Source organism: Lolium perenne, chromosome 1 (genome assembly GCF_019359855.2).
Source record: "Lolium perenne isolate Kyuss_39 chromosome 1, Kyuss_2.0, whole genome shotgun sequence".
Classification (NCBI taxonomy): domain Eukaryota; kingdom Viridiplantae; phylum Streptophyta; class Magnoliopsida; order Poales; family Poaceae; genus Lolium; species Lolium perenne.
Window position 1 is genome coordinate 261487484 of NC_067244.2, and position 72089 is coordinate 261559572.

The 72089-nt window shown below is 48.7% G+C and overlaps 3 long non-coding RNA genes across 3 annotated transcripts; 1 reads left to right on the forward strand and 2 right to left on the reverse strand.

Annotated features, from left to right (window-relative positions):
• The first annotated feature begins 25994 nt into the window (after nucleotides 1–25994).
• Nucleotides 25995–29710, forward strand: LOC127327773 (uncharacterized). The gene is made up of 5 exons (XR_007868734.2): nucleotides 25995–26385; nucleotides 27297–28184; nucleotides 28515–28583; nucleotides 28677–28796; nucleotides 29440–29710. It is a non-coding gene; the product is annotated as an uncharacterized lncRNA (long non-coding RNA).
• A 286-nt stretch (nucleotides 29711–29996) lies between these two features.
• Nucleotides 29997–31098, reverse strand: LOC127327772 (uncharacterized). Its single transcript, XR_007868733.2, has 2 exons — nucleotides 30422–31098; nucleotides 29997–30337 (listed from the first exon to the last, which is right to left on the reverse strand). It is a non-coding gene; the product is annotated as an uncharacterized lncRNA (long non-coding RNA).
• A 14110-nt stretch (nucleotides 31099–45208) lies between these two features.
• On the reverse strand, nucleotides 45209–46181 carry LOC127327670 (uncharacterized). Its single transcript, XR_007868674.1, has 2 exons — nucleotides 45808–46181; nucleotides 45209–45607 (listed from the first exon to the last, which is right to left on the reverse strand). It is a non-coding gene; the product is annotated as an uncharacterized lncRNA (long non-coding RNA).
• Nucleotides 46182–72089: the final 25908 nt, after the last annotated feature.

The window sequence follows — 72089 nt, forward strand, 5'->3', positions numbered from 1 at the left end:
GCATTTTGTTATTCCATCTCGAAATCGAATTGTTGCCCCCGACTGGTCTTTCCCAAACCCTCTTAACCATCTCATGAAATCCATCTTTTTGTAACCAGCCTAGCTCAAATTTGAACGGCCGTTTACAAACAGTTCGCGGATTCCCAGTGGTTAGAAGGATAGGAGCATGGTCAGACAGTTTTTCAATACGCTCTAGAGCGCGGACGGACACCATAGGATATTGATTCTCCCATTCGGTATCCATCAACACACGATCTAGTTTCTCGTATGTGGGTTCAGGCAAGCTGTTGGCCCAAGTAAACTGTCGACCGGACATAAATACCTCTCTTAAGTCTAAGCTATCAATGACAGCATTAAACAAGAAAGGCCAATGTCCAACAAAAGGGCCTTTGCTCTTCTCATGAGGAAATCTCAGCAAATTGAAATCCCCTCCGATTAAAATCGGGTACGGATTATCCTTTGCGAGATTTACCAACTCACGTAAAAAGTCGGCCTTAAAAGCGTCTTGGGCAGCACCATACACAGCAACCAGACTCCAAATGAAACCGTCTGCTTTGTTCTGGATATCGAGTTTGATGTGATACTCTCCATCTGAACTAGCAAGAACAGTCATTGTGTCTATGCGGACGCCAAGTAAAATGCCCCCAGACCTACCGCGAGGCGGACGAGAAAACCACTGAAAGTTAATCCCGCATGATAATCGGTCGAGGAAACTTTGTGAGAATGTTCGTCTACCCGTCTCCGATATTGCAATAAAATCTAAATCATAATCTCTACAACCATCAGCAATATGAGAATGCTTAGCCAAGTCTCCAAGACCTCTGCTATTCCGAAACATGCCAATCATCGAGAAACTTTTGTGGATTTAGTATTTTTGCCATATCTACGAGACTTCTTACCAGCGGACGATCTAGAACCACGTGCAGAAGCTTTTAGATCATAGATTGAACTGAGCTCCGCATGTTCCAAATCGACCTCTGTAAGAGTACCAATAATAGACGAGAGGAGCTGACCATCTAAGATGTCATCAGCTCCATCATCGTCGTCAACTGGAGTCTCATGCCGAGTGGAGTCATTCGGAGCAACCGTTAAACGGTCAAGCTCCGTCTGTCTCAACACATTGGCAGAAACCGAAACCTCGTCAGGTCTAGTACCCAACGAAACTCCTAAACTAATCAAATTAGAAGAAATACGAGAATTTGAAAAAGAAGTGAAAGACTGGGATGCTTGTCTCGTACCTGCCGTGTCCAGATTCTTCTCCGCCTTGCGTCGCATAGCTCTCTGCATGGCGTCCTCATCGGTAGGACCCGCCCCATCCTCCGTAAGCGCGTACCTCCCACTCCTCCTCAACATCGGCTGAACGACCGGAGGAGGGACGGTAGGTGGAGGAAGCTGCGAAACGGGGGCCGGTGTAGGAGAGCTCGAGCGCGGTGAAGGCGTGGGTGAAGCAGGGGCGAGCGACGAAGTGGGTGAAGAGGTAGGTGATGCAGGGGTAATCGGCGATGAAGCCCCCCGCACCGACCCCGGCCTCGACACCCCACCAGCTGCCGGCGAAGAAGGTGAGGACGCCGGGGTATCAGCCGACCCCAAAGGGTCCAGGCCACACCCCAGCCCCGCCATCCCCACCGCCTGTGGAGACGGAGCCGCAGCCCGCGAAGTGTTCGAGACCCGCTGCCCGGCGACGGAAGCCAAAGTACGGCGCTGCTGCGCGTCGACCGAGGACGAGGCCAGGGCAACAGCCGACCCCAGAGGGTCAAGGCCGCGCCTCAGCCCCACCGACCCGTCCGCCCGTGGAGGCGGCGCTGCCTCCGAACGTGAACCCGAGGGCCGCTGCATGCCGACGACAGACGACGGCGGCGTTGCACGCCCCGTCTCCGCCATCTCCTCTGGCCGAAGAGGCGAGACTGCCTCCCGTGGCGCGTCGGAGGCACGCGGCACAACCGCAGCCGGTGGCACAAGCGTGGCCACCACGTCATGGGCGCTCCTCGCCCCAAGTGCGGGTAACACGGCGGCAGCGGACACGCGTGGCTCGGAGACGAGCGTGTCCGCGCCCCCTCGCGTCCCGCCACCTCCACGCGGCGTCGAAAGGGACAGCTTCTCCTCCACCGCCCTCAAGTCCGAAGAATGGAGAGGAGATGGAGCTGCCCTCGAGGCCGGCGGCGCGAGACTCGACGAAGGTGACGAAAAACTACATGAACTCCATGTGATCCATCTGGGCTGGGTTGGGGAACGCCATAAGCTAAGGAGGAGGCGGACGTATTTCATCGATGAGATAGAGATACATTAGGTTGCAAAAAAAAATACAAAATCTAATAGTACAACGAAGTCTACTAGTGTCTAGTCGTCGCCGGTGAGGGCCGATGACCTCCGGCATCTCCCATGGTCGAATGTTGGATCTTCACGCAAATCCGCTGGTGGTATGAACCGCCAGCGCGGGACGCGCCGCTCTCATCCCACACGAGGCATGGGAGGCACCGGCACGCGGCGGGAGTTGAGGTACCAACCTCCGCTCGGTTGACTGGCATCCGACCATGGCACCAGCCGGTTCGCCCCCAGAGCTGGCGTGCAAGCTCAGCAAGGATGTACCGGCATTGCCGCGACTTGTTGCCACCACGCGAGGAGTCGGCCTCGCCGTTGTGATTCTTCTTGCGGAACGGCCAGCTTTTGCCCTAGTGTAGGCAGGAAAAAGGGGACGGCGACTACTAGGAGGATAGCAATGGTGTGGGTGAGGAAATGGCTGCCACCAGTGAGCCTACCGGCGTTGCTCGCGCGTCTCGCCTTCAATGCTCTGGCACAGAAGCCACAGTATCGCCGCTAGCGTAGGGGTGCGGAAGGCGATGCGCACCATTAAAGCGCGACACCGCCCGCCCCAATACTCACCCACAGAAAGAGGATGCATACTTAGGTCGTGTTTGCGTCCCGGCGGACACAGCAGTCATTTTCCGTCGGGCCGCTTGATTGCAGTCCTAATTTTCAACCGCGCGGCAGAATCCGTTTATGTCGAGCCATTGGAGATGGTGGAAGTCGAGTAAAGGAGGGTTGAGAGCCCGAGGCCATGGATTTATAAGAGCATCTCCAGCCCTTGGGGCTCCCCAGGCCGAAATCCGGCGCTATTTAGCGCCGTATGGATGTATTTTTTTTTGCACGGAGAGGCCCATTTTCCCAGCGGTGAGCCCATGGTCGCCTGCTGACGCTCACCCACCGCGTACATAGAGACGGTGCAGTCGCCGGAAAGCGGAACCGTCAAAGTGGCCTCGACGCATTGAACCGCCGTAATGCTCCGCGAACTAGTCTGGGAGCCCAAACGCCTCGTCGGAACCTGATACGCGTACAGCACGCGTCCGTTGGGAACCCCAAGAGGAAGGTGTGATGCGTACAGCGGCAAGTTTTCCCTCAGTATGAAACCAAGGTTTATCGAACCAGTAGGAGCCAAGAAGCACGTTGAAGGTTGATGGCGGCGGGATGTAGTGCGGCGCAACACCAGGGATTCCGGCGCCAACGTGGAACCTGCACAACACAACCAAAGTACTTTGCCCCAACGAAACAGTGAGGTTGTCAATCTCACCGGCTTGCTGTAACAAAGGATTAGATGTATAGTGTGGATGATGATTGTTTGCAGAAAAACAGTAGAACAGTATTGCAGTAGATTGTATTTCAGTATAGAAAATTGGACCGGGGTCCACAGTTCACTAGAGGTGTCTCTCCCATAAGATAAACAGCATGTTGGGTGAACAAATTACAGTTGGGAAATTGACAAATAAAGAGGGCATGACCATGCACATACATATTATGATGAGTATTGTGAGATTTAATTGGGCATTACGACAAAGTACATAGACCGCTATCCAGCATGCATCTATGCCTAAAAAGTCCACCTTCAGGTTATCATCCGAACCCCCTCCAGTATTAAGTTGCTAACAACAGACAATTGCATTAAGTATTGCGCGTAATGTAATCAGTAACCCACTATCGAGCATAAATACTCCCTCTTGGAGTTACAAGCATCTACTTGGCCAGAGCATCTACTAGTAACGGAGAGCATGCAAGATCATAAACAACACATAGACATAACTTTGATAATCAACATAACAAGTATTCTCTATTCATCGGATCCCAACAAACGCAACATATAGAATTACAGATAGATGATCTTGATCATGTTAGGCAGCTCACAAGATCCGACAATTAAGCACAATGGGGAGAAGACAACCATCTAGCAACTGCTATGGACCCATAGTCCAGGGGTAGACTACTCACACATCACTCCGGAGACGACCATGGCGGCGTAGAGTCCTCCGGGAGATGATTCCCCTCTCCGGCAGGGTGCCGGAGGCGATCTCCTGAATCCCCCGAGATGGGATTGGCGGCGGCGGCGTCTCTGGAAGGTTTTCCGTATCGTGGCTCTCGGTACTGGGGGTTTCGCGACGGAGGCTTTAAGTAGGCGGAAGGGCAGGTCAGGAGGCGGCACGAGGGGCCCACACCATAGGGCCGCGCGGCCAGGGGCCAGGCCGCGCCGCCCTAGGGTGTCGCCACCTCGTGGCCCCACTTCGTCTCCTCTTCGGTCTTCTGGAAGCTTCGTGGCAAAATAGGACCCTGGGCGTTGATTTCGTCCAATTCCGAGAATATTTCGTTACTAGGATTTCTGAAACCAAAAACAGCAGAAAACAACAACTGGCACTTCGGCATCTTGTTAATAGGTTAGTTCCAGAAAATGCACGAATATGACATAAAGTGTGCATAAAACATGTAGATATCATCAATAATGTGGCATGGAACATAAGAAATTATCGATACGTCGGAGACGTATCAGAACCGTCGTAGTAGCCTCGATGCGCGAACCACCGTAATGGAGCACGAACTCCTTGGAAGAGCAACCGTCGCTCTCTTTGTCGATAGACCCCTACATATACGGTTTCCGACGGCCGACGCCATTCATCTCTTCTCTCCTCACCATCCTCTGTCAGCATGAGCAATCTCTCTTTGCCATCGGGCACCAACAACGAGGGGAAATTGCCTGGATGGCGCCATTGGTGGGACCGAGCTGCAACACCTAGCAGCGATGATTCCCCGCCGTCGGGCAGCGAGGAGGAATGGGATGCCGACGAGGAGGAGGACGAAGAGGTCGAGGAGCAGGCCGAGGAAGAGGCTGAGGAGGAGGAGGACGAGGCTGAGGACGCGGCGGCCCGGGCGAAGGCGCAGCCGGCGAGCACCTTTGACGACGAGGAGGACACAACTTCCTCCGACACGTCGAAGGACACCGGCTCTTCGGAGGAGGTGACGAGCTGGAAGCGTCACCGTGAGGACGATGAGGCGGGGCCATCTAGGAAGTAGTTTAATTTTGTTTCAAAAAATTTATACGTATTTTTTTTTGAAATTTTGTATGTAATTTGTCTATGTTGCACCACTTAGTTTGTTCAAAACTTTGGTTCGACGAGGGTATTGCGGTAGAACTACAAATTTCTTCTAAAAATTTCCCCCAAACGCACGCGTGCCGTATCTCGGGAAGACGATGCGACGAGGATGACGATCGGCCTTTATCGCTGACAAGTCGAGGCCACCAGACGATTCCCGCGCTTTTCTCTGGTCCGGAGTCCCCGAGCGCTTCCCAGGGGCCGGGTTGACATGGGCTCGCCGGATGGATGAAACCAAATCCAGACGAAAACGAGGATCCGGGAGCGCAACTGAATCGTTTTCGTACATCCGAATGGAAAAAAAACCTCACGGCTAGGGTCCTACTCACGGCGATGTGAGTACATCAGTCCTTTGTCTTTCAAGAAGGAAAGTGCTGAGCGTCCCCAGGGGGATCAAATCCCCCGACCCCCCAGGTGGAGAGAGCGACACGTGTCCTTTCCTCTCCAAAAAGAATTCCCAGAAAAAGAAGGAAAATGATCCTATTCCCCCGGGGGATAACGCGTTTACAAACCCCGGGTTGCTGGCCGCACGATAGAAGCTCTCCTACGCACCACGTGGGTGGGGTCCACCCAGGTTCACCTATCTCTATCCTTTCCTTTTCTCTATCGCTATCGTACCTCAAGGAATCCCCCGTATCGTTCTCAGGTGATGCGCGCTGCGTTGACCGCAGCGCCCGAACTGCTGCGCCGTCGCCTGGCTCGTCCACCAACGCTCCCGCCTCGGCGTTGCTCCTTCGCGGGCGCGCCACCCCGGAGCTTCTCCTCCCGCCCGTCCCCCGTGTGGCGGCCGCCTCCACCGTTGCCGGCACCGCCGGCTGCGACGTGCCGCGGCCATCGAGGCCCCTCCGCGCCGTGTGATTGCTAGCGTCTGCAGACGACTTCGTGCCACACGGGTGTCCTCCAGCGAGCCGTCCCACCGTAGGCCTGCACATATACGAGCGCGCTGCCCCTGTCTCTCCCTATCCCTGCCTCCTCGTCCTGTGGTGAGGACGCCATGTTCCGCCCTAGCCTCTCCATCTTCTTTTTCCTCCTCCATGCGGTGTTGCGAGCGGCAGCCAGCAGTGCTACTATAGGCGAGCCAGGTTGCTGCCGACGGCGGCCATCGTTGCTGCTGATGGCAGGCCATGTTGCTGCCCACGGCGACCCTCCTTGCTACCGACGGCTTGCGACATGCATTACGTGAATTTTGCTATCATATATAGATTTGTTTTGCTACAACTGTTCTATGATTTTGCTATGTTAGTATATATATTTTGCTACTAAGTATTTTTGGTGATGTATTGGACGAAGTGTGTTTTGATACAATAGCAATGACCTCGCAGAGACCTGTAAAAAATGATGTGATGCTTTTTTTTGCTATAATTGTTTTGTTGTTTTGCTACTTTAGTATAGGAATTTTGCTACGAGGTCTCCGGTGAGGGTCTCCAGCGAGGTCTTCGTCAATGTTTCCGATGATAATTGGGTTTTGCTACATTAGCATTTTTCTGCTACAATAGAATACTTTTTTTGCTACGAGCTCTCCGGCGAGGTTTCCGGCGAGGTCTCTGGCGATTTCAGCCTTTTTATTTGATTTCATGACTGAACTGTTTTTTTTGCTACAATGTAGCAAAAGCGGGTTTTTTTTTTGCTGCCGGGAGGTGTTTTTTTTTGCTACATTCAGCGAAACCAGATCTGGCCGTCCAAGATGGCCGATCCGACGGCTGGCGACCCGGGGGCTAGGAAATCGGATCCCCCGGGGGATGCCCAGCAGTTTCCGAAAAAGAACGAGAAACTGCTTTCGGCTCATGTCGCTGTCGTGCAGGTAGTATTTTCCCCCAACCCCGTGCTCCTCCTGGTTGCAGGCGTCGCTGGAGAAACCGAAAGGTGTCGCTGGAGAACTCGTCGCGGGCGCCACCGGAGAACAGATGCAACATCTTTTTCCCCGCATCGCGCATCACCGTGATGCACGCCGGCGTCGGTCCTCCGCCAGCCACGGTGGTCGTCGGAGAACACCGTCACGCCGCTGCCGGTGCAGCAGCATCGCCATCCTCCTTTGCAGCAACACGGTTGACCCTTGTAGCACCACCACACCTCCGGTAGCATCCATTCCCCTGCTTGCAGCAACACTGCCTCCCCATGTGTAGGAACGCCACAAGCAGGGATGCCGCTGTGCCAAAATTAGCAGGGCAACACCGCATCATGGTAGCAAGCCTGGTCGCTTGTTGTAGCAAGGCCAGTCACCCTTTGTCGCAAGGTCAACCGCCTTTTGTAGCAACGCCGCCATTGTAGCAAAGCAGCCCTTGTAGCAAAGCCGTTGCTCCATGGTAGCAAAGCCAGCTACCTTTGTAGCAAGGCATGAAGCCCCTGGGAGCAACCGCGCCCGCCGGTGGGAGCAACACCCACGTCCCACCGCCCACCTCTGCAGCATAATCCATGGCTGCGACTGCCTCGGCGATCTATTCGCGGATGATTCCTGGGTATGTAGCACGCGGGCGCGGAGATGCAGAGCAGCGGCGATTCCCCGACATCCGACCTCGGCAGTAGCGACCTGGTACCCATCGCCGACCCCGAACCGACCATGCCGTGCTTCACACGCGGCAAAGGGCCCAGGTGAACGGGGGCGAGCTGCGGGCGGCGAGGCGGAGGAGGTCCAGGATATGGACGAGGCGGAGGATCTCCGGCAGGTGGAGGTGGACGAGACGGAGGTGGAGTTGCGCGAGGCAGAGCAGAGAACACGAGGTGAAAAATGGAGACAGAGGATCTCGGATGGAAGAAAGGATAGGAGAAGGAGAGAAGATAAGGTGGGCCCAGAGACCCGCGTCATCGTGTGAAGGCGGACGATGAATGAGCTAGAGGCGTTCCCCCGGGGGATCAACAACGTTTTCCTTTCAAGAAACACGCGAGCATCAGTCCGACGGGCGGCAAAGACTCCGGCCACCTCCATCTCCCGGAACCCCTACTCGTGGTCGTGGAACCTCCGCTTCGGAAAAGTCGTCCCGGGTTCAGTGCCGTGCCATCCGCCGCGAGCCCCGACGCTGCTGATGTTGCTGCTGCTGCAAACTTTGTAATAGTAGTATTCATGATGTAATGAGTTTGGGTTTTGAGTTTACTCAAAGTCAAATTCTGTAATGTGTCCGAATTAATATCAGCTGCTTTTATCGCAAAAAAAAGAAAAAGTCAAACTCTGTAATATTTTATCAAATATTTAGGATACCATGTTAACATTTAGAATAATATAAAATCTGTGGTGTTATAATTATTATAAAATAGATTTGCATATTATCTGCATTCGGTATTATATAGATGTTGATTTTTTCCCCACATAGTGAAAGTTTATGGGCTTGCTTTTTGAACAAATTAACTCAGAATTAATGTAGGATAAATAAAAAACAGAAAGAGTCTATTAGAACTAACTCTTTTAGCACACTGATCAATGCAAATATAGCAGTGGGTATTATGCCCAGATCTGCAGGTTGTCATTTTTTTTGAACGGGTACGGGTCCGGAAGGACCCAGAGGCTGCTTCATTTATAAGCGGTGGCTGAACAAATTACTGAAGGAGATATGCCCTAGAGGCAATAATAAAGTGGTTATTATTTATATCTTTATGTTTATGATAAATGTTTATATATCATGCTATAATTGTATTAACCAAAACATTAGTACATGTGTGATATGTAGACAAACAAAGAAGTCCCTAGTATGCCTCTTAACTAGCTTGTTGATTAATGGATGATTAGTTTCATAATCATGAACATTGGATGTTATTAATAACAAGGTTATATCATTGTATGAATGATGTAATGGACACACCCAATTAAGCGTAGCATAAGATCTCGTCATTAAGTTATTTGCTATAAGCTTTCGATACATAGTTACCTAGTCCTTATGACCATGAGATCATGTAAATCACTTATACCGGAAAGGTACTTTGATTAGACCAAACGCCACTGCGTAAATGGGTGGTTATAAAGGTGGGATTAAGTATCCAGAAAGTATGAGTTGAGGCATATGGATCAACAGTGGGATTTGTCCATCCCGATGACGGATAGATATACTCTGGGCCCTCTCGGTGGAATGTCGTCTAATGTCTTGCAAGCATATGAATGAGTTCATAAGAGACCACATACCACGGTACGAGTAAAGAGTACTTGTCAGGAGACGAGGTTGAACAAGGTATAAAGTGATACCGAAGATCAAACCTCGGACAAGTAAAATATCGCGTGACAAAGGGAATTGGTATTGTATGTGAATGGTTCATTCGATCACTAAAGTCATCGTTGAATATGTGGGAGCCATTATGGATCTCCAGATCCCGCTATTGGTTATTGGTCGGAGTGAGTACTCAACCATGTCCGCATAGTTCACGAACCGTAGGGTGACACACTTAAAGTTGGATGTTGAAATGGTAGAACTTGAATATGGAATGGAGTTCGAATATTTGTTCGGAGTCCCGGATGAGATCCCGGACATCACGAGGAGTTCCGGAATGGTCCGGAGAATAAGATTCATATATAGGATGTCATTTTATGTGAATTAAAATAATGCGGAAGGTTCTATGGAAGGTTCTAGAAGGTTCTACAAAAGTCCAGAAGAAACCACCAAGGAAGGTGGAGTCCCGGTGGGACTCCACCTCCATGGCCGGCCAACCCTAGTGGGGGAGGAGTCCCAAGTGGACCCCCCTTAGGGGGCCGGCCAACCCCCCATATGGAAGGGGGGAATCCCACCCCAAGTGGGATTCCCACCCTAGGTAGGTTTCCTTTTCATATGGAAGGTTTTGGTTTCGGGTCTTATTCGAAGACTTGGAGTCCAACACTTGGGGTTCCACCTATATAATGAGGGGCCAAGTGAGGGGGCCGGCCACCCCAAGACCATAAGCTGGCCGCCCCATTGAAGTGGCCGGCCACCCCCTCCCAAACCCTAGCCACCCCCCTCTTCTCCATATCTCCCGCGTAGCTTTAGCGAAGCTCCGCCGGAGTTCTCCACCGCCACCGACACCACGCCGTCGTGCTGTCGGATTCAAGAGGAGCTACTACTTCCGCTGCCCGCTGGAACGGGAGGTGGACGTCGTCTTCATCAACAACCGAACGTGTGACCGAGTACGGAGGTTGAAAGTGCATGGAGCCCCCATGTGTGGTTTTGGTAATTAATGACAATCCCTATGGACTAATGTTTGCATTGAGTTATATTTGTAGGAGTTGTCCATAGGCAATTCTTGAACCATATGTTGGCTTCAAGGTTGCAATAAGAAGAAATTGATGAAGGATATCAAGTGTCAAGTATGTCTTGAAGATGAAGATGAAGTGAGCCCTCAAGCTACTTCAAGACATCAACATGATGAAGAATGAAGAAATGAAGTGCAAGTTCAAGATGAGCCATCTCGAAGAGATCCTTTGCTTGAGTCTTGCCATCCATATGGTGATCATGGATATGTGAAGATGCGCCGAAGAAGAAGCTCTCCCATGGTGGATTATGGGGGAGCAATCCACAAGACTTCGTCAAGCAAGCACAAGCAAGAAAGGCGTTCCATCTTGTTGAGGTCAAGATCGTCGTCATCGAGCTCAAGTGGAATGCGCAAGTATAAGGTTTGCTCTTGATAGGGTTTGTTTCTCACCGGTCTCATAGTGTAGTTGGAGACCGGTTTATAGTTTAGTTGCCGTACTATCAAGAGGGCTCTCGAGTGAGTAACTCGATCGTATCGTTCGGAGAGAGCTCAAACCTTTGCATCCTTGCATCATCTTTCTTGGTTGTTATTTGGACCTTATCCATGTGATGTTTTAGAGCTTGTGCTTATTCTCATGACAAGCTCTAGTTCATCGAAAACGGATTTCGCATAGATCACTTGTTGCGTTTTCGAGTTTGGTTCATCATCTTTCTTGGTTTTATTTGGATCTTATCCATGTGATGTTTTAGAGCTTGTGCTTATTCTCATGACAAGCTCTAGTTCATTGAGAATGGTTTTTCCATGGGCAACTTGTTGCATTTTCAAGATTGGAGGTTTTACCGGTATGTCTTTTTGAGATAGGTCAAACCTTTCATCATTTGTTTCTATCCTCCTTTGCTGGACTATGATGTTTCTATGCATATTGTTGTAGAGCTCGTTGTTGTGATTTCAACGAGCCCAAGATCATCGAAATCGGAGTCCGGATGCAAAAGTTATGCCCGTTTTAGTTTTGGTGTTTCTGCAGTTTTCTTAGGCCGGATATTTTGGAAATATCCGGGCCGGATTATCCGGGCCGGATATTTCGGAAATATCCGGCCCCCAAATCGTCTAAGGACCGGAAGAAAAGCAGCTCTGGATAGGGGCCGGATTTTTGGCCGGATTTTGTCCAGGTTTTGTCCCCGAGGCCGGATTATCCGGCCCTGATAATCCGGCCCCAACTTGGGCCGGAATATCCGGCCTGTTTTTGCCCAAACGGCTCGATTTTCTTGGGGGTATAAATACCCCCCTTCTTCCTCCTTGGGCTGTGCTTCTCTCACTCTCTCTCTCCTCCATTGTTGAACTAGAGAAGCTTGCACTATCTCTCAATCCCTCCATGATTCTTGCCCCCATTTGAGGGAAAAGAGAGAGGAGATCTAGATCTACTTTTCTACCAATCAAATCCATCTCTTTGTGAGTGGAATCCTCTAGATCTTGATCTTGGTGTTCTTTGTGAATTCCTTTGTTCTTCCTCTCTTATTCCCCCAATAGCTTTTGTAGCTTTGTTGGAATTTGAGAGAGAAGGACTTGAGCATCTTTGTGGTGTTCTTGCCATTGCATTTGGTGCATCGGTTTGAGTTCTCCACGGTGATTCGTGGTGGTGAAAGCAAGAAGGTTGTTACTCTTGGGTTCTTGGAACCCTAGACGGACTCTAGGCCTTTGTGGCGGTTTGTTGGGAGCCTCCAATTAAGTTGTGGATGTGTGCCCCAATCTTTGTGTAAGGCCCGGTTTCCGCCTCGAAGGAAATCCCTTAGTGGAACCGTGACCTAGGCCTTTGTGGCGAGGGTCACCGGAGATTTAGGTGAGGCGCCTTCGTGGCGTTCGGTGTGTGGTGTGAGTACCGCATCTTGGGGTGAGGCCTTTGTGGCGTTGGTGTGCATCGAGCAACCACACCTCAAGGTGAGCCTCTTGTGGCGTTCGGGAGCACTAAGCAACCGCACCTCTCCACCGGAGATTAGCACTCGCAAGAGTGTGAACTCCGGGATAAATCATCGTCTCCCGCGTGCCTCGGTTATCTCTATACCCGAGCTCTTTACTTATGCACTTTACCTTGTGATAGCCATCGTGCTTGAAGTTATATATATCTTGCTATCACATACTTGCTTGTATTGCTTAGCATAAGTTGTTGGTGCACATAGGTGAACTCTTGCTTAGAATAAGTTGTTGGTGCACATAGGTGAACCATAGTATATAGGCTTTGGGCTTGACAAAGTAAACGCTAGTTTTATTCCGCATTTGTTAAGCCCATCTCGTAAAAGTTTTAAATCGCCTATTCACCCCCCCTCTAGGCGACATCCGTGTCCTTTCAATTGGTATCGAGCAAGGTCTCTCATTCTTAGGCTTCACCGCCTTGAGAGTAAAGATGTCGGTTAGGGGCTTAGATCACAATCACTTGTTTATATGTGATGGCACAAATTCTGATCTATGGAAAATTTATGTGCTTAATATTTTGCGGGGTATTTCCCGAACATGGAGCGATTTCTTGACATGGGTTTTTCTTCTCCTAAGGATCCCCAAAATTTATCTTATGAGGAGAAGAAAAACTCTTGTCTCGATGCTCTTGCTTCTCATGTGTTTTCCATTGTTGTGAGCAATGTAGTTACTTCTTCAATCATGCCTTTTGGGAGCGCTCATGAATTATGGACAAAGCTTCGAGATAAATATGATGTGTCCAATATCATTGAGGATGATTGTATTGCTTCCACTTCCGGCCGTGATGAGTTCTCATCTTCATCCACTTCACCAAAGTGTTTCAAGACACAAGGTAATGATATGGTGAGTGGTGATGGAAATTGCAATGTTGGTATTGAGCTTACTATTGATGATCCTTCATCTATATCTCATTGCAATGGTTCATCTTTGGACTTAAACACATCTAGCACTAGAAATGATTTACATTCTTGTGTTGATAGTCCTTGCATATCATGTGTAAGTTGCTTGAAAAATCTAATGATGATATGCTTGCATTGTCTTGTGGCCATGATAAAAATGATTCTATTTCCTCTAGTTGTTGTGTGTCTAACAATGTAGAGGAAACCAAAGATTCTATTGGTCAAGACAAGATCTTGAAAGGAGCCTCAAGTAACTCCTCATCTTTATTTCACGGTCCTCATATATGCCTTATGGCCAAGGGTTCCACGGTACCTCCTACCATGGAACCTAATATGTCTCGTGGTGATAAGAATGAGGATGAATATGAAGAAGAGGATTGGGTTGTCTCTCTACGCGATAAAGGTGAGAGTGTATTCAAGGTTCTTTACAAAGATAAAATTGCTAGCTCTCACTTCTTTGAAATCTTGACTACCGCTATTGAGAGCCAAAAACTTATTTGGATGCATGAGAACACCATTGATAAAAAGGGTGCTCTTGAACGAGAGTATGCCGATGATGTAGCATCTTTAAAGAATGATCTTGAAGAAGAACAAGAGACCGTAGCCTCTCTTGAGGAGCAACTTCAAACCCTTGAGGTGTCTCAAAATGAAATATTTGCTAAACTCACTAAAGAAAGAGACCATGCTAAAGCTAAATTAAAATTGCTTAAAAATGAAAAGTTCAAAGTTGGTGTTGGCCATGATAAACTTGTTAAGGATCTAGATGATCTAGACAAGGCCCACAAGGCCTTGGAGAGCGAACACTCTATCCTCACCAAGTCATATGAGCAACTACAAGCTTCATATTTAAAAGAGCATGCTATGTTACCCTCTCTTCTTGATATGTCTTGTGATGATGTTTGTGCTACTAACTCTACTTCTTGTGAAGCATCTATCATGAAGGAGAATGTTGAGCTAAGGGCTCAACTTGATTTGCTAACTTGCAATTATGGGAAATTGGAAGAAAATCATGGAAAGCTTTCTAGCTCCCATGAGGATATTCTAGCCTCTCATGATAGGCTAAAGTTAGCTCATGAGGCTATCATATCTAAGGCAACACCTTGTGAGCCTCATGTGGATACTAGCACTACTACTCAAAATGCTATATTGCCATGTGCTAGTCCTTGTAATTCATCCACTCATAGTATTGCTAAATCTTGTGATGAATTATCTTCCTTGCCTTGTTGCTCTAACAATGAAGGTTCTACTTCCTCTAGTACTTGTGTTGTTACTAACCATGTAGAGGAAATCAAAGAGCTCAAGGCCCAAGTCACTTCTTTGAAGAATGACTTGGTAAAGGGTCATGAAGGGAAATGCAAACTTGACACGATGTTGAGTATGCAACAATCCCCCAATGACAAGAGTGGACTTGGATTCAAATCCAACAACAAGAACAAGTCCAAGAACAACAACAACAAGAAGGGCCAAGTACAAGTCAAAGACCCGGCCAAGATTGTTTGCTTCAAGTGCAAAATTGAAGGGCACCATGTTAGATCTTGCCCTTTGAAGAAGAAGCAAAAAGGGAAGCGGCCTCAAGCTCAAACTCATATTCAACCTCAAGTTGAAGAAATTCCACTTCCCAAGAAGAATCAAGCCAATGCTCCCATTGTGGAGAAATCTAGTGAGAAGAAGGAGAAGAAAAGAACTTGCTACATATGCCGTGAGAAGGGCCACATCTCCTCTTTTTGCACTATTGGTACCTCATCCAACTCTATCTCCATTGATGATGTTTATTCTCTTTGTAAGGATGAGGGTGGCAATGTGTTTGCAAAATATGTTGGTGCTCAAAGTGGTGTCAAGAAAAGAACCATTTGGGTTGCCAAGCCTATTGTGACTAACCTCTTAGGACCCAACTTAGTTGGGGACCAACAATCCAAAACTTGATCAATAGGTGCTTTTTGGAGGGCATTGGAGACTTGGCTACATCATGAAGAATTAAGGGATCTTCATCATTTATATTATCTCAAGCCAAGTCTTGGTTATCTTGCTTCTATCATATATTCAATGTTCCTCCTTGCGGTAACATGTGCTCAACTCATTTATATTGAAAGTTACTCGCCCCTTTGCATGTGTTAGTTTTGTTCCTAACATGTGTTTGTATATGTTGTGCATCCTACTTGTTTTTCTTAAGCAATCAAGTCTATGTATGTTAGGTTGCACACCATGTATTTGTGCTTGTGTTGGAGCCTCTTTGCATCTTGTTGTATCTTATATGGCTCTTATGAGAGATTAATGGACTATAACATTTTGGGGGAGTGATATGCCTTTAGGAATTTCACAATCCTAACAATGTGTGTACATGAGGAATATCACTTAGAATTGATATTGCAAGATTATCTAGTCTCTATGTGGTATGTCATCTTCATGAGAAATTCAAATTCTAATGTCCATTAATATCTCTAGTTGGATCTTATTTGCCTCTTGTGAAAATAAATTCCTTATCACATTATGAGGGAGTAATAAGCTTTGTGCATATTACAAGCCTAGGAAATGTGAACATTTGAGGTTGTGTCACATAGAATTGATATTGTAAATTGTCTCTCATATGTGACATGTTTTCTCAAACAAGTTCCAATTTGCTTAAATGGCTTCATTGCTAATATCTTTGTGGATCTTATTTGTGAAAGTTTTTCTTGGCATGGTTTTTCACAATGTGTCCCTCAATACATTTTTGGAAAACCATGTGCTTCAAGTCATACTATTAATTGCTTTGCATGTTGGTATGAATGCTATTAATTGCTTTGCATGTTGGTATGAATACTATTAATTGCTTTGCATGTTGGTATGAATACTATTAATTGCTTTGCATGTTGGTATGACTAATTGAAGCTATCAAGAAACTCTCTTTGCATGATGGTTAACTCTTATCTTTTACCATATGCTTTATTTGGTGTAAAAAAATGATCTTACATATACTTACAAACTACCACCGGAAAATATTTCCTAATAGCTCTTGTCCTAGGACAATTGGCAATCTATTATTGGGTAGAAATTTATTGATCATATTTACATTGGCTCTTGTGTTTAAATTGTCTTATTTATTGCCATGAATGTGTTGTGCTTTGACTCCCATGTGTCTTCCTTGCATCTTATGGATCTAATTTGTCTATTCAAACTTTCTTAGCATTTTAGTAGTTTTAGGTAGCGTGATGATCCTAGTTGTGTGCATTTAGTATTCATATGCAAAATCCTAGATAATGCACTAATCTTGGGGGAGCTCTCCTATATTTGTTAGAATGCTTAACATCTCTTGATCTTTATCAAAAATTTGGTTTTGGGAGTCATAAATTTTCTTTTTGGTACTTTGTGCCATCATAAAAAGTATCGAGGGTTTGGTTTATTTGTTGGAACCTTGCTCTCTTGGGAGTTGGTTATCTCATTCCTTTGTGCTTAGGTTTAATTAGCTTCTTATAATGAGATAAGTCTTTGGAGTCAATCTTGTGTTGATTTGATTCTTTGATATAATTTGGACAACCATTGTCTCTTGGTTTATTTGGTGTTTTGTCCAAATTGTATCTTCCTTTGGTTCTTGAAAGTATTGTGCATGCATATTTAATATATGTATATCTTATGGCATGTGTCACTTTCTTTGATCCAATATATAGGGTAAACTCCATCAAATCCTAATTTGACTAAGATGTGCATGAAATTCAATTTCATATCTATATGCACATAGAATTGTGGAGTTTGTCCTATATGTTGTAGTGTGTCTAACTACTTCGGACCCAATTAGTTTGGGGACCATTTTGTACTTACCTTTGTGTTAGGTACAATGGATATGCATTGAATGCTTGTCTCACTCTTGGAAAGAAGTGGTGACTCAATGGTAACGTGAGGCAAGCTAGGATGATCAACGAACACATATCTACTACATCCACACCAATGCTATCTTGGTAACAAGTATCTTCTCATGCATACTTTTCTTGTATCCAACCTTATGGTTGCATCTTGGCATGAATCTCTTGATTTGCAAATGTTGTGCTTCTTGCAAAAGTCTTAATGAAACCTCTTTATTGTGAATGTGAGTAATTTGAGATGAGTGCATTTGTTGGGAAGTATTTTAAATCATGCTCATGATTCATCCATCCCAACTATGCCTATCTAGCAATTTTGTTGCATATCAATTCCTCAAGGCTCTCACATGTGCAATATAGATGAAAGTGCAAATTTAGTTACTTCTTTTGGTATCCCCGTTTGTGATACTTGTTGCCTTTCTCAAATGCATCCCAACTATCTTCTATCCCTTGTTGATATTTGTGATGTATTTTAGTTGTTTGTGGTTGAAGTTCATGAATGTACAATAAGATAATATTGAGCCTTTGGCCATGCTATTAAGCAAAAATCTTATTGGTATATTGCATGACTTCGTCTTGGATATCATGCTATTTTTCTTGTGTATCTATTTGGTGTGTGCATGTTTCTTTGTGGATAAATATCTTTGTGATATTGTCCACTTAGAGAAACTTATACACATAAGAGATGATACATCTCCATTTGATATCTTATTTATTTGTTGCATGTTGATTGGTCATGCTAAGAAATATAATTCATTGAAGACTATGATGATGCTTTTTGCTCATCCATATAATAGTCTTATAATATGCTTTATCATGCCTTTCACATATCCTCTTGGTTGAGCCTTTTATTATGGTGCCTCTTACTTATTGCTCAACTATTTGTTTGTTGCAAGTGTTAAGCTTATTTCTCTATCTATGATCTATTCCAAATGTTTGTGTTTTAAATGGTAATGAGGGAGTGAGGATTCCATGTTATGCATATTGTATTCAAAGACAACATTTTAATTTATGCATGTACCTTGGGGAGCTTCCTCATTTGATTTAGAGCACTATCTTGTGGTGATCATTAGAGTTTGATTCACTTGGTATATTTTGTTTTTGAATGATATTATGGGAGTGATGATTCCATGTTTGTGCACTTTATACTCCAATACAAATTGTATAGTTTTGTGCACAAACCTTGGGGAGCTTCCTCATATTATTTAGAGCAATCTTCTTGATCTTATCATAATATCTATCTTTCTTTTTGATATCTTCTTTGTGGTTCATTTGGTTGCTTGCTTCATTTGTTGAAGCGTCTTGACTTTGTTATCTTTTTGCAATTGTTGATCCTATCTATGGTGTGATTCCTTCCGAATATTCGTAATTGGATATGTGCATTTGATTCCACTCAAATTATGAGAAATGCACACGCTATGGAGGAACTCTCACTATATTAGCCTTCTAAATTTTTCACCCATTTCGGCAATTGGTGCCAATGGGGGAGAAGTTTGGAGGGTTTAAGGGAATTTGGTTATGTCTTTGCTTTGTGCTTAAGCATGTGCCTTTATTGCATTGCATCTTGTTGCTTTGCATAGTTGAATATTTAGAGGAAACTCCACTAGGCTTTGAATGCCAATATATGCAATGAAAGTCAAGATCATTCACACATGCATATATTATGGGGGAGTTTGCTCTATATATTCAACTTATTTGTTACTTAAATTCCTTATATAAACCCTCTCAAAGAGATTGTCATCAATTACCAAAATGGGGGAGATTGAAAGTGCATGGAGCCCCCATGTGTGGTTTTGGTAATTAATGACAATCCCTATGGACTAATGTTTGCATTGAGTTATATTTGTAGGAGTTGTCCATAGGCAATTCTTGAACCATATGTTGGCTTCAAGGTTGCAATAAGAAGAAATTGATGAAGGATATCAAGTGTCAAGTATGTCTTGAAGATGAAGATGAAGTGAGCCCTCAAGCTACTTCAAGACATCAACATGATGAAGAATGAAGAAATGAAGTGCAAGTTCAAGATGAGCCATCTCGAAGAGATCCTTTGCTTGAGTCTTGCCATCCATATGGTGATCATGGATATGTGAAGATGCGCCGAAGAAGAAGCTCTCCCATGGTGGATTATGGGGGAGCAATCCACAAGACTTCGTCAAGCAAGCACAAGCAAGAAAGGCGTTCCATCTTGTTGAGGTCAAGATCGTCGTCATCGAGCTCAAGTGGAATGCGCAAGTATAAGGTTTGCTCTTGATAGGGTTTGTTTCTCACCGGTCTCATAGTGTAGTTGGAGACCGGTTTATAGTTTAGTTGCCGTACTATCAAGAGGGCTCTCGAGTGAGTAACTCGATCGTATCGTTCGGAGAGAGCTCAAACCTTTGCATCCTTGCATCATCTTTCTTGGTTGTTATTTGGACCTTATCCATGTGATGTTTTAGAGCTTGTGCTTATTCTCATGACAAGCTCTAGTTCATCGAAACGGATTTCGCATAGATCACTTGTTGCGTTTTCGAGTTTGGTTCATCATCTTTCTTGGTTTTATTTGGATCTTATCCATGTGATGTTTTAGAGCTTGTGCTTATTCTCATGACAAGCTCTAGTTCATTGAGAATGGTTTTTCCATGGGCAACTTGTTGCATTTTCAAGATTGGAGGTTTTACCGGTATGTCTTTTTGAGATAGGTCAAACCTTTCATCATTTGTTTCTATCCTCCTTTGCTGGACTATGATGTTTCTATGCATATTGTTGTAGAGCTCGTTGTTGTGATTTCAACGAGCCCAAGATCATCGAAATCGGAGTCCGGATGCAAAAGTTATGACCTGTTTAGTTTTGGTGTTTCTGCAGTTTTCTTAGGCCGGATATTTTGGAAATATCCGGGCCGGATTATCCGGGCCGGATATTTCGGAAATATCCGGCCCCCGAAATCGTCTAAGGACCGGAAGAAAAGCAGCTCTGGATAGGGGCCGGATTTTTGGCCGGATTTTGTCCAGGTTTTGTCCGAGGCCGGATTATCCGGCCCGGATAATCCGGCCCCAACTTGGGCCGGAATATCCGGCCCCGTTTTTGCCCAAACGGCTCGATTTTCTTGGGGGTATAAATACCCCCCTTCTTCCTCCTTGGGCTGTGCTTCTCTCACTCTCTCTCTCCTCCATTGTTGAACTAGAGAAGCTTGCACTATCTCTCAATCCCTCCATGATTCTTGCCCCCATTTGAGGGAAAAGAGAGAGGAGATCTAGATCTACTTTTCTACCAATCAAATCCATCTCTTTGTGAGTGGAATCCTCTAGATCTTGATCTTGGTGTTCTTTGTGAATTCCTTTGTTCTTCCTCTCTTATTCCCCCAATAGCTTTTGTAGCTTTGTTGGAATTTGAGAGAGAAGGACTTGAGCATCTTTGTGGTGTTCTTGCCATTGCATTTGGTGCATCGGTTTGAGTTCTCCACGGTGATTCGTGGTGGTGAAAGCAAGAAGGTTGTTACTCTTGGGTTCTTGGAACCCTAGACGGACTCTAGGCCTTTGTGGCGGTTTGTTGGGAGCCTCCAATTAAGTTGTGGATGTGTGCCCCAATCTTTGTGTAAGGCCCGGTTTCCGCCTCGAAGGAAATCCCTTAGTGGAACCGTGACCTAGGCCTTTGTGGCGAGGGTCACCGGAGATTTAGGTGAGGCGCCTTCGTGGCGTTCGGTGTGTGGTGTGAGTACCGCATCTTGGGGTGAGGCCTTTGTGGCGTTGGTGTGCATCGAGCAACCACACCTCAAGGTGAGCCTCTTGTGGCGTTCGGGAGCACTAAGCAACCGCACCTCTCCACCGGAGATTAGCACTCGCAAGAGTGTGAACTCCGGGATAAATCATCGTCTCCCGCGTGCCTCGGTTATCTCTATACCCGAGCTCTTTACTTATGCACTTTACCTTGTGATAGCCATCGTGCTTGAAGTTATATATATCTTGCTATCACATACTTGCTTGTATTGCTTAGCATAAGTTGTTGGTGCACATAGGTGAACTCTTGCTTAGAATAAGTTGTTGGTGCACATAGGTGAACCATAGTATATAGGCTTTGGGCTTGACAAAGTAAACGCTAGTTTTATTCCGCATTTGTTAAGCCCATCTCGTAAAAGTTTTAAATCGCCTATTCACCCCCCCCCCCCTCTAGGCGACATCCGTGTCCTTTCAGAGGTGCTGCCCGTTCGTGGCGCCGGAAGCGATCGTGATCAAGATCTTCTACGCGCTTTTGCAAGCGGCAAGTGAACGTCTACCGCAGCAACAAGAGCCTCATCTTGTAGGCTTTGGAATCTCTTCAAGGGTGAGACTCGATACCCCCTCGTTGCTACCGTCTTCTAGATTGCATCTTGGCTTGGATTGTGTGTTCGCGGTAGGAAATTTTTTGTTTTCTATGCAACGTTATCCTACAATTACAGGGGAGTCCGCAGAGAAAGTAGAAACTACAGAAAAGGCCCCAGGAATTACAACAAGGTCCTCAGGACAAAAAGTTAAAAAGCAATCGGGTCCTCGAGATTTTTCTCCACCGTCAAGAACCGAGCTCCGCCGCCGCGCCAGGAATACCGGCACCGGGGACGAACCACTTGGGCCAGCACCACTGTAAGGTGCGCAGCAGCAGGAGCTAAAGATCCTCCGCATCGACTTGAAGCATGGAGGAAGATAGACCATCGAAGCATGGCCTTGGAGGGTCGCCTTTCGACCATGATGTGCAGAGGCAGGGCGAAGTTGACCGCCGGCTTCAGTCCTCTGCTGATGAGCTCCAGAGACGAGAGCGCAGAAGCTCTCCGGCGCAGCAGAAGTTCCCCGCCGTCTCCAAGCCACAGCTCCCTGGACAGCCTCCACTCCCCATCCCCCCTCGCCTCCACGCCCCAGATCTACAGGTTGTCGTGTGCATGATTTTTTTCAGAACTTAGAGCATCCCCACTCGTCTCCCCGACGAGGCCCCCGAGCGACGTTTTTTTTTCATCCGGATGGCGAAATTCGGCCCAGTCGCGCCCTCGGTTCCTCGTTTTCGTCCGGATTTGGCCCTTCATCCATCCGGCGAGCCCACGCCATCCCCGGTCCCCCGGGGATCTATCGGGGACTCCGAACGAGTGAAAAGCGGGGAAGGGCCCGATCTGTCGGCGACTCGACGCACGAACCCCACCGCCACCTCACTCAAAATCTCCCCCACCCCTCGTATCTCTCTCGCCGCCGGCACCACCCCGCCGGCTCATTGCCCAGATTCCGCCGTCCCTCCTTCCCCACCTGCCTATATTCCGCCGTCTTTTGACGACGGCCTATCTGGCTGCTCCTCCGCCGGCCTGTTTTCCAACGACGGCCTACTCCTCGTCGTTCGCGGCTTGGGTTGCCTCGACCACGCCCGTCAGGTGTTCGTCCATTTGCCTCGCCGGACATGGACTCGGACGAAGAGGAGGAGCACATATGGACGCTCCGAGGCAACGCCAACGCCGACGCCAACTAGTATGTCTTAATTTGTTTCAAAACTTGTGAAATTGTGTGCTTCATTTGTTTCAGCACTTGTTAAACATTGTACTGATTTTCGCCGAATTTGTTTCAACAATTTTCTGACTCTTGTTCGCCGAACTTGTTAAATTTTATGTCGAATTTGTTTGAAATATGTCAAATGGTCGAGGTTGGGGGTTTCCTGCCAGGGGGACGGCTGGAACTTCGGCGCTCCACAGGCCAAAATTTCCTCCAATTCGGACGAAAATTTCGCCGGATTTTGATGTGGGGAGTGCCAACGAGTGAAGATGCTCTTAGAAATACGATTTTCTTTGTTGTAGAAATGTACGTTTCCTTGTGGGTCTCTCTGAAAGTTTTTTTTTTCTACCGGAGGGCAATGGAATGACCGCGTTTTCGAACATTATGCTCCGTAAATTGGCTCATTTCTCCAGGAACTGAATAAAATTGTACAAAAATTAATTCGGTCCTAAAAGGACAACTCAATCACATGACATATCGGCTATCGGGCACGGCCAGAACGGCTTGCCAATGCACCAAAGGTAGCTATGCGGGGAAGCGCTGGGCGTCCCCCGGGGGATCGGAAGCCCCGATCCCCCGCCTCCGCAGCTCGCCACGTGTCCAATTGGACCACCAATATACATGGAAAATTCCACCCGCTCCGGTTAAAAAATAAATGCAAGCACTCCCATCCCCTCCGCGGAAAAAGCAAGCTCTCTCATCCCCTGGCTCTCGACCCAGTCTCCATGGGGCCTCTGGTCGGCATCCAGCTCCGGCGAGGGCCGGTCGCAGCATCACCGTCCATCCCGTGGTTCCGACGCCACCCGCCGTCTGCAGCAACACCGTACAACCATGGTAGCGAGGTCGCCCGCCGTCTGCAGCAACACCGTACAACCATGGTAGCGAAACCGCCCGTCGTCGGCAGCAACCGCGGACACCCATGGTAGCAAGGTCGGAGCCGCCGATTGCACCAATGCATCGCTTGTAGCAGCTGCCGGCGCCGATTGGAGCAACCGCCTCCGCCGCTGCATGTGGCAGCCGCCGGCGCCGATTGGAGCCAACGCCTCCGCCACTGCATGTAGCAGTCGCCAACGTCGATTGGAGCAACCGCCTCCGCCGCCGTTGCGGCAATACGACCAGAAGCTTGTAGCAGCCGCCGCCCCTAGTAGCAGCTGCCTCCGCCGCATGTACTGGCCGCCTCCAGCACATGTAGCAACAGCCACCTCCGCTAGTAGCAGCCGCCTCCGGCGCATGTAGCAGCAGCCACCTCCGCTAGTAGCAGCCGCCTCCGCTGCATGTCGCAGCCGCCACCGCCCCTTGCAGCAATATGACTAGCAGCCGCCGCCGCCGCCGCCCCTTGTAGCAATACGACTAGCCGCCGCCGGCCACCGCCACTTGCAGCAATACGAGTCACCGCTTGTAGCAGTCGCCGGCGGCGATTGTAGCGACCGCGGATGCTAGTGGTAGCACCACCGGCGGAGGGAGGGAGAAGGCGATGGGACGCCACATCACCTGCGACTCCTCCTCTTGCAACGCCGGCGTTGGGCGGTATCGGAGAAGAAATGTTGAGCAGAGGGGGATTTGGCAGTGGCGGACCTTGTACCGCGAGCTCCCGGTCGTGTGGGCGCATGTGGAGGCAGTTGTGCGGTAGATCAAGGCGCTCCCGTCGCGGGCTCCCGACCGCGGCCGTGGAGGAGGATGAAGCTAATGCGGGGACATGGTAGCCGGAGCAGGGAGGCTGCGATGAGGAACAGGCTGTTCCGAACAGCGGTGGGGAGAAGGCAAAGTCAAGAAGAGAAGCTATGCCAGGAGAGAACGTGGGAAGGGATAAGGTTCAAATGGTCACATGTGGGCCACGTGGAAGTCTGTCCACCGCGCGATGCAAAAACATCGACGCGCAACCCGGAGGACGCGAGGGAGCGTTCCTCCGGGGGATGCCCAGCGTTTTCCTTCCTAATAGCATATCTAGTCTATTTGACCCAGTTCCGAACTTGAAATTCAAATTCATCTAAAGAAATGAATGGTACGTGTATAACCATTTCTCGCAGGGAGCGTTCCGGTTTTCAGTCAGAAACGGGAAATCTCGGTTGAGAAAAAACTCCCGCGGTCTCGGCTCAACTCTTCCTATTGGTTGTTGTCTTGAGTTCACGTGTGCGCTGGTTCCGAAACCCTACCGCTACGAAACAATTGAAATTTGAGGTCAAAATATCAGATAATTGGATGGGTAGTGGATATCCAAGCGCACACACCACGTTGCACCAGACATTGTTGTACGTACAGGTCTAAACCGTCCACCTCGGTCTCTCACTCCAAAGCCCTTCCGGCCGTCGCCGCTCCTTGCTGCTCTTCGACGGCCATCTAAGTTTGCCGATCACCAGCTAATCCACGCACCCAATTCCCTCCACGTCGGTCACCCAACTCTCTCAAGTCACCTGCCAGCCAACCCACCCACGATCGAATTGGTCGAGAACATATCTAGTGCTCCCACCCTTTCGTATGCTACCGTTGCTACCATATAAAATGTATTTTATACGTGTCAAAAAATTATACGAAAAATTGTGAGTGCTCATGAAATATGTCCCTACAACATCCTAAAATTTCATCTCCAAATTCGACATGGACACTGAGAAACAAAAAAGAGAAAATATGCATGCTGTCCATTTAGAATTTGGACAAGAAATTTTAAGATGTTGTAGGGACATACTTCATGAGCACTCACATTTTTTCGTATAATTTTTTGACACGTATAAAATATATTTTTTATACGGTAGCAACGGTAGCATACAAAGGGGTGGGAGCACTAGATATTTGCTCCTCATTCAGCATGAGACATATTATTTTTTGTAGGCTAAAAATACCGTGTAAATTTTTTATGATATTTGTGTTGAAGATAAACATGTTATTGGAGCTCGGTCTTTAATTTCCAATGGAGGGAGCAGAAAATTGTAGGAAAAATGAGAAAGTAAAAAAGAATACAAAAATTGCCTTCCCATTAGAATGGAGGGAGTAGAAATTTGTAGAATGAAAATGAGAAAGTAAAAAAAATGGAAAAATTGCCCGCCCAGGTGACACAGGGTTTGGATAGACACCGGCAACTGGGCCCACAGGCCGCAGACTCGAGATCAACGGAGGAGTGGTCACCATCCCGACCAAACGACAGGGCAAGTAGTCAGTACAGAGGGTTGTTTGGGAGGAGCCCGTGGCGCAACGGTCGAGAGCGTGGTATATAAACAGCTCATGGCACTTCTGAACTGGCGAGGTGGGACTAAACTTCCCCACCCCGCTCGCTGCTGCCGCTGCCGCTGCCGCGCCCTGCCCGCAGTCTAATATTGGGCCGCAAACGGACTGCTGGCCCATAAGCGAGGAGTCGGTGGTCAACCACCGCATCATCGCCGCGGGGCGGTGACGGAGCTCAACCCAGCCTCGCCGCTCACCGGAGCCCAGCCTCGCTGTTCGGTGGCTACCCGTGCTCCGCCTCCTCCCCAGATTTTCCGCGCCTCCAGTCGCCGCTCCCATGCCGGCCGGCGTCGACGACGAACCAGACCCGAAGCGCCGGTGAGGAATATGGCGCATCCTTCCCCTCTAGTACGAGCTGCACCAGGTTGACCCGCCGGCCGCCGCCATCAGAGGCTCATGCCGTCGCTCGACAGGAGGGCCTCCCGATTGTGCCGCCATGGTATGCTCCCGGCGGCCGGCGTGATCCCCTCCCAGCATTTACTGATTATGTAGCTTTTACCGATTGCGATTGGATCCTGAGAGCACCTGTTTGTACAGTTCGTGAGGCATTTCTAGATTTACTGTAGGATTGCATGATTGGTGTTTGAGTGTAAGCTTATACAAAATTTTCTACCAAGGTTGGATAGTAGTTCGACTACCCATATGGTAGCTAGTAGCCTCTAACTACTGGATATTCTTCAAGGTTGTATTTGTACCTGATGCAAATGGTGTCTTCCAACTTATATCATAGTGTTCCCTTCATCCACAACATTGCCTGCATTCTGTGTATTTTCCTTTTCAGAAGTGATCCGCACATTGCTACCTTAAGTTTCTTGTGGTTCGAGTTGCACATTTTGTGCCACTTAATTAAAGTTTACTCATCAGTAAAATGCCTTTTGTGCCACTTAATTAAAGTTTACAATATTTCCACACGCATTTGATCCACGGAAATAATAGTTAATTACGAGCAAAGGAATTCCTTTCAAAGTGTGGGTAGTAGCATAGCCTTTTCAGTTTATTCTGTGGAATTTCCCCTCCATCGGCGATACTATTTAAGTCATTTAGTGCGTGGTTAGTTGTCCTCAAAACTGAACCATACTAGGTCACTTAGTTCTGAAGAAAGCAGTGTGTTCATTTAGTTGTATTATCATTGCCTTTTCGTTTAGGTCTAGCTCTTAGTGTCATTTTTCTTGCTTGGCATTCCATACATACCACAATTCTCTTAAATAAATATAACATGCATATGTTAAAATGTTGTGCAGAGTTTGTTTTAGATATGGTTTTATTGGTATGCCACTACAAGCGGATTTTTTTTTTAAAGTTTGCATTCATTTGTTTTCCTATAATCTTTACGTGCCATTCTTTTTGCAGCTTGCAATCAGTCAATCTGGGGGTATGCAATAGTGACAATAGCCCATACTGTTATTGGAGTATTTCCATTATCTGGAATCTCCTAAAGAGTATATGTCAAGCATGCTAGCTATTGCATGATTACATGGCAGCACGGGGATGTAAGGATGACTTGGTTGCTTGAAAGAACAGAAAAAATATTTGGTGGGATCTAATTTATGATAATGTAGGACTAGAAGTTCCATTTTCTTTTCGGCATTGTCATTTTTTTTTGCGAGAAACCGCTGATTATATTAAAGTCCAGAAATTACAGAAAGACACCCCATAAAGAAAGAAATAGCACACAGGTCCTTCTGCAACACAGTGACGACGGCGAGGAACCAGACGCATCAGCGACGCGCCGCCCGCTGCATCTTCCAAACCTTGGAACGAAGATGATCCCCCACGGACGGGAAGTTGCCGAAACTCGAACTCCGGAGAGCTCCATCCTTCGCCAAGCCAGCACCACCGCCGGACTCCACCACCAGCAGCTTCGGTTTGTTGATCTGGATCCGCCGCTCCGGGATCCAGCCGGGGAACGAGCGCGCACGGCGGCCACCCAGGACCGCGAGCACAGGGGAAGACGCCTGCTTGATGCCGAAGCTCCGAAGAACGCCTGCACCGGAGAGGAAGAAGACGACCCCAAAACACCAACCGCCGACGCCTCCGCCTCCACGCCGCCGCCGACAAGCACCCTACTCAAGCCTACACTATATACACGACGAGATCCGGGGTTCCCCCACCCTCCCGCCGCCGGAGCGGCCGGCGGAGCGAAGGGGAACCAGCGAATCGACGCCGGCGAGGTGGTTTGACTAGGAGATCACAAGAAATCGCCTCCGGCACTGTAGCGGGGGATGAGACGGGTCCAAGGTCCCGTAACTGCACTTCTCTAACTTTCGGCATTGTCATTTGAGTTAACAGAACTTGAGCTTTTTTTTTTCTGCTGTAGTACCTACTGGTGTTTATGGTATCTGGAAGTTGTAAGGGTGTTGCCTTTTCCCTGCTACAGGTTAAATGTGTTGCGTGATAACGTTAAGTTCTAAAAAGGCCCCCATGCTGATCATTGTGCTTGCACTGTGAAGTGAATTCTGGATTAATTTTGAGCCTTATTTGGTAGTTCCTTTTTTTGCAACACACTTAAGCTGGAGCATACTTTTTTTTTTGCAACATGCACTGAAACAATGCCATTGCTGCATGCAGGGTGTGGGTCTCCGATACTGCTCATTGAGGATGCCCGTGAAACCCGCTGTGTTGCCTCCGTCTAAGCTGGTACTCTTACGCTCCAGTCTCAAGATCCCAAACTGAAGACCCCAGCTCCTCCCACGTAGCCTGATCTAATTGTATCCCCTGATGTGTGTGCAGTTGTTGTTAGACACCCCCGATGATGAAATTTAGGTGATCAAGTTCAAGCTTATGTTGCTGCTCTCCCACTCAAAGCGGTGGTTGTGTGGTAACGGCTTCATCAAGATCGGCATCCTCAAGGTAACAGTCTGGATCCCCAAATCCATTGCGATTGTCCCGTTAGATCAATGAATCGTGATTCTGTGGTTGTGAACGGCATTTAAGTTGGCATATTCTGGATGTACTTGTGTTCAATCTGGTGTTTCGGTTGCAATTTTCTTGACTGTTATCTGATGGTTATCGCTGCTTAATTAGTTGATGATGCATGTCAGCTTCTGTTTGTCTCATGGCATGTTTGCATGACAATTAAGATATATGGTGTTAATAATATTTATGTGAACCAGTTCTTTAGTAGCATGGAATAGTTCTTGCTATTTGTCAGGCATGTCTTGCTGGGAGCAGATTTGTGTATTTTGTCTATATGCTCCGGTCCAGGATATATGGAAACTTATCGAAAACACTGCAGAAAACAATTTTGTTTCATGCAATGCTTCAAATTATGTCTAATTTGTACTGAGGAAACCGAACTAGTAATATTCTATTATATACATCTGACATGTCTTGGATGTGTTCATATATTGAGCTCCCCATTGCGGATTCTAGAGATTCCAGTTTACGGTATATCTTTTTGCGATGCTTGATATTAGACCAACATTACATTACCTAGAGCATGTAGTTACCTATGTTTACTTGTAACTAACAAACTCACATGTGTACCAAACAGTCAGGAGTAGCAGGAGAGCAATGGCGACAGTCATGCACCAGCCGCTTCCGTGTTCGTTGGTGCACGCAACCAGCTCGCTGATGCCTCTGGCGATGGCCATCAACAGTGGCGGTGGGAAGAGGATGCCGAGGAACTGAAGTGCAGCTGTGATCAACTGTATATACAGGGTAATTATTCGCCCACAGACAGTGGATGTCGTTCTTTCCACAGGGACTAGGCGACGACTAAGGTACTCGGCTAAAGCTAGGTCACATGAACAGGTTGATTTTCGTTTACACTAACTGAACGTACTGAAAGAACAAGAGACAAGACTGAGACTAAGTTATCTTTTTATGATTTTCGTTTTAGGAATTAACACTGAAATGAACCACTCATATTTAAATGGACAAGATAACTAGCATACACCAAGGAAAGGGATAGAAGCAAGATTGAGTTAGGGAGATAGTTCTCACGACACATACACAACACACATACACAACAGTGGTAAATGAAGTTGTTTTCACTAGCAAACAATTAAGACTGGGATAGAAGCAATTTTAAGGGACAAGGATAGAATATTTCACAAGGTACACACCAAACGCAGTTCACATATATTAATCACGTTTACAAACAGTAGTACTGAAAGTGACTAACAATTGCACAATCTCATGAGATGAACAATCAGTAGTATACGTAACAGTACATCACAGGGGCATATCACCAAACAGGTTGCATGTGTATCAATTTCACACACGGTTTGAAAGGTACAGACCACACAATCTGAAATACAACTAGACAACTCACTTGGCAGAGAGAAGATAAGCAGAGATGAAGACAGGGATAGAGTGAAATTCGTCACCAAGAAATAGCAGCAGCAGCAGCAGAGGACGTAGAGGATGGAGATCAGCTTCAGGTCATTCTGGTTCTTGCGGAGGAGCAATAGCAAAGGGGAGACAGGTCAGAGCAGCAGCTTGGGGGTCTTGAGGGAGGATAAGAGCTTCACGTCGCCCAAGTCTTCGTCGCTGATGCCGGCGTCGGTGATGAGCAGCAGATAGCAGACCGGAGCTCGTGCGGCGTGTGGTGGCGGATCGATGGCGCACCGCCACACCGGCCTGGCCGCGGCGGTGGCCGGAGGTGGAGCAGGAGCTTTGGGGATTAGGGATAGAAACCAGGCCTGCCGGAGATGGAGCCCGTGGCTCCCCTTTTCTCTCGATCTGATCTGGCAATTTGCAGCTCGCCCCTTCATCTTCTTTTCTTTCTTCACAAGATGTTCCTTTTCTTTTTCATAGTATCCCTGGTTTTCTCCACTTCTTCATGTTCAAGTCCTTCGGTGCATTTGATCGGTACATGTGCAATTCGTCCAAAATGAGAAGAATAAGTGCCTTTTCGCACCGATCTGCACAATATTTCGAGAGCATGTAAAATTGCACAATTGGGCATATTAATCATCATAGCATCAAGAATTGACAAGATTTTGTTATCAAAATACAAGTAAATGCCGCAGAAGTAATAGGAAAAGGCTATATAAATGATGCTTATCAAGCTGCTAGCCGCAGTGTGGTTGGCGGTGACCCCGATGGCAGGCGTTGCAGCGAGAACCTTTGGTCTTGGCCTTGAGCTGTCTGGTCCAATCTGCTAACCTCCTTTTCTTCTCATTTCTTGGTTATGTTGTGCAGGTCTTAAATTTCTGTAGCCATGTATCATCACCCTGGCTGCTGGTTCTGGCCGGATCGGAAACCTGTTGTGGCGATGGGGCACAATGTCATTGGTTTCATTGCTGATTTCATTTTGTTGCAACCTGTACCTGAAAGATTCATCGTACATTGATCCCTGGGGCATGATGCACGTGCTGTTGCAAATTTGTTTGCAGCATCACACTTTGGTACAAGTGTCCTGAAGTTTTTAGAGTAACCTGAACCTGAACCTTTATATATGAAAGTATGAACACTCGCTGCCTGGCCTATCGTACTAAATCTTGTTTTGTGTAAAGTAGTGGTTTCTCGTACGTCGTGGAGGACTGGAGGTGACTCTTTCCTGGTCTGTTGTTTTGCACATGCTGGATGGACGAGCTGGCAAGCTTTTTCTTAAACCAGCGGTAGCTAGGCCTGACGCTGGAGCCTCTTTATCTTCTTTGATCTTGGCTGTTTTGTGGTATGTGCTGATCAAGTGCCGTAGTAGTAGCATCCACTTGACTCATATTTGGCTGAACAAGTGTAGTAGTAGTATCAATATACCGCTTGTAGCTTTCATATTGTTTGGCTCAGCGCTAGGTTTTGTAACTCCGTATCGGATGTCTATGATAAATGTAACTCTGTATTGGGGCTGTGCATATTAGTAGTTCTCAGTCTGACAAAAAGAATGTGTGTAATTTGTTTTCCTGTTATCAGTCCTATATACTTTTAAGGAATTTGACTGGATGATCGTGGTCATTCCCAAGCAGCGTCATCCAGGTGGAGATCTACGTCCTGCTGCTTATATACTACCCTAGACGGATCTTTGTTTCGTATGGCTTCCTATATGCAGATCTCCAAATCTAGATATTTATTTAACATGAAAATAGAGTCATTAAAGGAGATCAAATACGGTGAAATAATACAGAGATGGCTTTGGTATGGGACCAACTCTTCATGATTGATAAAACGATGTAATGGATGTAGGAATTTAGATCTATTCTATCCATTTGCGAGCTCTTAGAATTTTTGGTGAATTAAAACCTAAGGTAGATCTGGAAGTAACATCCCTATTATTATTTATTTTAGCTGATTTGAGTAGACCCGAGAAGATGTGCATCTGCTGCCTCCGTGTGGGAAATCAATAATTAAAACTATGACAGCGGGGCCCATGTGTCATTGAGGAGGAGAGATATCTAATCTAACCCGGATCTGTGGTGTCCGTAGATCTACGGATGGAGCACCTAGAGGGGGCCACGTCCACTTGACCAAAAACGAGCGGCGCGAACAGAGGGAGACGGCGGTGGTGCTTACCTTGGGTCGCCGGAGTTTCACCCGAATCCGGCAGGAGGCACGCCGGGACGTACGGCCCGCACGGGGAGGAAGCTGTGAAGGTCGCCGAGCTCAAGGGTCCACACGCCCGTGCTGGGGTTGGCTGGCCTGGAGCACAGAATTCGTCGGAGACCAGAGTCGAGCGGACAGAATCAAGTTCAATATATGTCGAGGTCCCCTGCGTCCCTGCATGCAAGTGATTGTGAGGAGGAAGGAGCAAAGCCGCGAAAACAAAAAGGGAGGTGGAGGGAATGTCTGCGTCGGTCGGGCACAGGAGGAGACGACGGTGCTCTCGCGATGGTTCACGGTCGTTGCAGAACAGAAGAAGAAGGCTCCCAGAGCGTCAAGGGTTTGGTCCAGGGAGAGGTATGGGAGCTACTGAGAGTGAGAAACAGTGTAAGAGGGAGGGGAGGCCTGGTGCTCTGCCACGACGTGGCGTCCACGGTAGCGTTCGGCGACGGCGAGCATGGCCATGAGGAAAAGGAAAGGGAGAGAATCTGTGGCTGCGCCAGGGGATGGATGGAAGAGGGGCGCGTCTCACGGCGAGAGGACGGGGCATGAGTCGGTCGGTCGTCTCGGCCAAACCCTCGCACGGCAGGTGTTCGATGAAACTCTCCCCATCAGACCACGGTCGATAGAGGCCCATAGGAACACGAAAAGACCAAGATCTGGTGGTGGTTCGATCTTATACTACTACAAGACTAGTGGCGCGCGCGACGGATCGGGCAGAGGAGCTCGTCTTCGAATTGGGACATGCCATCGGTGTCCCATGGCACAAGAGAGAGGGAAGGGCTAGAGCTGCGGATGGAGGCTCACAAGCAGGTAAGAGAACAGGTGAGGAGTCCTGGTACGCGCGCGCGCAGCTACTGTCAAGTCTTTGCCAAGATTTGGCATGGCTGGCTAACCCCATGCCTCCAAGCAAAAGAGGACAGGAGAGGGAAGGGCTGATTTCGTGGTCGACCAAGGTGTGCTGCTGGTGATGGAGAGGTCAAGATGAGACTTTGGTGGTCTTTGAATTTGTTTTTGAGAAACAATAGAGGGAGATGGAGATTAAATGATCATATAGTTCATCTTGTCATTTGATCAAATTTATTGTTTTGCCAAAACAATGATGGTACAAGGTAGTTCATAGAGAGGAGATTGATGACGTGAAAGTGCCATTCAGTTTTGGAATTGATTTGCATTAGATTTGATCACCTTCTACGAGTGGTTCCAAACTTGGTTGAAATCCATTTGAACTAGCTTTAATTTTTTTTTTTTGAAAGTAGTAAGATGATGTTTTGATTTCAAAATGTGCTACTTGCATAACTATGCATAGCAGATTTTTCTCAAATTTAATAGATGCAAGGCATAGCAATAAATGACAGATGCTCCATTAACGTGCATCTTGATAAGAAGAAAATAGAATAAAGAAGATAATTTTCTACAAAATATTTTTTTTTGGATGCAAATCAGGTGATATAAATATCAATCGCACTTCCTGGTTTTATATGGAAACGTATTGAGAAATAGTTTGACAAAACCTAGAATGGTAGTCAAAACTCAGAAGGATAGTTTTTTTTGGGGGGGGGGGGGGGGGGGGGGGAATTTAAAGGGAAACTCCTATTTAAAAAGTTGAATGGTTGCCACAGAGATTTGTATGCAATTGCAGAGATGTGGTTTGGTTGCATCTTCTTACTGGCAAGATTATAAGAGTAGATCACAAGCACACACAAAATAACACATGACAACATCAAGTCAACACATGCATGCATGGGAAGCACATATGCTTCAAGTCCACCACTATCAACAAGGATATAGGATTATAATTATTAGGGAATAGATCAACTTAAGCTCAAATGTTGATCTTCGTAAGATGATATAGTGGTCAACAAGATAGAGGGTGGATATGAGAACTTAAAGATGGACTCTCCGATTGAGTTGATCACACAAACAAATAGATAAGATCTTGTTTTTATAGAGATGCAGCGAAATGTTGATTATAGCCAAGTGGGGTCTTGGATGAAAGCAACCACACATTCCTAGTTTTCAGAGAAAAGAATAATACCTAAAAGGTATCCTTTATATCTTTGATGTTTTTGAAAATAAAGAAAATACTTATGGAACTAGTTTTATATAATTTATTTTTTGAAATCAAACTGAGTGCACACATAAAGTGGACATCATTTTTTAGTTTTTAATAAACTTGTGTTTTGAAAGCAGATACCCTTCTTGAATAGGGTTTTATGGTTCATAGAGAAGACACTATTTAAAAAGAACCTTTTGTGGAAATAGATTGATAAATACTTTTGTAAGCATATTCTCACCGGCCAAACTATAATTAATGTGTTGTGTTTCAGATAGATTGGGATCACATACCCACTTGTAGATCATAGCTATACAGAAGCAAGTAAATCAAAACAAAATAGAGGTTGACACTCATTTTCACACCACTTGGTTATGCTTAAACTTGGTTGCAAAAGTTTGGATGTTACACCCATCGACATTAGTGGCAGGCGGTGTGGCAAGAGGGGAGCGCTAGAGAAGGGTGAAGAGGTTGTCTCACTAATTTAGAGCGAAGTGAAGTCGCTCCCTTGGAATATGTGTAAAAATACATGTTTTTTTTTCTTGTGGAGCAGGTGTACAAAAATGTTCAAGAGTTCGTCCATACCACTAAAAACATAGGACTGATAAAAAGTTTGTCGATGAATGTAAAGAGTGGTTAAGAGCTGCTGTTGAAACATGAGAGTAATTAAGAGGCATGACTTTGCCGGAAAATAATTAGGAGACAGTTCCATTAACATGCATCTTGATAAGAGGAAATTAAATAAAGAAAATAATTTTCTACAAAGTACTTTTGGATGTAAATGAGGTGATATACATATCAATCACACTTCCTGGTTTTATTTGATAAAATATTGAGAAATAGTTCGATAAAACCTAGAGTGGTAGTCAAAACACACAAGGATGGGTTTTTTTTGGGGGGGAAGTCCTTTTTTTTTATAAATTGAATGGTTGACAGAGAGATTTGTATGCAATTACAGAGATGTGGTTTGATTTCATCTTCTTAGTGGCAATATTCTAAGAGCAGATCAGAAGCACACACAAATAACAGAGGATACCATCAAGTTAACAACACATGCATGCAACACTTGAAATAATAGGGGGATCATACCAACTTATGGATCCCTATAGATTTTATAGATACTTAGTTTGGAAAACTTCCGTGTCAAAACAAATCTTGGCTTTTGTTTTTGGAAAAGTCCGAACACTTGAAATAAGAGAGGTTGCCAGACATGATCACAAGGTCACAAGGATTGTATTTTTCCATATTATTTTGTTGAACAATCAACTCATTCGATCATGCTTAATTAACACAACAATCGAAGTCAAACAAGCATGAAACTTTGTTTCATTTGGTTAAACACAAAAAGTTATTGTTGACACTCATGGTCACACCACTTGGATGCTTAAACCTGAAACAAATTTGAGCAGTACAAAATGTTTCACAAGTTTCAGACATGTTTCACAAATTTCAGACATGTTTGACAAGTTTTTAGAAACTAGATCAGCACATAGCTGGGTTCCGGTTAAGAGCTGTTGCTGATACATATATCAGAGTAATTAAGAGACATGACCTTGTCAGAAAAGAATTAAGAGACAGCTACTAGTACTTATTGTTGCCAATGGGTAAATCCTAAATCGGATATATGTATATGGAGTATGTTGTTGATCTTGGAGACACGCACGTCTCAGGTATTGGACTCGACGTAGGCCAGTAATTAAGCAAGCACACATGCAGCTTGGACATGTACTCTACCTGAACTCAATCGTGTGGTAAACAGTAATTTCGATCGAAATCTTTCGGTTTCGCTATGCAAAAATGATTCAGTTTCGCTATGCAAAAATGATTCAGTTGCGCTATGCTGCCGTGGATTGCACGCTTTCGTTTGGTCGAGCAAAAGAGCTGTACCAAGTTTTGCTTGGCGCGCTCGCGGCGAATACATTCGACTCAACGGCTACCCTCTCCGATCGTCGCTGCCCATTGGGGTTGATCGACCGAAATCATCCTCGCCGGCGATTTGGTTTGGTCGAGCAAAAGAGCTGCACGCCAGGATCTGACATGGCTGCCGGTGCCGGCGACGAGACCTCGCCGCGCGTCCGAGGGCCTCCCCCACCACGTACCTCGCGACGCATGGAGCTTCCGGTGGCGCACCTCGGCCCCAACGTCTCGTCAAATGTGCTCAATCCGAGCGCCAGGGGATTCACGCCGCGCGGCGGCGCCGCCACCACCTCCTCGCTAAACAAGGGCACCGACGAGACCTCGCCGCACTCCCGAGGGCCTCCTCCGCCTGCTAGCTCGCGACGCGCGGAGCTTCCGGTGGCGCACGTCGCCCCCGACGTCTCGTCGCATTTGCTCCACCCGAATGCCACGGGATTCACGCCGCGCGGCGGCGCCACCACCATCTCCTCGCTAAACAAGGCCACCGACGAGACCTCGCCGAGCGTCCGAGGGCCTCTTCCGCCACGTACCTCGCCAGGCACGGAGCTTCCGCTGACGCTCGTCGGCCCCAACGTCTCGTCGCATGGCCTCAACCCGAACGCCAGGGGATTCACGCCGCGCGGCGGCGCCACCACCATCTCCTCGCTAAACAGGGGCACCGACGACGAGACCTCGCCGCACTCCCAAGGTCCTCCTCCGCCTGCTAGCGCACGACGCGCCGAGATTCCGCTGACGCTCCTCCGCCCCAGCGCGTCGGCTCACGTGCTCAACCCGAGCGCCCGGGAGTTCACGCCGCGCGGCGGCGCGGCCCCGGCCTCTTCGCTAAACCAGGGTACCGACGACGAGAGCTCCCCGCGCGTCCGAGGGACCCTTCCGCATGGTACGTCGCGACGCACCGACCTTCGTCTGGCGCCCGTCGGCCACGAAGCCTCGTCTCACATGCTCAACCAGAACGCCCGGGAATTCAAGCCGCGCGGTGGCGGCGCCGCCGCCCAGCCCTACTCTCCCAACCTGGGTGCCGGCGAGACCTTCCCGCGCGTCCGCGCCTATGAAGCCTGCTTCGTCAACACGGGCCCGGGCGCCGAGGAGTTGGAGTTCGTGGCGCCCGTCACATCCGCCCCCCGCGCCACCAGCTGGGTCATGCCAGAATTCGTATCCATGCCCGTCAACTCCTTCACTAGCAACAGACTTGACACGCCGCCACAGCGGATCATGCCAGAACTCGCAGCCATGGCCGGCCACCCCTTCACCAGCAGCAATGGACTTGACACGCCGCCGCAGAGGCAGGTGCGCGCCGTGTGGCGCGACAATTGTGCCAAGGAACTCGGCTACCTGTCAACCCTTCTAAATCAAGGCAGACCTGCGCTCCTCGCGATCGACACTGAGTATGTGGCGCCTGCGCCGGAAATGGAGCAAGTTGGACCCCCACAAAGCGCGAGTGAGTGGTATCATCGTCTTCGATCTCTGGTCAATACCGGAGACATAGTTCAGCTGGGATTTGCATTCCAGTTCGATGACGACAGGGATCACAACATTCCTCACGTGTTTGAAATTAATCTGAAAGTTGGCCCTGATCTGCACTCGTACAATCCTCGTACCCTTGACTTCTTGAAGAAAGTAGGGCACAAGCTGGAGAACAACGCAAGACGAGGAGTAACGCCACAAATTCTGCAAGCCTGGTTGAAAGTACATCTGCAGAAATTGACTGCCTCCACTGTGTTGATGTTTCAAGGAGATTATGACTCTGCCTTTTTCTTGCGGCTTGCTCTGGAGAACTACCAACTACCATGGGATCAAGTCCGCTTCTTACAAGACCTGAGAGACTGTTACGGACCTGCCATGCACCTCCACTTCGCCATCAAGCAAGGCACGTGATCAAGAGATCAACAAGCACGGTACACCAGAAGAGCGTGAGCAGCTCCGAAGGTCGAAGCGGGAGAGAAGAAGGGCCGCCCGATTCAGCGGTCCAGAATGGACGGCCTGATGCAACGGTTGGGCAAAGCGCACACACGACTATGTCCTCGTTTTATTTGGCCTGCGAGCCCCTTGGTCATTGCTTTTGGAAGCCTTGTATCGGAAGAAAACTCTGAGATCTCCCCCTGCTTCTCTTCCTCAACCTCCTGCTTCTAATCCTCCCTCTTGCTTTGGATTATTTCCATTTGTATCCCAGATAATTGATACTACTGAGCATGTGAATTCGAGAGAATAGATCAGGGTACATAACATTTGGTATCAGATTCCAGCAGGTTTCCCTGCGATTTGGCCGGTTCCTCGAGTTCGGATCACGATCCATCTGGATCCTCATCGTTTGGGCGTGGATCTCTAGTAGATCCACACAAAGTTCGCTCGCGAACGCCCGCGGTGGGTCGATTTCGTCCTGAGCAACAGAGATCGGCGGGTGGAGAAAAGCAGCACACCAACTGTTTGACTGTTTGCCTACGAGAGTCAAACTGGGGACGGAGAAGGCACAAACGCGGTGGGATACGTCTGGCCGCATCGACACCATGGAGGGCAAGATGGATGCGTTGATGAAGATGATCCAGGACTCGGAGGCTCGCATGTCGCGAGAGATGGGGTCTATCAAGCTCGCCGTCGACGACATCAAGCCCGACATCATCACGCTCCAAGGCTCGGTGTCACGGTTACAACCGGAGATGGAACAAATCAAGGCCACCTTCGAGGCTTGGCGGCCAGAAATGGAAGCCAAGGTTGTTGGCCTAGGCGACGCAGTGAAGGACCTGCGTCGGCAGGTGGATCACATCGCGAAGGGAGTGGGAGCTGGTGCGCTGGGAAGGCCTCCTTCAGCCGCCCCTCCATCGATGAGCCCATCTCCATCGAGCGCGCCTTCAGGCGCACACTCCGGGCAACTCGGCCTCGGCAAGGAACATCTCACCGGGGTTGTGGTGGTGACGGATTCGCCTCCGTCATTACCAACCCCGGTCACAGGTCAGACCACAAACCTGTCTATGGTCCCATTTGATCCTGGTGCTAGTGCTACTCGTGTTCCGTTGGGGAATCCTCCACCGCACTCAGATTTTCCAAAGTTTGATGGCGATAATCCGCGTTTGTGGAAGAAGGCTTGTGAAAAGTATTTCAGGGTCTATTCTGTCAGTACTGAATTTTGGGTAGAGCACGCTACAATGCACTTCACTGGTAATGCTGCGCTTTGGTTCCAGAGCGCAGAGGATAAAATTGGAGAAGTAACTTGGTCTGAGTTGTGTGAAATCATATATACTCGATTTGATCGTGGGCAATACCAGATGTTGTACCGACAAGCCTTTAAAATTAGACAAATAGGTTCTGTATCTGATTACATCGAGCGTTTTGATACTCTCATGCACCACATGTTAGCCTATAAACCAGATTTAGACCCTACTTTCTTTACTACCCGCTTTATTGATGGTCTGCATAATGAAATTAAAGTTGTTGTTCTTATACAACAACCACAAAGCTTGGAGACTGCTGTTTCTCTCGCACTGTTGCAGGAGGAGATTCGAGACGAATGTTACCAGCCCAGTTCGAGCAGCAAGTCTGTATCATTTGTGCGCGTCAACTCTAAAGCGCTGGCACCTTTATCAACAGTCAACACTAGCAATTTCAAACAAAGAGTGTTGAACCCAGGAGATGATAAAAAGGGGCATGAACAATCTAGGCAGGCTACTGGCTCTCAGAAATTCGCTGCTCTAAAGAATTACAGAAGAGCAATGAATTTATGCTTCAAATGTGGGGAGAAATACAGCCCACAACATCAGTGTGCAGCCACTGTGCAGTTGCATCTCGTGGAGGAACTCTTGGAGATGCTTGAAGGACCAGAGAGCCCTGATTCCTATACAACAGCAACTGAAGGTGAGGATGAAACGGACCAAGAACTCCATGCCTTATCTCAGCAGGCGATGGGTGGGACAGAAAACAGTACATGTTTCAGATTGCAGGGTGTCATCCAGGGGCAGGAAGTACTGATGTTGATTGATTCAGGCTCAACGGGAAATTTTATCAGCGACTCTCTTGCATCACTCTTGCAAGGTGTGCAACCCATGCATAGCCCTGTCCGTGTGAAGGTGGCCAATGGAGAAATTTTAACAGGCACCTCTCTTATTCCTAATTGTGAGTGGCACTGTCAGGGAGCAACTTTCAACACCACCATGAAAGTGATACCGTTACAATGCTATGATGTAATCCTAGGTATTGATTGGTTGAAGGCACAGAGCCCCATGGAGGTGGACTGGAACTGCAAGTGGATAGCAGTGAAACAAGGGGAGCTCAAGAAAAGGTTATTTGGTGTAACAGCTGATACATCGTCTTGTAACATCATTTCACTTTCAGATTTGGCAATAGCAGAAGAAGCTGGTGGAATATTATTCATTCTGCAAGTGTCTGCTGGGGAACCAAAAAAGTCCAATGAAATGCCTCGGGAGATTCAGCTGCTGGTGCAAGAATATGCCGATTTGTTCACTGAACCCAAAGGACTCCCGCCAAAACGTTTATGCGATCACAAAATTCCACTGTTACCGGGCGCTACTCCGGCAAAATTAAGACCTTACCGGTACAACCCTATGCAAAAAACAGAAATTGAGAATCAAATCAAAGAACTCATGAAGCAGGGAATATTGCAACTCAGCGCTAGTCCTTTTGCAGCTCCAGCATTGTTGGTGAAGAAAAAGGATTTATCATGGAGGTTGTGCCAAGACTTCAGGCACCTAAACGCCATGACGGTGAAGAACAAATATCCTTTGCCCGTGATTGATGAGCTTCTCGATGAGTTGTCAGGCGCTAAATGGTTCACCACCTTGGACCTTAGAGCTGGTTACCATCAAATTCGAATGGCCGAGGAAGACATACCCAAAACAGCATTCCAAACCCATCACGGCCACTTCGAGTATAAAGTGATGCCGTATGGTTTAACTGGCGCTCCAGCAACATTTCAGGGAGTGATGAACACTGTGTTGGCCCCTGGACTGAGAAAGTTTGTTTTAGTCTTTATAGATGACATTCTTATCTACAGTCCTTCCTTGCAGTCCCATGTCACACACCTCAAAGAAGTTTTCGATCTATTGAAACAGAATCAACTCAAGGTGAAGCAGAGTAAGTGTTGTTTTGCGCAACCCAAGCTGGCTTATTTAGGCCATATCATCAGTGCCGCAGGAGTCGCAACAGATCCTGACAAGATTGCACCAATTGTCAAATGGCAATCTCCTCAAAATGTTAAACAACTCAGAAGTTTCTTGGGGATGGCAGGTTATTACAGGAAGTTCGTCAAGGGTTATGGAGTTATTAGTAAATCTTTGACTGAGCTGCTCAGAAAAGGTGTGCAATATATTTGGACTCCTGAAACAGAAGCTTCGTTCCAAGCATTGAAAACAGCTTTGATATCTGCCCCAGTCCTAGCCCTTCCCGATTTCAACAAAAGATTTACAGTTGAAACGGATGCTAGTGATAAAGGTATTGGCGCAGTTCTATTACAAGAGGATCACCCGTTGGCTTTCTTAAGCAAATCATTGGGCCCTAAACAACAAAGTCTATCCACATATGAAAAAGAGTGCTTGGCCATATTATTAGCAGTGGATAAGTGGAGGTCTTACCTTCAACACGCTGAGTTCCATATCAGAACAGATCAGCGCAGTTTGGTAAACCTGACAGAGCAACGTTTAACTACACCCTGGCAACACAAGGCGTTGACGAAGCTGTTGGGATTACAATTCAAAATCATCTACAAGAAAGGGCTAGAAAATAAGGTAGCTGATGCTCTGTCTCGGCATCCCTCTTTTCCATTGATGTCAATTGTGGAATGCAAACCCACCTGGCTTGAGGAAGTAATTCAGAGTTACTCTTGTGATGAACAAGCTCAGAAACTCCTCACAAAAATGGCAGTCCAGCCTAACTTTGAACACTTTTCCCTGCGTGACGGTATTATCCGATACAAGAAGAGGGTTTGGATTGGAAACAATGCAAAAATGCATGCCAAAATTACTCAGGCTTTACATGACAGCGCAATAGGAGGGCACTCAGGATTTTACGCTACATATCATCGTATCAAAAACCTGTTTGCCTGGCCCGGAATGAAGACGTTTGTCCAAAACTGGGTTCGTAGTTGTACTATATGCCAACAAGCAAAATCAGAACGAGTGGCATATCCCGGTCTCTTACAACCATTGAAAATTCCAGCTGGGGCTTGGGAAGTTGTCACAATGGATTTTGTTGATGGTCTGCCCAAATCAGCGGGGTTCAACTGTATTATGGTGGTGGTCGATAAATTCTCACGGTATGCTCACTTTGTGCCATTGGCGCACCCGTATACAGCTCTCTCTGTGGCCAAAGCATACATGAAAGATGTATTCAAACTACACTCAATGCCATCTGCCATCGTCTCTGACAGAGACCCGGTGTTCACAAGTAAAATTTGGCAAGAACTGTTTCGGTTATCGGATACCCAGCTGTGCATGAGCTCTGCAAGACACCCACAGTCAGATGGGCAAACCGAGCGGGTTAATCAGTGTCTGGAGGGTTACCTTAGATGCTTCGTTCATTCTTGTCAATCCAAATGGGTGCAGTGGTTGCACCTAGCAGAGCTCTGGTACAACACGAGTTATCATTCCAGCCTCAAGAAAACTCCGTTTGAAGTTCTTTATGGGCATGCTCCTAGGTATTTTGGCATTGACAGAGTGGAGTCCTGCGCTATACCTCAGCTTGAAGAATGGTTAAAGGAGAGAGACACAATGACTAAACTCCTACAACAGCACTTGGAACGGGTTCAACAACGTATGAAATCTCAAGCTGATAAAGGTCGCACTGAGAGAGTGTTTGAGGCAGGAGACAAAGTGTTTCTGAAACTGCAACCATATCTACAGTCCTCAGTGGCGTTCAGAGCTAATCACAAACTCGCTTTCAAGTTCTATGGGCCCTTTGAGATTGAGCAAAAAGTGGGGACAGTTGCTTACAAGCTCAAACTACCAGCAAACAGTCTGATACACCCGGTGATACATGTCTCTCAACTGAAGAAATGTGTTCCTTCTAACCGTGTTGAAGCTGCAGAGTTGCCTGATGAACCTCCGGACTTCCAGGAACCTGAGAAGATTCTTGCGCGCCGCAGCAGATCGCTTGGCTCCTCTACGGTGCGGGAAGGGCTCATTCGCTGGACAGGTATGGCTGACACTTTGGCAACCTGGGAAAATTTGCAGGAGCTGCGCCATCGTTTTCCATCGGCACCTGCTTGGGGACAAGCAGGTTCTGAAGAAAAGGGGGATGTTACGGACCTGCCATGCACCTCCACTTCGCCATCAAGCAAGGCACGTGATCAAGAGATCAACAAGCACGGTACACCAGAAGAGCGTGAGCAGCTCCGAAGGTCGAAGCGGGAGAGAAGAAGGGCCGCCCGATTCAGCGGTCCAGAATGGACGGCCTGATGCAACGGTTGGGCAAAGCGCACACACGACTATGTCCTCGTTTTATTTGGCCTGCGAGCCCCTTGGTCATTGCTTTTGGAAGCCTTGTATCGGAAGAAAACTGAGATCTCCCCCTGCTTCTCTTCCTCAACCTCCTGCTTCTAATCCTCCCTCTTGCTTTGGATTATTTCCATTTGTATCCCAGATAATTGATACTACTGAGCATGTGAATTCGAGAGAATAGATCAGGGTACATAACAGAGACACAGTCAGGACATACTATGATGTTCGTGTTCTTGGCCTCCAGCTGCTAAAATTTGAAGAAAAAAAGTTCAGTCTTACCAAGCTTGGATCAGCATTGGGAATCCAGCGATTTGGCAATGAGCATGGCAGCGCATCTGACGCCCTGCTCACCTTGGACTGCTTCACTGAGATTAGGAGAAGATTGGGAACACAACTAAAACCGCTTGCTAAAGTGCTTTGTGGGCTATATTCCAACGAAGAAGTCGTGAGATGGTCCATCCCTCTTCATGCTGATAACCTCAAGCTGGTAGAGGTTTGGGTCAGCAACTTCAATGAGAATGCTTCTCTCTTGCTAAGTTCATCCAGAAGTAATTTCACGATCTTTAGCATCCACGCTGAGCTTCATCCTGCTCACAGATGCACAGAATCCTGTGATGATGAGTATACGAGATTAAGACGCTTAGTGCACGGCGTAACAACCGCAAAATTTTCTGTTGCCATTGGAAGCGAAGAAGGCCAGTTGGCAGCTGGGCAGTCCTACATCTTCAATGTCTGTTTCGATGATAAACCAAGGCAGCTGGAAAATGGTAACAAATTTGTTCCTGCACAAGAGTTTGGCGCGGTAGTGTTATCACATCTGCTCAGTAGACAGGAAATGAAGTGGGTCACATTCAAAGGAGCAGAAACTGTTGCCTGCATTTTTCGATGTATGGAAGGAGGATTACCTGCAGCGGATCAGTACTTACCTGCCCAGTCAATAATGTTTCCAACCCTGTTCGACATTGCTGTCGTCACTGATCATGATAACAGCACTGTCAACACCATCTGTGAAGGCTGTTCGATTCAAACAGAGAACAGTAACGGCGACAAGGAAAACACCGCTATCCTGATAGCAAGGTGCTTCTTGCGCATCCTTGAGGTGACAGAGCCTCTAGTGCTTGAGAACAGCAATGGTTACTTACTTTGAATCTGATCAGGCAGGTGATGGAGCTTTTGTCTACATGAAACTGCAGTGTAGGACCATGTTCTACTGTGGTCCAGTTACACTGTCATTGTGAATTTGAAGTGAAAACTGATGATATATTGTCTGTATTCTGCACTTTTGTTGTGAAAATTTTCACCGAAAATTCTGCCAATATGCTATCTGACATTGCAATAAAATTCACTGTTAAGATGTACCAATATTGAGATCAAAATTTTCTTTTCTTGATAACACAGTACAATATGTTCAGTTGCTTCACATTGTCATAGATGGCAAATTACAACCAGAATCAGTAGAACTGTCCAAGCTTCAACTATTCTATTTCTACAGCTTGTTAGTTCAATTGATTCTCCACCTTGCCGAATTCCAGCATCTCCATTCCTTCTTATCTCCATTCCTTCTTCTTCTCTCTGCAATTAAATCTCCAAATACTTGAGCTTGCTAATTATCTCCCGAACCATCTGATCCTCATCCTGGAGGCGGAGGCGAATCCGGTGCGGGGCGCCATGGTCTCCAGAAAATGTAATCTGTATAAACATGTTGCCTGCAAATATAACCAGCAGGCATTGCTCCACCAAGTCAAGACCAAAGCCTTTTGCAACTGTAAAGAGAGAGGAATCCACTGTTAGATGTAATAGTACACAGACTGACAGACAAGAACAACTGGATGGATCAGTAGTAAGTAGTAACTATACAAGAATCAGCACAGGCTCAAACATACTGGCGCACAATGGTTCAGAACAGTTGAACGATCCCAAGCGAGATGGGGGGTAAACTGATAGCGATCACGAAGGGAGAAACCTTGTCGGATTCACGGATGACGGCGACAGCAGACCCCGATGGATCTCCGGCACCCCGGCTGAGGGGATGGGGAAGCAGAGGAGGACGCCTGCGTACGGGGAAGAGCTCATTTGGATCCGCTAGTGTAAGGGACTAGGGGGGGCTCGCGCGAATCGGCGGTGGCGGCGAGAGACGAGCACGAGCAGCCGGAGCAGGGTCGCGTGAGGGCAGGGCAGGGCCCTGCGAACCCGAACCCGCCTCCCCCGCTCTCCCCGTCACGAACGGGTCTCCGGCCTCCACGTCAGCCGCCGCCGCCAAATCACTGCGGATGTGGACGGACTGAGAGAGAGAGAGAGGCAGCTCGGCGGAGATGTGGGGAATCAACGGACTGCGGGTTGTGTCTGAAAAATTAAATATGCAAGGGTGGGTGCGTATTCTTCTTCAGGCCGCCGGCGTACCTGCACGCCGCACGGCGGCTCCCGCTTGCATTGGAGCCGCCACGCCTCCTCGATGGTGTCTGGGGAGCGGGATCGCTTCGATCCGCTCGCTGGCGACGCGGTACTGCTTTGGTGTCCGTACATACCGATCGACGGTTGAAATGCGGAGCTAGGGTGCACGGGATTTCTCGCCGGAGCTAACTAGGGAGGCGGCGGCGCACGGAGGAGCTAGGGTTAACCCCTCACTCGCACCTTCGTCCGGTATAAGTAGGGGGCCGCGATGCGGATTTCCTGGGGCCCGTATTCCGCCGAAACTGGCCGGCCCGAATACGGGGCCTGCTAGACGGCCCAAACCGCGCTTGCTCCGTATCCCGCCGAAATTTTACGGAGTGGACGGTTTTAAGGGGCTTGTTAGACATGCTCTTATATTCTAAAAATGTCTAAAACATCTTACTCCCCCGATCCAAATTAATGGTTGAGGCAACTAATATAAATCAGAGGACGTACATTACTGCCACTACACAACAACATCAAACCACTGTCTTCGTGTGGGATCTTCAGGCTGCTGAGTTTACAACGGTGCCCTGCGATGGCATGCTGTCGGGGTTCCCGCCACTCAAGCCGGCGCCGAGCAGGGTGTCGTCGAGGAAGGGGAGGTTCCATGCCAAGGGGTTGTGGGCAGTGGCGGAGCGTGGCGCAAAACAAAGGGAGGGCCAATTGCTTGTAAAGCTATAAAAAATTGCACGCAATTCTTGCATAAGTGTAACCAAGCAAACAGAAAATAGCCATATAAAGAAAAGCAACAACTGAAGTGGAGGAGTTAGACTTGAAAAGAGGATTCCTCGCTTCTTTCTTCCGTGCAAAACCATGCATGAGACTTTAATCTCCTAAGCGATAAAAGAAAGAAGACGCTGCCGAGACCGTTGTGGCTGATGCCATCCATATGACCTATGTATGATAAAATTGCCTATGTTTGTATATGCATGTTTGCGAGACAAATATTACTATTAGTTCACATTACGATGCATTTCTTAAGTAATATCTGCAATCGGGCAAATAAGGTACAACTAAAATAAAAAAACATCGGTACTGTAAACACTACAATTTGAAGAGAAAAAGGTAAAACACAACATGCCCTTGCTCTTGCCCTTCGCCGATGGAGCAGTCTCCCCCTTCAAAGAGACGACACTCTTTCCCTTGCTACTCGGCATGAAGTCATCATCGAAGTCCATGCTAGTTGATGCAACACTCTTTGTTGTGGGTATACTTTATGGGTATATCAACGACGTGGTCTAGATCAGGCAAGTCTGGGTGGCCCATAGATGGTGATGGTGGCATATGGCCCATCGAGCGGCTCAGTTGCTGTAGATCAAGATGGATGAAGTCCAACCCAGGAACAGGAGCCGGATCCCAGCCGACCTTGTAGGAAGTCGGATCCTTGATGGCCCATGAAATATCCGGATCCAATACGGCGTGTAAGGAAAGCTGGATCCTTGACGTGCACGGCAATGTAATATTCCGTAGTTAGGCGACTTGTATTCCGGCTAGGACTCTCCATGTAACCCTAGATCCGGGCGTCTTTATAAGCCGGATCCTGGGAGCCCTAGAGGCATGATACGTCTCCGACATATCGATAATTTCTTATGTTCCATGCCACATTATTGATGATATCTACATGTTTTATGCATACTTTATGTCATTATTATGCGTTTTCCGGAACTAACCTATTGACGAGATGCCGAAGGGCCAGTTGCTGTTTTCTGCTGTTTTTGGTTTCAGAAATCCTAGTAAGGAAATATTCTCGGAATCGGATGAAATCAACGCCCAGCCGCCCTATTGTCTGGTGGCCCCAGACCCCTTCTGACGCCGCCTCTTCGCCTATAAGAAGCCCCACGACCTAAAACATCGATACGAAAAAGCCACGGTACGAGAAACCATCCAGAGCCGCCGCCATCGCGAAGCCAAGATCTGGGGGACAGGAGTCTCTGTTCCGGCACGCCGCCGGGACGGGGAAGTGCCCCCGGAAGGCTTCTCCATCGACACCGCTGCCATCTCCACCGCCATCTTCATCACCACTGCTGTCTCCCATGAGGAGGGAGTAGTTCTCTGATACGTCTCCGACGTATCGATAATTTCTTATGTTCCATGCCACATTATTGATGATATCTACATGTTATATGCACATTTTATGTCATATTTATGCTTTTTCCGGAACTAACCTATTGACGAGATGCCGAAAGGCCAGTTGCTGTTTTCTGCTGTTTTTGGTTTCAGAAATCCTAGTAAGGAAATATTCTCGGAATCGGACGAAATCAACGCCCAGCATCTTAGAAATACACGAAGCTTCCAGAACACCCGGGAAGGACCAGAGGTGGGCCACAGGGGCCCCAGGAGGGTGGCTGGCGCGGCCCAAGCCCTAGCCGCGCCGCCATACCCCCTCACCACCTCGTCGCCCCTCCGACTCCGCCTCTTCGCCTATATAAAGGTCCTCGACCTAAAACCTCGATACGGAAAAGCCACGGTACGAGAAACCATCCAGAGCCGCCGCCATCGCGAAGCCAAGATCTGGGGGACAGGAGTCTCTGTTCCGGCACGCCGCCGGGACGGGGAAGTGCCCCCGGAAGGCTTCTCCATCATCACCACCGCCATCTTCATCAACGCTGCTGTCTCCCATGAGGAGGGAGTAGTTCTCCATCGAGGCTCGGGGCTGTACCGGTAGCTATGTGGTTAATCTCTCTTCTATGTACTTCAATACAATGATCTCATGAGCTGCTTTACATGATTGAGATTCATATGAGTTTTGTATCACAATTCATCTATGTGCTACTCTAATGATGTTATTAAAGTAGTCTGTTCCTCCTCCATGATGTAATGTTGGCAGTGTGTGCATCATGAAGTACTTGGCGTATGCTATGATTGTGATCTCTTGTAGATTATGAAGTTAACTATTACTATGATGGTATTGATGTGATCTATTCCTCCTTTCATAGTGTGATGGTAGAAGTGTGCATGCTATGTTAGTACTTGGTTTGGTTATGTTGATCTATCTTGCACTCTAAGGTTATTTAAATATGAACATTGAATATTGTGGAACTTGTTAACTCCGGCATTGAGGGTTCGTGTAATCCTACGCAATTAGTGGTGTTCATCATCCAACAAGAGGGTGTAGAGTCTAGCATCTATCTATTTATTTATGTGATCAATGTTGAGAGTGTCCACTAGTGAAAGTATAATCCCTAGGCCTTGTTCGCAAATATCGCTATCATTGCTTGTTCTTGTTCTACTGCATCTCTACTTACTGCAATATTACCACCATCCATCACACGCCAGTCCTGGACAGCAAAGCACTTTTCTGGTGCTGTTGCTACTGCTCATATATATTCATACCACCTGTATTTCACTATCTCTTCGCCGAACTAGTGCACCTATTAGGTGTGTTGGGGACACAAGAGACTTCTTGCTTTGTGGTTGCAGGGTTGCATGAGAGGGATATCTTTGACCTCTTCCTCCCTGAGATCGATAAACCTTAGGTGATCCACTTAAGGGAAACTTGCTGCTGTTCTACAAACCTCTGCTCTTGGAGACCCAACACTGTCTACAAGAATAGAAGCACCCGTAAACATCAAGCACTTTTCTGGCGCCGTTGCCGGGGAGGAAAGGTAAAAGGCACTCATACTCTGGTTCCAGGTAACAGTACTTTTCTGGCGCCATTGTGTGTGTGCTCGAAGCTATTTCCTTTAGATCCTGCAATTGCATCTTTTTGTTTCTTGTTTACACTAGTTAGGCATAATGGAAAACAACAAAAATATGAGAGATCTTTATGAACTTTATCTTGAATTAGGACATGATGTGTTTGAAGAGAGAATTAAAAAACCCATGGAACTTTATATGCATGCTAATGGGAATGTTATTAATATGAATGCTTTGAATACTATTGTTGCTAATGCTATGGAAAATTCTAAGCTTGGGGAGGTCGGTTTTGATGAAAATGATCTCTTTAGCCCTCCGGGTATTGAGGAGAAAGTTTATGTTGATTATGATATGCCTCCCATATATGATGATTATAATGATAGTAGCCTTTTGGTACCACCTGTTATGGAGGATAAATTTGATTATGATTACAATATGCCTCCTATATTTGATGATGAGAATAATAATGATAGCTACTTTGTTGAATTTGCTCCCACTACAACTAATAAAATTGACTATGCTTATGTGGAGAGTAATAATTTTATGCATGAGACCCATGATAAGAATGCTTTATGTGATAGTTATATTGTTGAGTTTACTCATGATGCTACTGAAAGTTATTATGAGAGAGGAAAATATGGTTGTAGAAATTTTCATGTTACTAAAACACCTCTCTATATGCTTAAAATCTTGAAGCTGCACTTGTTTTATCTTTATATGCTTGTTGCATTATGCTTCATGAACTTGTTTACTTACAAGATTCCTATGCATAGGAAGCATGTTAGACTTAAATGTATTTTGAATTTGCTTCTTGATGCTCTCTTTTGCTTCAAATATTATTTCTTGCGAGTGCATCATTAAAACTGCTAAGCCCATCTTAATGGCTATAAAGAAAGAACTTCTTGGGAGATAACCCATGTGTTATTTTGCTACAGTAATTTGTTTTATATTTGTGTCTTGGAAGTTGTTTACTACTGTAGCAACCTCTCCTTATCTTAGTTTTGTGTTTTGTTGTGCCAAGTAAAGTCGTTGATAGTAAGGTTCATACTAGATTTGGATTACTGCGCAGAAACAGATTTCTTTGCTGTCACGAATCTGGGCAAAATTCTCTGTAGGTAACGCAGAAAATTATGCCAATTTACGTGAGTGATCCTCCGATATGTTCGCAACTTTCATTCAATTTGAGCATTTTCATTCGAGCAAGTCTGGTGTCTCAATAAAATTCATCTTTACGGACTGTTCAGTTTTGACAGATTCTGCCTTTTATTTCGCATTGCCTCTTTTGCTATGTGGGATGGATTTCTTTGTTCCATTGACTTCCAGTAGCTTTAAGCAATGTCCAGAAGTGTTAAGAATGATTGTGTCACCTCTGAACATGTGAATTTTTGATTATGCACTAACCCTCTAATGAGTTGTTTTGAGTTTGGTGTGAAGGAAGTTTTCAAGGGTCAAGAGAGGAGGATGATACAATGTGATCAAGAAGAGTGAAAAGTATAAGCTTGGGGATGCCCCGGTGGTTCATCCCTGCATATTTCAAGAAGACTCAAGCATCTAAGCTTGGGGATGCCCAAGGCATCCCCTTCTTAATCAACAAATTATCAGGTTCCTTCTCTTGAAACTATATTTTTATTCGGTCACATCTTATGTGCTTTACTTGGAGCGTCTGTTTGTTTTTGTTTTTGTTTGAATAAATGCTTGTGTGGGAGAGAGACACGCTCCGCTGGTTCGTATGAACACATGTGTTCTTAGCTTTTAATTTTCATGGCGAAGGTTGAAACTGCTTCGTTAATTGTTACATGGTTGGAATTGGAAAATGCTACATGTAGTAATTGCTATAATGTCTTGGATAATGTGATACTTGGCAATTGTTGTGCTCATGTTTAAACTCTTGCATCATATACTTTGCACCTATTAATGAAGAAATACATAGAGCTTGCTAAAATTTGGTTTGCATAATTGGTCTCTCTAAGGTCTATATAATTTCTAGTAAAGAGTTTGAACAACAAGGAAGACGGTGTAGAGTCTTATAATGTTTACAATATGTCTTTTATGTGAGTTTTGCTGCACCGCTTCATCCTTGTGTTTGTGTCAAATAGCCTTGCTAGCCTAAAGCCTTGTATCGAGAGGGAATACTTCTCATGCATCCAAAATCCTTGAGCCAACCACTATGCCATTTGTGTCCACCATACCTACCTACTACATGGTATTTCTCCGCCATTCCAAAGTAAATCGCTTGAGTGCTACCTTTAAATTTCTATCCTGTACCTTTACAATATATAGCTCATGGGACAAATAGCCTAAAAACTATTGTGGTATTGAATATGTACTTATGCACTTTATCTCTTATTAAGTTGCTTGTTGTGCGATAACCATGTTCCTGGGGACGCCATCAACTACTCTTTGTTGAATATCGTGTGAGTTGCTATGCATGTACGTCTTGTCTGAAGTAAGGGATATTTAGCACCTATTTAATGGTTAGAGCATGCATATTGTTAGAGAAGAACATTGGGCCGCTAACTAAAGCCATGAATCATGGTGGAAGTTTCAGTTTTGGACATATATCCTCAATCTCATATGAGAACATTAATTGTTGCTACATGCTTATGCATAAAAGAGGAGTCCATTATCTGTTGTCTATGTTGTCCCGGTATGGATGTCTAAGTTGAGAATAATCAATAGCGAGAAATCCAATGCGAGCTTTCTCCTTAGACCTTTGTACAGGCGGCATAGAGGTACCCCTTTGTGACACTTGGTTAAAACATGTGCATTGCGATGATAATCCAGGTAATCCGAGCTAATTAGGACAAGGTGCGGGCACTATTAGTATACTATGCATGAGGCTTGCAACTTGTAAGATATAATTTACATAACACATATGCTTTATTACTACCGTTGACAAAATTGTTTTTTGTTTTCAAAACCAAAGCTCTAGCACAAATATAGCAATCGATGCTTTCCTCTTTGAAGGACCTTTCTTTTACTTTTATTGTTGAGTCAGTTCACCTATTTCTCTCCACCTCAAGAAGCAAACACTTGTGTGAACTGTGCATTGATTCCTACATATTTGCATATTGCACTTGTTATACTACTCTATGTTGACAATTATCCATGAGATATACATGCTACAAGTTGAAAGCAACCGCTGAAACTTAATCTTCCTTTATGTTGCTTCAATGCCTTTACTTTGAATTATTGCTTTATGAGTTAACTCTTATGCAAGACTTATTGATGCTTGTCTTGAAGTACTATTCATGAAAAGTCTTTGCTATATGATTCATTTGTTTACTCTTGTCATTTACATTGTTTTGATCGCTACATTCATTACATATGCTTACAATAGTATGATCAAGGTTATGATGGCATGTCACTCCAGAAATTATCTTTGTTATCGTTTACCTGCTCGGGACGAGCAAAAACTAAGCTTGGGGATGCTGATACGTCTCCGACGTATCGATAATTTCTTATGTTCCATGCCACATTATTGATGATATCTACATGTTATATGCACATTTTATGTCATATTTATGCTTTTTTTTTTTTTCAGGGTATTATTTGGAGAATTGGCTCGGGAAGTAAAGTGAGAATTTTCCGTGATAATTGGCTCCCTAGACCGGATGCTATGAAAGTGGAGGGTCGTCGGAATAATTCAAGGAAAAAGTGGGTTTCGGATCTTATAGACCCTGTCACTAGATCATGGGATGAGGCAGCAGTTCGTGGTTGCTGTTTTCCTAGAGATGCTGATGCTATCCTCTCCATTAAAATTCCAGGCCGGGCCTGTGATGATTTTGTGGCCTGGAGCGGTGAGTCCAATGGGGCGTTTTCGGTTCGATCGGCCTATCGTTTGGGTGTAAATCCAACTCTTTCTAGCTTGAGTCCCGGACAATCTAGCTCGGAGGCGAATGGCTCTCGGGGTATTTGGAACCTAGTTTGGAAAGCTGAGGTACCACAAAAGGTGCGGATTTTCGCGTGGAAAACGGCGACAGCTTCTTTGGCGGTTCGCTCGAGTTTGCACAGACGCTTGCCAAATTTTGATCCTATATGTGCCATATGTGGTGTTGAGGTGGAAGATGGACATCATGCCCTTGTCCGCTGCACCCTAGCGCGGGCTCTGCGGGAAGAACTACGTGTTCAGTGGCATTTACCGCATGAGGAGGCGTTCATATATACTGGCAAGGAGTGGCTGCTTCACCTCTTAGAGAATATCCCAAAACAAATGCAAGCAAAGGTTATTTTTATGTTCTGGCGAGTCTGGCATCACAGAAACAATATAGTGCATGGTGATGGCAAGGCTTCAGTTTCTGCCTCGGTTACATATCTGGTCAGTTACCAGTCATCCTTCTCGAAAATTTTGGGAAACCCTTCTAACAACAATTCTACTGCGGGTCCAGTGGGTGTTAGCCCTTGGACAGCACCTCCGGAGGGTTCTATAAAAGTAAATGTGGATGCGGGATGGGACAGCACATCCAAGAATGCGGGGCTTGGGATTATTGTGAGAGATTATAATGGGAAAGCCATCTTGTCTGAGTGGAGGTTTATCACTGCATGTGCTACAGCCGAAGAAGCGGAGATGCTCGCTTTTATAGCCGGTTTGAAACATCTGATTGATTTGGGTCGCTGGCCTGCGATCATCGAATCTGATTGTCTCCGGGTGATCCAGACGGTTGCTAGTAACAGTACTGAATACTCAGGAGGATGGGCTCTTTTTGAGGAAGCTCGGGAACTCCTTCGGGTTTATCGCGATATATCTATTAGTAAGGTAGACCGGGTTAGTAATGGCGTAGCTCATGTTCTAGCTCATCTAGGCAAGTCAGGTTACTCTGAGATTCTTCGTGATTCAACTCCTTCCTGCGTGCGGGAGTTGATCACTCATGATTGTAATTCGACTATGCTTTCTTAAAAGGCGCAAGTTTCCAGACGCACTCTTTTCCTTCCAGGGTACCTAAGGGGACTGGAAGGTTTTTAATGAGGCGGGCTTGCGTACTTAATATAGTGGAGTTTTGATTTCAAAAAAAAAAAAAATATTTATGCTTTTTCCGGAACTAACCTATTGACGAGATGCCGAAAGGCCAGTTGCTGTTTTCTGCTGTTTTTGGTTTCAGAAATCCTAGTAAGGAAATATTCTCGGAATCAGACGAAATCAACGCCCAGCATCTTAGAAATACACGAAGCTTCCAGAACACCCGGGAAGGACCAGAGGTGGGCCACAGGGGCCCCAGGAGGGTGGCTGGCGCGGCCCAAGCCCTGGCCGCGCCGCCATACCCCCTCACCGCCTCGTCGCCCCTCCGACTCCGCCTCTTCGCCTATATAAAGGTCCTCGACCTAAAACCTCGATACGGAAAAGCCACGGTACGAGAAACCATCCAGAGCCGCCGCCATCGCGAAGCCAAGATCTGGGGGACAGGAGTCTCTGTTCCAGCACGCCGCCGGGACGGGGAAGTGCCCCCGGAAGGCTTCTCCATCATCACCACCGCCATCTTCATCAACGCTGCTGTCTCCCATGAGGAGGGAGTAGTTCTCCATCGAGGCTCGGGGCTGTACCGGTAGCTATGTGGTTAATCTCTCTTCTATGTACTTCAATACAATGATCTCATGAGCTGCTTTACATGATTGAGATTCATATGAGTTTTGTATCACAATTCATCTATGTGCTACTCTAATGATGTTATTAAAGTAGTCTATTCCTCCTCCATGATGTAATGTTGGCAGTGTGTGCATCATGAAGTACTTGGCGTATGCTATGATTGTGATCTCTTGTAGATTATGAAGTTAACTATTACTATGATGGTATTGATGTGATCTATTCCTCCTTTCATAGTGTGATGGTAGAAGTGTGCATGCTATGTTAGTACTTGGTTTGGTTATGTTGATCTATCTTGCACTCTAAGGTTATTTAAATATGAACATTGAATATTGTGGAACTTGTTAACTCCGGCATTGAGGGTTCGTGTAATCCTACACAATTAGTGGTGTTCATCATCCAACAAAAGGGTGTAGAGTCTAGCATCTATCTATTTATTTATGTGATCAATGTTGAGAGTGTCCACTAGTGAAAGTATAATCCCTAGGCCTTGTTCGCAAATACTGCTATCGCTGCTTGTTTACTGTTCTACTGCATCTCTACTTACTGCAATATTACCACCATCCATCACACGCCAGTCCTGGACAGCAAAGCACTTTTCTGGTGCTGTTGCTACTGCTCATATATATTCATACCACCTGTATTTCACTATCTCTTCGCCGAACTAGTGCACCTATTAGGTGTGTTGGGGACACAAGAGACTTCTTGCTTTGTGGTTGCAGGGTTGCATGAGAGGGATATCTTTGACCTCTTCCTCCCTGAGATCGATAAACCTTGGGTGATCCACTTAAGGGAAACTTGCTGCTGTTCTACAAACCTCTGCTCTTGGAGGCCCAACACTGTCTACAAGAATAGAAGCACCCGTAGACATCAAGCACTTTTCTGGCGCCGTTGCCGGGGAGGAAAGGTAAAAGGCACTCATACTCCGGTTCAGGTATGATGCTTTTCTCGGGCGCCATTGTGTGTGTGCTCGAAGCTATTTCCTTTAGATCCTGCAATTGCATCTTTTTGTTTCTTGTTTACACTAGTTAGGCATAATGGAAAACAACAAAAATATGAGAGATCTTTATGAACTTTATCTTGAATTAGGACATGATGTGTTTGAAGAGAGAATTAAAAAACCCATGGAACTTTATATGCATGCTAATGGGAATGTTATTAATATGAATGCTTTGAACACTATTGTTGCTAATGCTATGGAAATTTCTAAGCTTGGGGAAGCTGGCTTTGATGAGCATGATCTTTTTAGTCCCCCAAGCATTGAGGAGGAAATTTACTTTGATGATACTTTGCCTCCTATTTATGATGATTATAATGATAGTGGTCTTTTGGTGCCGCCTACTATGGAGAGTACATTTTATGATGATTATACTATGTCTCCTACACTTGATGAGAATAATAATGATAGTTACTTTGTTGAATTTGCTCCCACTACAACTAATGAAATTGACTATGCTTATGTGGAGAGTAATAATTTTATGCATGAGACTCATGATAAGAATGCTTTACGTGATAGTTATATTGTTGAGTTTGCTCATGATGCTACTGGACATTATTATGAGAGAGGAAAATATGGTTGTAGAAATTTTCATGTTACTAAAACACCTCTCTATATGCTAAAAATCTTGAAGTTGCTCTTGTCTAGTTTTCCTATGCTTGTTGCATTATGCTTCTTGAATTTGTTTATTTACAAGATTCCTTTTCATAGGAAGCATGTTAGGCTTAAATTTGTTTTGAATTTGCTTCTTGATGCTCTCTTTTGCTTCAACTACTATTTTCTTGCGAGTGCATCATTAAAACTGCTGAGCCCATCTTAAATGGCTATAAAGAAAGAAATTCTTGGGAGATAACCCATGTGTTTATTTTGCTACAGTAACTTTGTTTTATATTTGAGTCTTGGAAGTTGTTACTACTTTAGCAACCTCTCCTTATCTTTATTTTATTGCATTGTTGTGCCAAGTAAAGTCTTTGATAGTAAGGTTGATACTAGATTTGGATTACTGCGCAGAAACAGATTTCTGTCTGTCACGAATTTGGGCAGAGTTCTCTGTAGGTAACTCAGAAAAATATGCCAATTTACGTGAGTGATCCTCAGATATGTACGCAACTTTCATTAAATTTGAGAATTTTCATTTGAGAAAGTCTGTTGCCTCTTTAAAATTCGTCTTTACGGACTGTTCTGTTTTGACAGATTCTGCCTTTTATTTCGCATTGCTTCTTTTGCTATGTGAGATGGATTTCTTTGTTCCATTGACTTCCAGTAGCTTTGAGCAATGTCCAGAAGTGTTAAGAATGATTGTGTCACCTCTGAACATGTGAGTTTTTGATTATGCACTAACCCTCTAATGAATTGTTTTGAGTTTGGTGTGGAGGAAGTTTTCAAGGGTCAAGAGAGGAGGATGATATACTACGATCAAGAAGAGTGAAAGATCTAAGCTTGGGGATGCCCCGGTGGTTCATCCCTGCATATTTCAAGAGACTCAAGCATCTAAGCTTGGGGATGCCTTGGGCATCCCCTTCTTCATCAACAAATTAGCAGGTTCCTTCTCTTGAAACTATATTTTTATTCGGTCACATCTTATGTACTTTACTTGGAGCGTCTGTTTGTTTTTGTTTTTGTTTGAATAAATGCTTGTGTGGGAGAGAGACACGCTCCGCTGGTTCATAGGAACACATGTGTTCTTAGCTTTTAATGTTCATGGCGAAGGTTGAAATTGCTTCGTTAATTGTTATATGGTTGGAAACGGGAAATGCTACATGTAGTAATTGGTATGATGTCTTGAATAACTTGATACTTGGCAATTGTTGTGCTCATGTTTAAGCTCTTGCATCATATACTTTGCACCTATTAGTGAAGAAATACATAGAGCTTGTTAAAATTTGGTTTGCATGAGTGGTTTCTCTAGAGTCTAGATATTTTCTAGTGAGGTGTTTGAACAACAAGGAAGACAATGTATAGTCTTATAATGCTTGCAATATGTTCTTATGTGAGTCTTGCTGTACTAGTTCATACTTGTGTTTGCTTCAAACAACCTTGCTAGCCTAAGCCTTGTATTGAGAGGGAATACTTCTCATGCATCCAAATCCTTGAGCCAACCACTATGCCATTTGTGTCCACCATACCTACCTACTACATGGTATTTCTCCGCCATTCCAAAGTAAATTGCTTGAGTGCTACCTTTAAATTTTTATCCTTTATCTTTACAATATATAGCTCATGGGACAAATAGCCTAAAAACTATTGTGATATAGAATATGTACTTATGCACTTTATCTCTTATTAAGTTGCTTGTTGTGCGATAACCATGTTTCTGGGGACGCCATCAACTACTCTTTGTTGAATATCATGTGAGTTGCTATGCATGTCCGTCTTGTCTGAAGTAAGGGAGATTTACCACTTATTTAATGGTTAGAGCATGCATAATGTTAGAGAAGAACATTGGGCCGCTAACTAAAGCCATGATCCATGGTGGAAGTTTCAGTTTTGGACAAATATCCTCAATCTCATATGAGAACATTAATTGTTGCTACATGCTTATGCATTAAAGAGGAGTCCATTATCTGTTGTCTATGTTGTCCCGGTATGGATGTCTAAGTTGAGAATAATCAATAGCGAGAAATCCAATGCGAGCTTTCTCCTTAGACCTTTGTACAGGCGGCATAGAGGTACCCCTTTGTGACACTTGGTTAAAACATATGTATTGCGATGATAATCCAGGTAATCCGAGCTAATTAGGACAAGGTGCGGGCACTATTAGTATACTATGCATGAGGCTTGCAACTTGTAAGATATAATTTACATGATACATATGCTTTATTACTACCGTTGACAAAATTGTTTCTTGTTTTCAAAACCAAAGCTCTAGCACAAATATAGCAATCAATGCTTCCCTCTGCGAAGGGCCTTTCTTTTACTTTTATGTTGAGTTAGTTCACCTATTTCTCTCCACCTCAAGAAGCAAACACTTGTGTGAACTGTGCATTGATTCCTACATACTTGCATATTGCACTTGTTATATTACTTTGCATTGACAACTATCCATGAGATATACATGTTACAAGTTGAAAGCAACCGCTGAAACTTAATCTTCCTTTGTTTTGTTTCAATGCCTTTACTTTGAGTTTATTGCTTTACGAGTTAACTCTTATGCAAGACTTATTGATGCTTGTCTTGAAAGTACTATTCATGAAAAGTCTTTGCTATATGATTCAGTTGTTTACTCATGTCATTACCATTGTTTCGATCGCTGCATTCATTACATATGCTTACAATAGTATGATCAAGGTTATGATGGCATGTCACTTCAGAAATTATCTTTGTTATCGTTTACCTGCTCGGGACGAGCAGAAACTAAGCTTGGGGATGCTGATACGTCTCCGACGTATCGATAATTTCTTATGTTCCATGCCACATTATTGATGATATCTACATGTTTTATGCATACTTTATGTCATTATTATGCGTTTTCCGGAACTAACCTATTGACGAGATGCCGAAGGGCCAGTTGCTGTTTTCTGCTGTTTTTGGTTTCAGAAATCCTAGTAAGGAAATATTCTCGGAATCGGACGAAATCAACGCCCAGCATCTTAGGATTGCATGAAGCTTCCAGAACACCCGAGAGCTGCCAGAGAGGGGCCACAGTGGGCCCACACATGGTGGCGGCGCGGCCCAGGGGGTCCGCGCCGCCCTATTGTCTGGTGGCCCCAGACCCCTTCTGACGCCGTCTCTTCGCCTATAAGAAGCCCCTCGACCTAAAACATCGATACGAAAAAGCCACGGTACGAGAAACCATCCAGAGCCGCCGCCATCGCGAAGCCAAGATCTGGGGGACAGGAGTCTCTGTTCCGGCACGCCGCCGGGATGGGGAAGTGCCCCCGGAAGGCTTCTCCATCGACACCGCTGCCATCTCCACCGCCATCTTCATCACCACTGCTGTCTCCCATGAGGAGGGAGTAGTTCTCCATCGAGGCTCGGGGCTGTACCGGTAGCTATGTGGTTAATCTCTCTCCTATGTACTTCAATACAATAATCTCATGAGCTGCCTTACATGATTGAGATTCATATGATGATGCTTGTAATCTAGATGTCATTATGCTAGTCAAGTGGATTTTACTTATGTGATCTCCGGAGACTCCTTGTCCCACGTGTGTAAAGGTGACAGTGTGTGCACCGTGTGGGTCTCTTAGGCTATATTTCTGTCGTGGTATCGTCACGGCATATGCCATAGGGTGGCTAACGAAGGTGGTTCCTAAGGGATCTCACGGCGGTATCCGGATGCGGGTATGGGGACGAGCGACACGGCGACGTACCCAGGTTCGAGGCCCTCCAATGGAGGTAACACCTCTATTCCTGCTAGAGTGTATATGATGATCACACAATACAAGGTTGCTCCTTGAGCTGTGTCCGGCTACTCCTGGGAGGCTAAGGAAGACAAGAGTCTCTCTCACAGGGCAGCGCTAGGGGTGGAAGTGAGGTGAGAATGATCGATCCCCTGCACGAGAGGGGATAGTGCGGCTTATATAGGCACCGACACTTTACATATAAGACCCTATAGTTTACTGGCCGGCTTGGCCGGCTCCGGCTTCCGCTCCTTCCCGAGGCAGTGACGTCAGGAGCCGTTGAGGCCTCATGGCCTGTCCCATCCGGCTGCCAAGGTCAGTGGTATGGATAGGAGGTGTCCCTGTCGCCATCAGCCACTGTAGCCAGTACGGATCGACGTAGACCATGACGGCCTGTCCGGCGCGTGGCACTATTGCTCCACAGTGCTCCGCGCTTTACGGAAGATGAAGTCAGCGTGGACTTTGGGAACCCGGATCACCAACCCGGTTCCTTCTAGTGCAAGACTCGCCAGCCTCGAGTCGGTCTGAGGTACAAACCCCCAGTCGGATATGGCTTGTAGAAGCCGGCCCAGCCACAGCATTGGCGGCCGTAGCCAGGCCGACTAGGATCTAGAGCCAGCCGGCTTCCGGTCCAGCCGGCCACGGCGCCAGCCGGCTGCTCCTCAGCCGGCCTTTGCCGCGAGCCGGCCAGTGGCCAGCCGGCTGCTCTGCGTCCATTACCCTACCCGGGGTCTTCCCCCCGACATTAGCCCCCGAAGCTGGCAAGGTCCTACGTTTAGAAGGACCTAGGCAGGTTTTCCTGGCTTCTTGAACATACTTGACGGCACTTGGAGGGGCCGACTGAGAATTTCCATTCAGCCGGCTGCGCCCTCATCCGGCTCGTTCCGGCCGGCTGCTTCTAGCCGGCCACTATCTACACTTATGCAGCTTTTGCTTTCTCGCAAGTTTTGGTGATGTCTCCGCCTTGCTGGATGAATTTTGGGCCGAGGCGAACTTAATGTCCGGCTCCGGCTTGCGGCGCGCCGGAGTCTCCGCCGCCTCGGGTCCTGCACCCGACTTGACCGGTCTGACGTCTGGGCTCTGCCGCCGGTTCGTCTGGTCACATCAATGTCTCCTCCGGATCCGGTGCGGTCGTGGGCGACGTGGTGTGGCAGTTTCCAGTAACTGCAGCGATCGTGGGGGGAGTTAATGCGCAGAAGATCCGGGCGACGTGGCCACGTCCGCCACTTGGAGGCCAACCGTTGCCCCGGGCGGCTATAAATGCCGCGCGGGGGGGGGGGATCGAGGCGGCACTCCCGCACTTCTTCTTCTTCCTCGCGCCCGCGCCCTGCTCCGCTGCACTTCGAGCTCTTCGCTGTTTTCTTCGCGCCTTCGCTCCTTGCGGTTCCGGCGAAGATTCTCACTGGCGAGCTTCGGCGAACGCGTCTCCGTCAAGCCGCCACCGCCACTCCGTCGAGCCGGCGCCACGGGGCCCCGAGTTTCAACTGTGCGCCCTCCGCCGCCGTCGTCACCGCCGCCGTCGCGAGGTTCCTCCTCTCCGTTCCGTCTCTCGTGGTCCTCTTCATCTTCTTCTTCGTCGATGGCCTCCGCCAGCGGATCGTGGAGGGGGTCGTACATGAGGGACGACGACATCGAGCGGCTGGTGCGCCTTCGCCGGATCCCGTCGACGGTGGTCACGAGGACGCCCGGCGCGGAGACGGAGCCCGAGCCGAGGCCCGGCGAGCGCGTCGTCTTCGGCGCGCACCTCGATCGCGGGTTGGGCCTGCCGGCGTCCAACTTCTTCCGCCAATTCCTCGATAACTTCGGCTTGCAGCCGCACCACCTGCCGGCCAACGCCTGCATCCTCCTCAGCTGCTACGTGGCCTTCATGGAGGCTTACGCCGGCTTGTGGCCAGACATAGATTTCTGGAGCCGGCTCTTCTACCTCAAGGCGCAAACCACTGACGGCCGCCTGCGGGCCTGCGGCGCCGCCTCGATCTACACCCGGCCGGGTACACCCTTCCCCAAAATTCCAACCGTTGACTCGGTGAAGAATTGGCAGATGTCATTCTTCTACATGCGCAACGAGGGCCAGCTCATCGACCGGATCAACCTGCCGGAGTTCAATCCGGCTCCTCCAGTCGGCCGGATCAACTGGAGCTACAATGCCCGCACGACGGACCCGGACGCTGAGGTGAACCAGCTCTGGGACTTTCTGGGGGCGGCCGCCGGGAACGGGCTGACCGCCGAGGACCTCCTCTGCACCATCGCCGAGCGCCGGGTGCTGCCGCTCCAAATGCGCACCCACAAGATCGGGCACATGTCCGGCCGGTTCGACCCGAACCGGACGTCCAAGGCGCTGCTCTCCAAGGCCCAGGTGGCCCGCCGGGTGAACAACATCACCAAGGCGAACATGCCGGACGAGTGGAACTACGGGCTGGCGCCCCACGATAGGGACCACCAACCCGAGCTGGTAAGCTTTATGTTCTGGCCGACTTCCGGCTTGCGGCTGCGAGGCCGACTTCCCTTTCTGCCGACTTCCGGCTTGCTGTTCGCTCATGTCTCCTGTATTTCTAGCTCTTCGACCGCCAGAACGTCGAGGACGGTGACCTGGCGACAAGAAGATGGACGCCGGATCACGCCGATCCGGCTGACCAAGCCAGCGACCAGGCCGGCGATGACGACCTGCTGCAGGCGCCTGACCTAGGCGGCTAGGGGGAGCACAATCCGCCCCCTTCACCGGAGCAGCAGGAGGACGAGGAGCCGGCGACGTCCGCCACGGGGCCAATCCCCGCCGTGCCCCTGCGCGAGAGGCCGCCAAGCACCACGGCGACTTCGGCGCCCAAGGGGAAGAAGCGGGTCGGCGACCCCCGCTCCACCGCCGCCTTGGAGGCGAAGGCGAAGAAGCTCCGCCGGCAGCAGCCGAAGAAGGTTCCGGAGCAGGCCGGGTGAGCTCTCTTTTTCTCTTGTTTGATTCCTTTTCTTTCCTTACTCTTTATGCTTATCTTTTCCTTAATTGTTCGGCTAGGGCCCCCATCAAGTTCGCTCAGGGCGGCGGCTCCCGGCAAGCCCCGCGTGTCGTGTCGCCGCTTCCGCGACAAAGGAGGGAGTCGACGCCACAGCCTCCATCGCGCGCGCCTACGCCGCCGCCGCCTGCGGGTACTCCGCCTCCCGCAGGGGCGCCTTCTTTCGCCGTGCCATTGGCCTCAGCGCCTGGCCGCGGCACGCGGGCCGAGCCGATGCGCCAGCCGACGCTGGACGACATGTTTCCGCGCCGTGCTCGTCTTCTGGACCCAGCCGCTGGGGCCGGCCGGGGCATGCCGCCTTCGACCGGAGCCGGAGCCGGCAGGGCTGCGCCACCTGCGACCGGAGCTGGAGCCGGGCCAAGCGTGGTGGTGTTGGTGGAGAGCCCGGAGGGGGCACCTCAGGCGCCGGAGGTGGCTGCGCCGACTAGGCCAGTTGCTTCGCCCGGAGCGCCGCCACCGCCGGAGCTAACAAGGGAGGAGCCGGCCAGGCGGGAGCCGGCAGGGGATGAGCCGGCGCGCATGGAGGACGCCGACTCGTGCGCGCTGGTGAGGACGGAAGCCCCGTCGGCGCCACTGGGGAGCCTGCATGTGGCCAAGGGCGCCCGGTTGCTGCACGTGTCGTCCGCCTCCGACTCCAGCCTTGGCTCAGCTGGCACTATGGAGCAGGCATGGCTCCGCGCCGACTCCTACGAGGTGACCAGCCGGGAGGGGAACCCAGGCCAAGCGTCGGTGGAGATGTTCTTCTCCAGCTTGCAGGCCAACCTCAAGGCCAGGGCTGCCGAGGCCGCGGCCAACGTCGCCAAGGTGGAGGAAGCCAGCAAGGTGAGCGCTTCATCTGTTTTTCAATTTGGTTATTATCCTGGTAGCCCTCTGAGGCATGGGCCGGCTGCTCGGAGCCGGTCCGGGTTTCGTCTAGTTGACTGATTTTCTTTCCCCTTAGGCTGTGGCGGATCGGCGCACCAACTTGTACAACCGCGCCGTGACCCACTACCACAAGGCCAAGCTGGACCGGGCCGACTTGGCTCGCGAGCTGGAGGCCGTCAAGGGTAAGATCTTTTTCTTTCCGACCCGATGTCTTCTTTCTTTTTAGTCTTGGTTGGCTGACGCTTCTTTCCGGCTGCCTTGCAGCTGAAGCCGCCAAGGTCCCGCGGCTGGAGGCGGATCTCCGGGCTGCTCGCGCTCAGTGCGCCGAGAGCGAGGAGGCGGGCCGATCTGCAGCCGCCAAGCTCGAGGTGGCTGAGCTGGAGCTAACGCGGCTGCGCCGGCTTGAGGAGAACCACCTCAAGGAGCTTGCCCGCCTCAGGACGGCTGAGAAGGAGAAGGTGGAGGATCTGAGCCGGCGGCTGACCGAGGTGGAGAAGCAGCGGCTTGCGCTTTAGGAGGAGGTCACCACCAAGACCACGGAGCTGTCGGCCACCGCCAAGCGCTGGGTGGACGAGATTGGCGCGCTCGACCGTGGCTTGTCGGGTGAGTGCATTTCTTTGTTCCTTTCCCTTTGCCGGCTTTCGGCTGTCGGCCGCCGGCTTTCGTTGGCAGCCGTGGCGTAAACTCTGATTTTTCGCTATCTCCGTCTTCGTGGGGCGATCGGTTCTTGCCGGCTGCCGCCGAGCTTTTCCTTTGTCCTTCGGAATTTCCATCTTCGGACTGGGGGCAGTCGGCTCTTGCCGGCTGCCGCCTGGCCTACTTTAGGACTTCGAAAATTTGCATTTTTCAGCTTATTTCGGCTTTGACGATTTCTGACATGCTTCTTCTTGCAGCGGCCTTCCCGGAAACGCAGGATGCGGCATTAGCAGCCGTTGGCGTTGCGCGCGAGACTAGGAGGCGGGCGACTGGCGAGGGCAGCTCGGAGTACTTCACCATGGAGGATTATATGGCATCCATGGCTGCCCGCGTCGAGCCCATCACCAAGCTTGGCTGGGAGCTCCGGAAGGCGGCTGAGGAGCTGGTCCCGATGCTGTGGCCCGCGGAGGCGGTGCCGCAAGATATCTCCAACCTCGTCTCCTTGATGGAGCGGGCGCCGGATCGCTTCCTCGACTGGAAGGAGTCTGCCACGCGCGCTGGAGCCGACATGGCGCTGTCCTTTGTCCTCTCCTGGTACAACGAGGTGGACTTGGGGCAGCTCGAGTACCGGCGAGCCGGCGTGGAGGACAAGCTCCCGGCCGAACACAAGACTGCCCGGCTTGCCCGAGCCAGCGCCATCGCCGACTTCGTCGACAAGGGCCTCTTCGTCGCGGACCCGAACCCTCAGTCTGATGATGAGTACGAGATGGAAGATGAGGAGGCGGAAGACGCGCCTGAAGACGACCCGGCAGCCGGCTCCGCTGACGCTCCTCCGACTGGTCCTTCTCCAGCCGCTCCTTAGTTTACCTGTCTTTGTCGTTGCTTTTGCCAAGACAATTTGTTAAATCCCCGGGATGCCGGGTGCATATGTATGAATATTATCGTCCTTTCATTATGTCACACTTTTAATGTGTTTGTTAATCATTTATGTGCCGAGTTGCTTTCTTTCGACTTGTTCGCTTTTTCCCATCCGCCCCACTCTTTGGCTGTGCTCTTGCCGGTCGTACGTCCGACTTGCGATCCGTCGCTGGATCAAGAGCGGGCCGCTAAGTGAGGCCGACAGTATTTCAGTCGAACGAGCCGAGTTCGGCAATCCGGCACTTTTATGAAAAGTTGCAAGTCAACTCGCTTTTACTCTTTCCCTTAGTCGTCTTTCGCGTGCCGGCTCCCTAGGCCTTACTCCCGCCAGCCGGACAGCCGGGTTGCGGTCTGTAGCTGGATCGGAAGCCGGCTGTCGGAAACCGGATCACGTTACTGAGCCGGCCACGAGAGAGGGTTTAAGCCAATTGGCGAAACGAAGTAGAGTACGCGAAAAACTTGTCGGAAACGGCGCTCTTGGCGCACGCTTTTTCATAGCTTACAAAAGGGATACAAGGGATACATACATTCCTGATCTCAAGTGTAAAATGGGCGGAGCAAGTTGACATTCCAGGGACGTTTAGTCTCCTCGTCAGCCTTGTCCGGCTTGTTTTCTCTAGCCTCTTGGGCATCTATGAGATAGTAGGAATCGTTGCCTACTGCCTTGCTCACGATGAAGGGACCCTCCCATGGGGATGACAGTTTATGCTGTCCGGCTGTCCGCTGGATCAGCCGGAGCACTAGGTCTCCTTCTCGGAATGCTAAGGGCTGGACCTTCCGGCTGTGATAGCGTCGGAGGCTCTGCTGGTAGATAGTAGATCTGGACGCAGCCAGCAGCCGGGCCTCTTCGACCAGGTCAACTCCATCTTCGCGAGCTTCTTTGGCTTCGGCTTCCGTGTAGAGCTTGATCCTTGGCGCGTCGTGCTCGATATCAGTCGGCAAGACGGCTTCGGCCCCGTATACGAGGAAAATGGCGTGAAGCCGACTGAGCGGTTTGTTGTTGTGCGCAGGCTCCACAGCACATTGGGCAGCTCTTCAATCCAGCAGCTGGCTGCTCGCTCGAGCGGCTCCACCAGCCGGGGCCGGATGCCGGCTAGGACCAAGCCGTTAGCCTTCTCCACTTGTCCGTTGGACTCTGGGTGCGCCATAGAGGCTAGGGCCATCCGGATCCCCATTTCCCCGCAATAGCGAGAGAAGATGCCTTGGGAGAAGTTGCTGCCATTGTCGGTGATGATGCTGTGAGGGTAGCCGAACCTCACGATGATTTCCTTGAGGAATGTGACGGCTGTGGAGCCGTCCAGCTTCTTGATTGGCTTGGCTTCGATCCACTTGGTGAATTTGTCAATCATCACCAAGAGATGTGTCATGCCGCCTCGTGCTGTTCTGAACGGGCCCACCATATCCAAACCCCATACGGCGAACGGCCATGTGATGGGGATAGTTTTCAAGGCGGAAGCCGGCTGGTGACTCTTCTTCGCGAAGCGCTGACAACCGTTGCACTTCTTCACCAACTCTTCTGCGTCTCTGAGCGCAGTCGGCCAGTAAAAACCGTGCCGGAAAGCTTTGGCCACTATGGCTCTGGATGAGGCGTGATGTCCGCACTCTCCTTGATGGATTTCCCGTAGGAGTTCAATCCCTTCAGCCGGCTCGACGCACCGCTGGAACACCCCACTTACGCTGCGTTTGTACAGCTGGTGGTTGATGATGGTATAGGCCTTGGCCCTTCTCTCAATCTGCCTGGCCTGGACTCTATCACCAGGCAGCACACCATCGGTGAGGTAGGAGAGGAATTCTTGTGCCCATGAAGGTACGTATCTTATCTCGAATACGCTGACCAACAGGGCCTCCGACGTGGGAGCTTCCGGATTCGACTGCATGGTCGCCGGGTTCGGCTTGCTAGCCGGCGGGTTCGGCTTGCTAGCCCCCGAGTTTGGCGATGAAGCCCCCGGGTTGGACTGAGAAGTCCCCGGGTTCGGCATGGTAGCCGGCGGGTTTGGCTTTGAAGCCCCCGACTTGGGCGATGAAGCCCCCGGGTTCGGTTGAGCAGCCCCCGGGTCAGCCGGCACGAATATTGAATCCGAGTCCGGTGACGGTATGATGGACGGCTTCTTGAGAACCGCCAAGGCGATGCCCGGCGGAATGGCTTGCCGGGTTGAGCCAATCTTGGACAAGGCGTCAGCCGCCTCGTTGTTGGCTCGTGGCACATGGTGGAATTCGCAGCCGTCGAAGAAGCCGGATAGCTGCTGGACATGGAAGCGGTATGAGGCCATGTTGGCGTCCTTCGCGTCCCAGTCGCTAGATGCTTGTTGTATGACCAAGTCGGAGTCACCGAAGCAGAGTATGCGATGCACGCCAATCTCCTTGGCCAGCTTCAGCCCGTGAATGAGCGCTTCATACTCCGCCACATTGTTTGATGCGGCGAAGTGGATCTGCAGGACGTAGTCCAGCCGGTCTCCCTTGGGAGAGGCGATGACGATGCCGGCTCCCAAGCCGTTGCGCATCTTCGAGCCGTCAAAGTGCATCTTCCAATGTGTGGAATCCGGCACAGGCGGCAGGTACTGCATCTCAGCCCAGTCGACGAAGAAGTCCGCGAGGATCTGCGACTTGATGGCTGTGCGTGGCTCGTAGAGGATGGTGTGGGCGGCTAGCTCCAGAGCCCACTTGGCAACCCGGCCGTTGGCGTCTTTGCTGCCAATGATTTCCGCCAAGGGCGCTGTGGCAACCACCTTGATGGGGTGCTCTTGGAAGTAATGCTTGAGCTTCTTGGCCGCCATGTAGACGCCGTAGGTGACCTTCTGGTAGTGGGGGTAGTTTTGCTTCGACTGGGAGAGCACTTCGCTGAGGTAGTAGACTGGGCGCTGAACCAGCTGCTCCCTGCCGGCTTCTTTGCGCTCCACCACCAGGACAATGCTAACCACTCGATTGGTGGCTACGATGTACAACAGCATCGGCTCCATTGAAGCCGGCGTTGCAAGGATTGGCGCGGTTGAGAGCACGCGCTTCAAGTCACGAAAGGCCTCATCCGCCTGCGGTGACCAGACGAACTTGTCCGCCTTCTTCATTAATTGATACAGGGGCAGTGCCTTCTCCCCCAGCCGGCTGACGAAGCGGCTCAAGGAGGCCAGGCAGCCAGCAAACTTCTGGACATCCTTGAGGCACTGCGGCAGTTCCATCTTCTCCAGGGCACTGATCTTCTCCGGGTTGGCTTCGATCCCTCGCTGAGAGACGAGGTAGCCAAGGAGCTGGCCAGACGGCACGCCGAAAGTGCACTTGGCCGGGTTGAGCTTCATCCGGAATCTTCGCAGATTGGTGAAGGTTTCTCTCAGGTCGTCAAGGAGGGTAGTTGTCTCCTTGGTCTTTACAACGACATCATCCACATACGCGTGAACGTTTCTGCCGATTTGATCCTGCAGGCATTTTTGCATGCACCTTTGGTAGGTGGCGCCTGCATTTTTCAAGCCGAACGGCATAGTCGTGTAGCAATAAGCCCCGTACGGGGTAATGAACGAAGTCTTTATTTGATCATCCGGATTCAAAGGAATCTGGTGGTAGCCCGAATAGGCATCTAGAAAAGACAACAGTTCACAGCCGGCAGTCGAGTCTATGACTTGATCTATGCGCGGCAGGGGGAAGGGATCCTTCGGACACGCCTTGTTCAGGCTGGTGTAGTCGATACACATGCGCCAGGAGCCGTTCTTCTTCAAAACCAGGACCGGGTTCGCCAACCAGTCCGGGTGCAGCACTTCCATGATGAAGCCGGCTGCCAGCAGCCGGGCGATTTCTTCACCGATGGCCTTCCTTCTTTCTTCGACGAAGCGCCTGAGAGGCTGCTTCACCGGCTTGGCTTCAGGCCGGACGTGGAGGTGGTGCTCAGCCAACTCCCTCGGCACACCCGGCATGTCTCTTGGAGTCCATGCGAAGATGTCCCGATTCTCACGGAGGAAGCTGGTGAGCTCGCTTTCGTATTTCCTGCTCAAGCCGGCACCGATGGTGACGTACTTGTCCGGATGCGCCGGGTCCAGCAGGATCTTCTTGGTGTTGTCGGCCGGCTGGAAGTGAGTCGTCCCAGCCGGGTTGCCTGCAGCCGGCATGTCTGTCTGCGCGGCCTTGGCGAGGGCGACGGCGTCGTGGATGAGCTGCTTCTCGGTGGCGATGACCAGCGTCTGGGCCATCTTGGAGCTCTGCGTGGTGCAGTCCATGGAGCGACGATAGTCGTCGGCTATGGTGATGACCCCCTTGGGGCCAGGCAGCTTTATCTTCAGGTACCCATAGTGGGGCACCGCCATGAACTTGGTTAGGGCCGGCCTGCCCAGGAGCGCGTGGTAGGGACTCACGAGGTCCACCACCTCGAACTCAATCTTCTCGGTGCGGAAGTGATCCGGCTTCCCGAACATCACCTCCAGCGTGATCCGGCCAATCGGCTGGCAGCAGTGGCCCGGCACGATGCCATGGAAGACGGTGGGGGTGCGGCGCAGCTCGGCTTCCTGGATGCCTAGCTTGCGGGTGGTGTCGCGGTAGAGGATGTTGATGCTGCTGCCGCCGTCGATGAGGACGCGCGAAAAACGCACGCTGCGCCGGGTCGTGCCAATGGTGGGGTCAAGGACCATGGCGTAGCTGCCCGGCTTCGGCAGGACAGCCGGTGTGTCGCGACGATCAAAGGTGATGGCCTGCTCTGACCAGTTTAGGTACTGGGGGACCGGCGGTATGACCGTGTTGACCTCGAGGGAACGGCTCTGCTGGCTCGTCTTGTCCTCGGGCTCGGAGGTGAAGATGATGTAGGTAGCATCTTCGGCCAGATATCGGCCATGGTGCACTTGGTTAGCCTCGTGGTGCTCGAGGTTGGCGTTCTCTGCGCCGGCTGCGCCACCCGGCCCGCCGGCTGGAGGTGGCGGGGGTGGAGGCGGGAGAGGTTCACCGCTTGTCAGCCGCTTCATGAAGTGGCAGTCGCGGGTGGTGTGGTTGGAGGGGTTCTTGCCGCTGTGGTACTTGCACGGCGAGTCGAGCATCTGCTCGAAGGTGTACTTCGGCTTCCACTGCCGGTCTTGCTTCTGGCGGCGGCTGCCGCCTGCCGCGTTGTCTGCCACGGCGGCTACGTGGGCGGAGCCGTACCGGCGGTCCGGCTGGTCGCTGTGACGCTTGCCGCGGTAGTTGTCCCGCCGGCTGCCATGAGAGGCGCCGTCTGCCGGCTTGTGCTCAGCCGACTTGTGGTGGTCCCGTCTGGAGGGAGCCGGCGCTGGGTCAGCCGTCGCCTTGCCGGCTTCTTCAGCCAGCGCGTACTTGTCAGCAATGGCCATGAGGGCGGCCATGGACTTGGGCTCGCTGCGGCGCAGCTTGTGCCACAGCATGGTGTTGGGCCGGCAGCCGCCCATGAAGAAGCTGATGGCCTGGATCTCGTGCACACCCTCGCAGGAGTTGCGCATCTCGCACCAGCGCGTCAGGTACGCGCGATCCGTCTCGTCCGGGCCCTGCTTGCACATCTCGAGCTGTTGGGGGCGACCCGGCCGGCGATAGGTGCCGGTGAAGTTGCTGATGAAGGCCTCCTCGAAATCAAGCCAGCCGTTGATGCTGCCGGCTGGCAAGTTGTTGAGCCAGGTGCGGGCGGAGCCGACCAGCATCAGGGGGGAGTAGCGCACCGCCCAGCGCTTGTTGCCTCTGGAGATGCCGACTGCGGTGGAGTAGTCCTGCAGCCAGTCCTCCGGCTTGGCGGTGCCGTCGTACTTGGGCGTGTCGCGGGGGAGCTGGAAGCCGTCGAGCATGGGCTCGTTGGCGATGCGGGGCCCAAAGCACTTGGGGCAAGCCGGCGCCTCCTCTTCCGCAATGCGGGATTCGACCAGC